This window comes from Monodon monoceros, unplaced genomic scaffold (assembly GCF_005190385.1).
Source record: "Monodon monoceros isolate NGI ecotype Baffin Bay Population unplaced genomic scaffold, NGI_Narwhal_1 Super_Scaffold_21, whole genome shotgun sequence".
Lineage (NCBI taxonomy): Eukaryota > Metazoa > Chordata > Mammalia > Artiodactyla > Monodontidae > Monodon > Monodon monoceros.
This window is the reverse complement of record NW_021703778.1, coordinates 172,071,095-172,140,179: the sequence shown is the minus strand read 5'-3', so window position 1 is coordinate 172,140,179 and position 69,085 is coordinate 172,071,095. Positions and strand designations below refer to the sequence as shown.

The 69,085-nt window shown below is 54.3% G+C and overlaps 3 protein-coding genes across 10 annotated transcripts in view; 1 reads left to right on the top strand and 2 right to left on the bottom strand.

Annotated features, from left to right (window-relative positions):
• Positions 1-207, top strand: part of LOC114903520 — a 6,970-nt gene extending 6,763 nt beyond the window's left edge. The window contains exon 2 of the mRNA XM_029236381.1: positions 1-207. This exon is cut by the window's left edge and continues 1,993 nt beyond it. The gene's annotated coding sequence lies outside the window, so the exon portion shown is untranslated.
• Positions 208-11,547: 11,340 nt separating this feature from the next.
• On the bottom strand, positions 11,548-43,035 carry TNFAIP2 (TNF alpha induced protein 2). Of its 4 annotated transcripts, XR_003796019.1 has the most exons (14): positions 43,021-43,035; positions 39,870-40,224; positions 38,929-39,562; positions 36,658-36,772; positions 36,380-36,502; positions 36,116-36,216; positions 35,401-35,499; positions 34,687-34,810; positions 33,727-33,849; positions 33,368-33,523; positions 33,058-33,179; positions 30,629-31,524; positions 28,777-28,783; positions 11,548-11,558 (listed from the first exon to the last, which is right to left on the bottom strand). XR_003796019.1 is itself a non-coding variant. In XM_029239048.1 (12 exons), the coding sequence occupies exons 2-12, from the start codon at positions 40,207-40,209 to the stop codon at positions 31,471-31,473; spliced, it is 1,986 nt and encodes a 661-aa protein (XP_029094881.1). In that variant the 5' UTR covers positions 40,210-40,224; positions 43,021-43,035; the 3' UTR covers positions 29,601-31,470. The 4 variants fall into 4 exon arrangements, 3 of the variants coding, with proteins under 3 accessions (XP_029094881.1, XP_029094882.1, XP_029094880.1); XM_029239048.1 differs by lacking the exons at positions 11,548-11,558; positions 28,777-28,783 and having other exon boundaries at positions 29,601-31,519; XM_029239049.1 differs by lacking the exons at positions 11,548-11,558; positions 28,777-28,783 and having other exon boundaries at positions 29,601-31,391.
• Positions 43,036-53,142: 10,107 nt separating this feature from the next.
• Positions 53,143-66,645, bottom strand: EXOC3L4 (exocyst complex component 3 like 4). 5 transcript variants are annotated; one of them, XM_029239216.1, is made up of 12 exons: positions 66,500-66,645; positions 61,516-61,937; positions 59,995-60,646; positions 58,922-59,033; positions 58,580-58,702; positions 58,112-58,212; positions 57,831-57,911; positions 56,587-56,701; positions 55,946-56,065; positions 55,707-55,859; positions 54,915-55,036; positions 53,143-53,636 (listed from the first exon to the last, which is right to left on the bottom strand). In XM_029239216.1, exons 2-12 carry the CDS (start codon positions 61,919-61,921, stop codon positions 53,444-53,446), a joined length of 2,178 nt encoding a protein of 725 aa, XP_029095049.1. In that variant the 5' UTR covers positions 61,922-61,937; positions 66,500-66,645; the 3' UTR covers positions 53,143-53,443. The 5 variants fall into 5 exon arrangements, 4 of the variants coding, with proteins under 4 accessions (XP_029095049.1, XP_029095047.1, XP_029095048.1 ...); XM_029239214.1 differs by lacking the exon at positions 66,500-66,645 and adding an exon at positions 62,441-62,788; XM_029239215.1 differs by lacking the exon at positions 66,500-66,645 and adding an exon at positions 62,441-62,788 and having other exon boundaries at positions 56,587-56,683.
• Positions 66,646-69,085: the final 2,440 nt, after the last annotated feature.

The following is a 69,085-nucleotide window of genomic DNA, read 5'->3' as shown; positions in this document are numbered from 1 at the left end:
CACTGTAGAAAATGTCCAAACTAAATAAAATATCAAATAAGAAATTTAAAATTATTCATAATTCCAACAGACTCAAGCACTACAGACATGGGTACGTGTTAAACAAACTCTTTCTACACCATGTTTGTACAAAATACCATTTTGTTTTTAAAAATCTGAACAGGGAGTTCCCTGGTGACGCAAGACTCTGCACTCCCAATGCAGGGGGCCTGGATTCGATCCCTAGTCAGGGAACTAGATCCCACATGCATGCCGCAACTAAGAGTTTGCCTGCCACAACTAAGGAGCCCGCCTGCCGCATCTAAGACCTGGCACAACCAAATAAATAAATACATAAATAATATTAAAAAATAATAATAATTATAAAAAATCTGGACAAAGAAAAGTCACCCACCATCCCATAGATTTTAAAGGACTATGTGAAGGACAGACTGGACGGGACCCCTCCGCCCTCAGCCCGTCTGTTGCTCTCTCCCCTCCCCAGGCGTGCAAACACATCTATATTCACGCAGCGATCCTGCCATAGATACTCTACTGCAAGTTTGCGTTTTTCACTTAATGTCATGTCACGGACATTTTCTCCAATGAGTGAAAATGGACCTGGCTCATTTTGCGGCATGCGGGATCTTAGTTCCCTGACCAGGGATCAAATCCAGACCCCCAGCAGTTGAAGCTCAGAGTCCTAACCACTGGACTGCTCATTTTCTGAAATGACCACATTGTCATGTAGTGTAATTATTTCCTCTTGCCCTCTTGCTGGATATTTTGGGATTTTCCAGTTTCTCCTACAGCAAGAATCCTTGTATACATAACAACACATGTCCATTTATTTCGGATACATACATTCCCTAGAAGTAAGATTGTTACCTCAAAGATTTTGTGTAAGGTGAGATAAGACTCTTTATCTCTTTTTTAAGATAAGAAATCTAGCAGAGGACTTCCCTGGTGACACAGTGGTTAAGAATCCACCTGCCAGTGCAGGGGACATGGGTTCGACCCTGGTCCGGGAAGATCCCACATGCCACGGAGCAACTAAGCCCGTGCGCCCCAACTACTGAGCCTGCGCTCTAGAGCCCACGAACCACAACTGCTGATCCCACGTGCCACAACTACTGAAGCCTGCACGCTCAGGGCCTGTGCTCTGCAACAAGAGAAGCCACCGCAATGAGAAACCCGTGCACCGCAACGAAGAGTAGCCCTCGCTCGCCACAATTAGAGAAAAGCCCGAGCACAGCAACGAAGACCCAACGCAGCCAAAAATAAAGAAATAAATAAATGTATAAAATAAAAAAGAGAAATCTAGCAGAGAGGCAAACTGTCTACTGTTCGTCCGAGAAATCTCTTAGGTACTTACACTGTTTAGGAATCCAGAAATGTGATTACACATGGTTACCAAGTAAGACCAGTAAGCAGAGTTCAGGTTTCTACCGGAAGTTGTTCTCATGAGTCATGGCAACAAATTCTAAAGTCTTAGAAAAGCGTTTTAAGACCCTTCTGTTTAAATAACAGATGCATTGTAACAGAAGTGAGAAGTTGGTAACAGTATAAATGTTCAGACAAGTCCCAGTTTTGTACCAGAAGACAAGATTTGTACAGAGTAAGTGGTCTGAGTTCAACATCTTATCAAATCAAATTCTTCCATCAAGTTTTATAATTCAGAATGATATCTTTCCCTCCATGATTTCAGGGGAAAGGAGACATCTTTAACTATCGACTCCATTTTGTTAACTAGGTAGTCTTTCGTTTTTAAGGCCAGGTTCTGGAAGTTCATTAGCTGGCCTTAGAAGCAAAGAACAGATGTGTGGAGCTCCATTTTACTGAGCAAAAAAGAGAAATAAATGAATAGGATCTTAATTAATAACAGCTGAATAAGGAGCACATATAATTTCTCTTCAGCAAAGAATAGAAACGCTTTTTAATGGATACTGCAATAATTAATTCCAAAAAGACTTAGGCCAATTCATTCTTCTACCAACAGGGAGCCAGTTTCCTCACAATTTTGCCAGAACTGGAGGCAATTATCTTGTTTATTTTCGGACAATCTGATAGGACACACACACACACACACACACACACACACACACACAATTAGCATGTTTTCATGCTTTAAAAAAAGGGCTGGGGACTTCCCTGGTGGTCCAGTGGTTAAGACTGTACTTCCAGTGCTACCACTGCAGGGGATGCGGTCAGGGGACTAAGGTCCCATGTGCCACGTGGCACGGCCAAAAATTTAAAAAAAATTTTTTTAAGGGCTTTATTGAAATGTAATTGACATGTAATAAACTGCACATATTTAAAGTATCCAGTTTAGTAAATTTTCGTATGTGTATATACTCATGGAACTATCACAGCGATCACGATTAAAACATCCATCATCACCAAAAGTTTCTCACGCCCTTTGTAAGCCCTCTCCTCGCCCTCGCTGCTCACCACCCCCCAGGCAGGGACAGACCCGCTTTCCTAGTTAGATCAGCTCGCATTTTCCAGTGGCGAGGCTAATGGCCACTAGCCCTCCTGCTCGCTGCTTTTGCAGTGTAATTGTCACACCCCCTGTGGAGGGCCATTTGACGATATCGGTCAAGGTGACAAATGCACAAACTGAACCAGCCATCCCGCTTCTAGGAATGAATCTTATCAACATCCATGCAAAGTGACGCAAGGACCAGCTAGACACTTCGATTGTAGTAGCAAAATGTTGGAAACTCCCTAAATGTCCATCCGCAGACACCGGGGAAATAATTGCAGTGCACCCAGACAATGGAGTACTATGCGGCCATAAAGAAGAATGAGGAAGTTCTCTTGCTTCTGATACAGTAATTACCCCCAGATATGATGTTAAGGGGAAGTGTGTGTGCAGAGCAGTGGGTGGTGTGCGTGCCTCTTCACTCTTTGGGGACCATCAGGAGAGCCATGACCCTGACCTTTGCCCCTCTTGCCCTTCCCCACCCCTCACTGCAGGAGAGGGAGGAAGTATTTCCCCGGCTGGCTGGCAGTTGGGTGGTGTTATTAAGGCTTTCTCTGTCTTTTATTTGTTACATTTGTCCCACTTGGTCTCCTTCTGTCTCCAAGGGGGAGATCTGCCCGGGGAAGCACAGCTGCTCACATCCAAGGGGGTCTGTGTGTCCAGCAGTGGTGCTCAGTGTTGGACAGCCCAGAGCCTGAAGTGAAAGCCACATTCTCCATGTAAGCTTTTTCAGTAATGCCCAGGATACTTTGATCTTCACCTGCCTGCCAAACTCAGATTGTGCACAGGTAGGTCATTTACTGGATCCCTAACAATGAGATTGTATGCCAACAGTTTATACACATGCCATACATGCATTCTACAAGGTATCTGTGTATTTTGTGTGTGTGGTAAAATACACATAACATAAAACTTACCATCCTAACTAGTTTAAAGTTACAGCGGTATTAAATACATATGTTCACATCATCGTGCAGACATCATCACCATCCATCCCCGTAATGCTTTTCATCCTGTAAAACTGAAACTTCATAACTATCAAATAATAACTCCCCATTCTCTCCCCCCGCCAGCCCCCTGCAACCACCATTACACTTTCTGTCTTTATGATTTTGAACACACTAAGTACTTCATCTACGTGGAATCATACAATATTTGTCTTTTTGTGACTGGCTTGTTTTATTTAGCACGATGTCCTCAAGTTTCATCCATGTTGTAGTACATGTCAGAATTTCCTTCCTTTTAAAGACTGAATAATTAATCCCATCTTAGTTCAATGGAACTCCATTTAATTCTATTTTAATTGCATTGTATGGATATACCACATTGTGCTTATCCATTCATCCATCCATGGACACTTGGGTTGCTTCCATGTTCTAGCTATTGTGCATAATGCTGCTATGAACATGGGTGTACAAATATCTCTTTGAGTTCCTCCTTTCACTTTTGAGTATATACCCAGAAGTAGAATAAAGAATCATAGGGTATTCTTTTTAAAATTTTTTGAGGACCGCCATGTGTTTTCTCCAGCAGCTGTGCTATTAGGTTGGTCAAAAAGTTCATTCTGGTTTTTCCATAAGATGGTACAGAAAACCCAAATGATCTTTTTGGCCAATCCAATGTTTTTCACATTCCCACCAACAGTGCACAAGGGTTCCAATTTCTCTACATCCTCACCATCACTTGCTGTTTTCTGGTTTTTTGATAGTAGCCACCCTAATGGGTATGAGGTTGGTACCTCATTGTAGTTCTGATTTGCCTTATCACTAATGATTAGTGATATTGAGCATCTTTTCATGTGCTTGTTTATATATCTTCTTTGGAGAAATGTCTGTTCAAGCCTTGCCCATTTTTGAACTAGATAGTGTGGGTTTTTTTTAAAATTACTGTTATTTTTGAGGTTTAGAAGTTCCTTACATATTCTGGATATTAATCTCTTATCAGATATATGGTTTGCAAATATTTTCTCCCATTCTGTGGGTGGCATTTTTACTCTGTGGATAGTGTCTTTTGATGAACAAACTTTGAAATTCTAATGAAGTCTAACTTGTCTATTTTTAATTTTATTACCTATGCCTTTGGTGATATGCCAAGAAATCATTGCCAAATCCAATACTGTGAAGGTTTTGACCTGTGTTTTCTTCGAAGAGTTTTATAGTCTTTGGTCTATCATTTGGGTTCTTGATCCGTTTTTAGTTAATTTTTGTAAATGGTGTTAGGAAAGGGTACAATTTCATTCTTTTGCATGTGGGTATCCAGTTTTCTGAGCACCATTTGTTGAAAAGACTGTCCTTTCCTTATTGAATGGCCTTGGCACCCTTGTCAAAAATCATTTGACCAGGGGCTTCCCAGGTGGCGCAGTGGTTGAGAGTCCGCCTGCCGATGCAGGGGACACGGGTTCGTGCCCCGGTCCGGGAAGATCCCACATGCCGCGGAGTGGCTGGGCACGTGAGCCATGGCCGCTGAGCCTGCGCGTCCGGAGCCTGTGCTCCGCAACGGGAGAGGCCACAGCAGTGAGAGGCCCGCGTACCGCAAAAAAAAAAAAAAAAAATCATTTGACCATGTATGGGAGGGCTTATGTCTGGGCTCTCCATTTTACTCCATTGACCTATGTCAGTCTTTAGGCCAAAGCCACAACTGTTTATATTACTATAGCTTTGTAGGAAGCTTTGAAATCAGGACATGTGAGTTCTCAGTTTTGTTCTTTTCCAAGATTATTTTGGCTATTTGGGGTCCCTTGAGATTCCATGTGAATTTTAGAATGGGTTTTTCCACTTCTGCAAATAATGTCATTAGTTTGCAGAATTCGGGATTTTCTAGGGATTGCATTGAATCTGTAGATTGCTTTGGGTAGTATTGATATCTGACAATATTAAGTCTTCCAATCCCTGAGCATGGAATGTGTTTCCATTTATTTGTTTCTTCTTTAATTTCTTTCAGCAGTGTTTTATAGTTTACATTGTACAAGTCTTTCCACCTCCTAGGTTAGGTTAATCCTTAAGTTTTTTTTTTTTTTTTTTTGCGGTACGCGGGCCTCTCACTGTTGTGGCCCCTCCCATTGCGGAGCACAGGCTCCGGACGTGCAGGCTCAGCGACCATGGCTCACGGGCCCAGCCGCTCCGCGGCACGCGGGATCTTCCCGGATCGAGGCACGAACCCGCGTCCACTGCATCGGCAGGCGGGCTTTCAACCACTGCGCCACCAGGGAAGCCCCAATCCTTAAGTATTTTATTCTGTTTGTTGCTATTGTGAATTTTTAAAAAATTCCTTTTCATATTGTTCATTGTTCACATATAGAAATGCAAATGATTTTTTCATTTTACTTTGTATCCTGCTACTTTACTGAATTCATTTATTAGTTCTAACAGCTTTATGTGTGTGTGTGTGTGTGTGTGTGTGTGTGGTGTCTTTAGGATTTTCTACATATAAGATCATTTCATCTGCAAACAGAGATAATTTTACTTCTTCCTTTCCAATTTGGAAGGCTTTTATTTATTTTTCTTGTCTAATTGTTCTGGCTAGAACTTTCAGTTCTGTGTTGAATAGAAGTGGTGAAAGTAGGCATCCTTGCCTTATTCCTGATCTCAGAGGAAAAGCTTTCAGTCTTTCACCATAGAGTATGATGTTTGCTGTAGGTTTTTCATATATGACTTTTATTATGTTGAGGCAGTTTCCTTCTATTCCTATTTGTTGAGTGTTTTATCATGAAAGGGCGATGGATTTTGTCAAAATTTTTTCTGTATAAAAGAAGTTGATAATTTTTTTTTTACCTTCATTTTGTTTTTGTGGTGTATTACAATGATTGTTTTAATACATTGAACCATCTTTGTATTCCAAGAATAAATCCCAATTGGTCATGATATATAATCCTTTTAATGCTGCAAAGTTTGGTTTGCTAGTATTTGTTGAGAATTTTTGCATCAATGTTCATAAGAGATACTGGCCTGCAGGTTTCTTTTCTTGTAGTGTCTTTTTTTTTAACATAACTTTTTTTTTTTAAGTAATTAATTTATTTTTGGCTGCTTTAGGTCTTCGTTGCTGCAGGTGAGCTTTCTCTACTTGCGGCGAGCGGGGGCTACTCTTCGTTGAGGTGTGCAGGCTTCTCATTGCGGTGGCTTCTCTTGTTGCAGAGCACAGGCTCCAGGCATGTGGGCTCAGTAGTGTGGCTCACGGGCTCTAGAGCACAGGCTCAGTAGTTGTGGTGCATGGGCTTAGTTGCTCCGCGGCATGTGGGATCTTCCTGGACCAGGGATTGAACCCGTGTCCCCTGCACTGGCAGGTGGATTCTTAACCACTGCACCACCAGGGAAGTCTCTCTTGTAGTGTCTTTATCTGGCTTTGGTATCAGGGTTATGCTGGCCTCATGAAGTGAGTTAGGTAGTGTCCCCTCCTCTTTAATTTTTTAGAAAAGTTTGAGAAGGATGTGTATTAATTCTTTAAATGTTTGGTAGAATTTACCAGTGAAGCCATCAGGTCCAGGGCTTTTCTTTGTTGGGAGATTTTTGATTACTGATTCAATCTCCTTACTAGTTATAGGTCTTATTCAGATTTTCTGTTTCTTCATCATTTAGTCTTGATAGGTTTTGCATTTCATGTGGGTTATCTAATTTTTTTTTTTTTTTGCTGTACGTGGACCTCTCACTGCTGTGGCCTCTCCCGTTGCAGAGCACAGGCTCCAGACGCGCAGGCTCAGCGGCCACGGCTCACGGGCCCAGCCGCTCCGCGGCATGCGGGATCCTCCCGGACCGGGACACGAACCTGCGTCCCCTGCATCGGCAGGCGGACTCCCAACCACTGCGCCACCAGGGAAGACGGGTTATCTAATTTTTTGATGTACAGTTGTTCATACTACTCTCTTTTAATCCTTTTTATTTCTGTAGAATTGGTAGTAATATCCCCACTTTCATTTCTGATTTTAGAAATTTGAGTCTTCTTTTTTTTCTTAGTTCAGCTAACTAAAGGGTTGTCAATTTTGTTGATCTTTTTGAAGAACAAACTTTTGGTTTCATTGATTTTCTCTATTGTTCTTCTATTCTCTATTTCATTTATCTCTGCTCCAGTGTTTAGTATTTCCTTCCATCTAGTAGCTTTGAGTTTAATTTGTTATTTTTCTAGTTCATTTAGTAAAGTTAGGTTGCTGATTTGAGATATTTCTTGGTTTTTAATGTAAGCATTTATAGCTATAAATTTCCCCTTAGCGCTCCTTTTCCTGTATCCCATAAGTTTGGGTATGTTGTATTTTCTTTTCTTTTTTTTTTTTTGCGGTACGCGGGACTCTCACTGTTGTGGCCTCTCCCGTTGTGGAGCACAGGCTCCGGACACACAGGCCCAGCGGCCATGGCTCACGGGCCCAGCCACTCCGCGGCATGTGGGATCTTCCCGGACCGGGGCACGAACCCATGTCCCCTGAATCGGCAGGCGGACTCTCAACCACTGCGCCACCAGGGAAGCCCAGTATGTTGTATTTTCAATTTCACTCATCTCTAAGTATTTTCTAATTTCTCATGTGATTTCTTCTTTGATTCATTTGTTGTTTAAAAGTGTATTGTTTAATTTACACAATTTTGTCAATTTTCTAGTTTTACACTTGTTATTGATTTCTATCACATTGTGCTCAGAGAAGAAACTTTGTATGGTATTTGTCTTTTAAACTCTATTTTAACAAATCTAAATTTTTAGGTTTGTTAAATCTAAATCTAACTGAGATTTAATTTGGGACCTAACTTATGGTCCATCCTGGAAAATATCTTATGTGCACTTAAAAAGAATTTGTACACACTTCCCTGGGGGTCCAGTGGATAAGACTCCGTGCTTCCAGTGCAGGGGGCTCAGGTTCAATCCCTGGTTGGGGAACTAAGATCCCACATGCCATGCAGAAAAAAAAAAAAAAAAAAGAAGAAGAATTTGTACGCTGTTGTTGGGTAGGGTGTTCTATATATGTCTGTTAGGTCTAGCTGGTTTTCTGTATTGTTTAAGGCCTCTGTTTCCTTACTTATCTTCTGTCTGGTAGTTTCATCCATTATTGTGAGTGAGGTATTGAAGTCTCCAACTATTATTGTAGAACTGTCTATGTCTCCCTTCAATGCTATCAATTGTTGCTTTGTATATTTTGATGGTCTGTCACTAGATGTGTAAATGTTTATAATTCTTATATCTTCTTGCTGTATCGAAACTTTATTAACATATACTGTCTTTCTTTGTCTCTAGTAAACTTTATTGATTTAAAATCTATTTTGTCTGACATTAGTATAGCCCCCCCCCCCCCAGTCTCTTTTGGTTACTATTTGCATGGAATATCTCTTTCTATCCTTTCACTTTCAATCTGTTTGTGTCTTTGGATCTCAGGTGAGTCTCTTGTAGGCAATATATAGTTGGATCATGTGTTCTTATCCATTCTGATAGTCTCTGTCTTTTGATTGGACAGTTTAATCCATTTACATTTGAAGTAGTTACTGATAAGGAGAGGCTTACTTCTGTCAGTGTGCTGTTTATTTTCTATATGTCTCATAGCTTTTTTGTCCATCATTTCCTGCACTACTGTCTTCTTTTGTGGTTAGTTGATTTTTTATAGTGAAATATTTACATTATTTTCTCATTTCCTTTTGTGTATATTTTAAAGGTAGTTTCCTTGTGGTTACCATGGAGATTACATTTAACATCCTAAAGTTATAACAGCCAAATTTAATTACTTAATTAATTAATTAAATTAATTTTGGTTTATTTTTGGCTGCATTGGGTCTCTGTTGCTGTGCGTGGGCTTTCTCTAGTTGCAGTGTGTGCGGGCTACTCTTCGTTGCGGTGCGCGGGCTTCTCATTGCGGTGGCTTCTCTTGTTGCAGAGCAGGGGCTCTAGAAGCGTGGGCTTCAGTAGTTGTGGCACACAGCCGCAGCAGTTGTGGCTCGTGGGATCTACAACACAGGCTCAGTAGTTTGTGACCCACAGGCTTAGTTGCTCCATGGCTTGTGGGATCTTCCCAGACAAGGGATCAAACCTGTGTCCCCTGAACTGGCAGGCAGATTCTTAACCACTGTGCCACCAGGGAAGTCCCTATAACACCCACATTTAAATTTCTTCCAGCTTAACTTCAATAACATATAAAACTCTGCTCCTTTACAGCTGTCCTCACCTCTTTCATTGTCAGTATCACAAAATTACATCTTTAAAGATTACTGTTGTGTCAGTCCCAGCCTACTGAGGGGAACGCTCTTGGCTGGGAATGTCTAAGGCACTGGCCTGGGCCTGTGTTACTCATAGTGAGCACCACAGGCATTTCTGCCATCAGAACCAATGTTGTGGCTGGGCTGGCCTTGCGTTTCTTAGTATGATTGCAGGATGCATGCACTTCAGCAAAAACCCATCAGGGAAGTTTGAGGAACAAGCTTTATTACTCACAGGTCCTGGAGGGTGCACAGCACATCTGAGGGCCACATAGTTAGATTGTGGGAGAGAAAGAGAGACAGAGAAAGAGGACCTGGGGCTTTGCCCTTATTGGGCTCCAAAGATGGTGTCTGGGGTTTTGTGGGTCACTCATCATTGAAATATAAGAGCAAGAGTTAGGGTGTAGTTTTCTACCAAGTTGTCAGTTTTCTACGTTTCCCACAGTGTTCTGAAAGGGGAACATCTTGAGTTCGGGTGGCCTAGTTCCTTAACTGTTTGTTTTGGTAGTAGCTTTTTCAAACAGATGGCAATATGTTTATTTGAAACGGATGTCTCAGCATTTACACTACAATCAAAGCTTAATTTAGGTACTTACACTACACTTGTGTTTCCCAAAACATAAATCAGTAATTCTTTTAAATTCATTATTCTCCTAAATTATGTACAAAACAAGGTTTGGAGTTACAAACCAAAGTTACAGTAATACAAGCTTTATACTAGTAATTTTTTTCTTTAAATGTGTTAATCTCTTAATCATGCAGAAAACAAGCAAAAGTACAGTTACAAACCATTGTTACAATAATACTAGCTTTTGTAATTGCCCATGTATTTACCTTTATGGAGATGTTTATTTCTCCATACGGCTTCAAGTTACTGTCCAATGCCTTTTCATTTCATCTTGGATAACTCTTTTGGGCATTTCTTGCAGGTCAGGTCTAGTGGTCATGGAGTCTCTCAAGTTTTGTTTATCTGGGAACATGTTCATTTCTCTCTCACTTTTGAAGGACAGTTTTGCTGGGTATAGGATTCTTGGTTTACAGGTTTTTAAATTTTAGTATTTGCATATATTGGCCCACTGTCTTCTGGCTTTCATAATTTCCGATGAGAAATCTGCTGATTATCTTACTGAAAATCCCTTGTATTCATTTCTCTCCTGCTACTTTCAAAATTCTTTCTTTGTCTTTGTCTTTTGAAAGTTTGATTATAATGTGCCATGGTGTGAGTCTCTGAGTTCATCTTACCGGGGGTTTGTTGAGCTTCTTGGATGTTTATAGTCATGACTTTCATCAAATTTGGGAAGTTCTCAGCTGTCATTTCTTCAAGTATACTCTCTCTCTTCTCTCTGGGACTCTTATGATGTGTATGTTGATCTATTTGATGGTGTCCCACAGGTCCCTTAGGCTCAGTTCACTTTGTTTTCAATCTGTTTTCTTTGTGTTCCTCAGACTTAATAATTTCCATTGTCCTACCTTCAAGTTCACTAGTTCTTTCCTCTGCCTGCTCAAATCTGACTTTGAATCCCTCTACTTTCTTTCTCATTTCATTTAGTGTACTTTTCAGCTCCAGAATTTTGGGGGGAGGTAATTCTTTTTAGGTTTTCTCTTTACTGATATTTTCAATTTGTTTACACATCATTTTCTTGACTTTCATTACATCTTCCTTTAGTTCTCTGCGCTTCTTTAAGACAATTATTTTAAAGTCTTTGTCAAGTTTATCTTCTATCAGATCTTTTTCAGGGACAGTTTCTGTTGGTTTAGTTTTTCCTTTGAATGAGCCATACCTTCCTGTTTCTTTGTATGTCTTGTGATTATTTGGTTGAACACTGGACATTTCAATGTAGTAACTCTGGAAATCAGATTGTCCTCCTTCCCCAGCGTTTGCTGTTTTTTGTTATTGTTTTTATTTTTTATCTTTATTGTTGCAGGCTGTCTCTGTGCTGAGGATTCGTCTGAGATGTAAACATAATGTCTTTCTGAGTCTTTCCTGGATATGCACTGTCACTTACTATTTTCCCCCGTACATGCAGTTGTTTTTGAATGCCCTACTCTGGCTCCCAAAAGGATAAAAAGCAAAAAGGAAGGGGTGGGGAAGGGCCATGGCCCTTTAAATCCCCTGCAAGTCACTTCAGCTAGTGGGAGAGGGTCTTCCAACAATGGGGAGGGGGCAGTGCAACAACAATAGCTGCCACCTCTTTGTCTGCACCTCTGTGATCAGACACAGCAGTCCTTGATGAGAGCACAAATTCCCAATATTTGGAGAGCAGAGTCCTTTTTTCCCACCCTAGTTCCCACATGCTATGTGTGGGCTGCTCCAAGAACATGTATATAGCTGCCTGCCAGGCTTCCCAGCCTGGGGGTCTGGCAATGGGAGGAGGATCCCCCAGAGAATCTGGCTTTGAAGACCAGAAGGGTTTGATCATAGGAATTACAGGACTGGGAGAAACAGAAACTCCACCCTTGGAGGGCACACACAAGGACCTGTGCACACCGGACCCAGGAGAAAAAAGCAGTGACCCCATAAGAAACTGGGCCAGACCACCTGCTGGTATTGGAGGGTCTCCTGTAGAGGTGGGGGGTGGCTATGGCTCACTGCGGGGGCAAAGACGCTGGCAGCAGCACTTCTGGGGAGTACCCACTGGCGTGAGCCCTCCTGGAGGCTGCCATTAGCCCCACCCAACAGCTTGTAGGCTCCAGGGCTGGGAAGCCTCAGGCCAGACAATGAACAGGGTGGGAACACAGCCCCACCCATCAGCAGACAAGCGGCTTAAAGTCTTGCCCACCAGAAGGACAAGACCAAACTCCACCCACCACCAGTACCTCCCATCAGGAAGCCTGCATAAGCCTCTTAGACAGCCTCATCCACCAGAGGGGAGACAGCAGGAACAGGAAGAACTACAATCGCAGCCTTTGGAACAGAAACTGCAATCACAGAAAGTTAGACAAAATGAAACAGCAGAGGAATACATCCCAGATGAAGTAACAAGATAAAACCCCAGAAGAACAACTAAGTGTAGATAGGCAACCTTCCAGAAAAAGAATTCAGAATAATGATAGTGAAGATGATACAGGATCTTGAAAAAATAATGGAGGCAAGGATTGAGAAGATGCAAGACATGTTTGACGAAGACCTGGAAGAACTAAAGAACAAACAAACAGAGATTAACAACACAATAACTGAAATGAAAAATACACAAGAAGGAATCAATAGCAGAATGAGTGGGGCAGAACGGAGAAGTGACCTGGAAGACAGAATGGTGGAAATCACTGCCGCAGAATGGAATAAAGAAAAAAGAATGAAAAGAAATGAAGACAGTCTAAGAGACTTCTGGGACAACATTAAATGCATCAATATTCACATTATAGGGGTCCCAGAAGGAGAAGAGAGAGAGAAAGGACCTGATGAAATATTTGAGGAGATAATAGCTGAAAAATTCCCTAATATGGGAAAGGAAACCATCACCCAAGTCCAGGAAGTGCAGGATAAACCCAAGGAGGAACATGCCAAGACACATGTAATCAAATTGACAAAAATTAAAAACAAAGAATATTAAAAGCAACACGGGAAAAACAGCAAATAACATACCAGGGAACTCCCATAAGTTTATCAGCTGATTTCTCAGCAGAAACTCTTCTGGCCAGGAGGGAGTGACATGATATATTTAAAGTGATGAAAGGGAAGAACCTACAACCAAGAATAGTCTACCCAGCAAGCTCTCATTCAGATCTGATGGAGAAATCAAAAGCTAAGAGAATTCAGCACCACCAGACCAGCTTTGCAACAAATGCTAAAGGAACTTCTCTAAGTGGAAAAGAAAAAGCCACAACTAGAATCAAGAAAATTACAAACGGAAAAGCTCAGTGGTAAAGGCAAACACACAGTAAAGGTAGTAAATCATCCACACACAAATATAATATCAAAACCAGAAATTGTGCCAAGAGGAGAACACAAATTCGGGATATTGGAAATGCATTTGAAATTAAAAGACCGCAACTTAAAACAATCTTGTTTTTGTAAAGTGCTATATCAAAACCTCATGGTGTGTTCTTGGAATGGAAGAATCAACATTGTGAAAATGACTATACTACCCAAAACAATCTACAGATTCAATGCAATCCCTATCAAACTACCAATGGCATTTTTCCCAGAACTAGAACAAAAAATTTCACAATTTGTATGGAAACACAAAGACCACAAATAGCCAAAGCAATCTTGAGAAAGAAAAACGGAGCTGGAGGAATCAGGCTCCCAGACTTCAGACTATACTACAAGGCTACAGTCATCAAGACAGTATGGTACTGGCACAAAAACAGAAATATAGATCAATGGAACAGGAGAGAAAGCCCAGAGATAAACCCATGCACATATAGTCACCTTATTTTTGATAAAGGAGGCAAGAATATACAATGGAGAAAAGACAGCCTCTTCAATAAGTCATGCTGGGAAAACTGGACAGCTACATGTAAAAGAATGAAATTAGAGAACTCCCTAACACCATACAAAAATATAAACTCAAAATGGATTAAAGGGGCTTCCCTGGTGGCGCAGTGGTTGAGAGTCCGCCTGCTGATGCAGGGGACACGGGTTCGTGCCCCGGTCCGGGAAGATCCCACATGCCGTGGAGTGGCTGGGCCCGTGAGCCATGGCCGCTGAGCCTGCATGTCTGGAGCCTGTGCTCCGCAACGGGAGAGGCCACAGCAGTGAAAGGCCCACGTACTGCAAAAAAAAAAAAGGGGGGGAAAAATGAATTAAAGACCTAAATGTAAGGCCAGAAACTATCAAACTGTTAGAGGAAAACACAGGCAGAACACTCTGTGACATAAATCACAGCAAGATCCCTTTTGACCCACCTCCTAGAGAAATGGAAAAAAAAAACAAATGGGACCTAATGAAACTTAAAAGCTTTTGCACAGCAAAGAAAACCATAAACAAGATGAAAAGACAACCCTCAGAATGGGAGAAAATATTTGCAAACGAAGCAACTGACAAAGGATTAATCTCCAAAATTTACAAGCAGGGAGGGTGGGAGGGAGATGTAAGAGGGAGGAGATATGGGGATATATGTATATGTATAGCTGACTCACTTTGTTATAAAGCAGAAACTAATACACCACTGTGAAGCAATTATACTCCAATAAAGATGTTAAAAAACAAAAACAAAAACCTCATGGTAACCACGAAACAAAAATCTACCATAGATACACACACAAAAGAGAAAGAGGAATCAAAATACAACACTAAAATTAGTCATCAGATCACAAGAGAAGAGAACAAAAGAGGAAGGGAAGAAAAAAGATCTACAAAAACAAATCCAAAACAATTAACAAAATGGCAATAAGAACATACATATCAATAATTACCTTAAATTTAAATGGATATGAACAGACTGATCACAAGTACTGAAATTGAAAGTGTGATTTTAAAACTCCCAACAAACAAAAGTTCAGGACCAGATGGCTTCACAGGAGAATTCTATCAAACATTTAGAGAAGAGTTAACACCTATCCTTCTGAAAATATTCCAAAAAATTTCAGAGGGAGAAATACTCCCAAACTTATTCTATGAGTCCCCCATCACCCTGATACGAAAACCAGACAAGGATACCACACACACAAAAAATTACAGACCAATATCACTGATGAACATAGACGCAAACATCCTCAACAAAATACTAGCAATCCGAAACCAACAATACATTAAAAGGATTATACACCATGATTAAGTGGGATTTATCTCAGGGATACAAGGATTTTTCAATATCTGAAAATCAATCAGCACGATACACCACATCAACAAATTGAAGGATAAAAACCATATGATCACTGACAAAGGATTAATCTCCAAAATATACAAGCAGCTCATGCAGCTCAATATCAAAAAAACAAACAACCCAATCCAAAAATGGGCACAAGACCTAAATAGACATTTCTCCCAAGAAGATATACAGATTGCCAACAAACACATGAAAGGATGCTCAACATCGCTAATCATTAGAGAAATGCAAATCAAAACTACAATGAGGTATCACCTTACACTGGTCAGAATGGCCATCATCAAAAAATCTAGAAACAGTAAATGCTGGAGAGGGTGTGGAGAAAAGGGAACCCTCTTACACTGTTGGTGGGAATGTAAATTGATACAGCCACTATGGAGAACAGTATGGAGGTTCCTTAAAAAAACTACAAATAGAACTACCATATGACCCAGCAATCCCACTACTGGGCATATACCCTGAGAAAACCATAATTCAAAAAGAGTCATGCCATTTGTTTTGTGTGTGGCAGTTTTAAGTTATTAGTTTTTAAAATCAGTACTTTTTAATGGAAACAACTTGACCAAAAATCTGTCACAGAATTTGAGACCCATTAAAAAATTTAATGAGAAAAAAAAAAAAAAGAGTCATGTACCACAATGTTCATTGCAGCTCTATTTAAAATAGCCAGGACATGGAAGAAACCTAAGTGTCCACTGACAGATGAATGAATAAAGAAGATGTGGCCCATATATACAATGGAATATTACTCAGCCATAAAAAGAAACGAAATTGAGTTATTTGTAGTGAGGTGGTTGGACCTAGAGTCTGTCATACAGAGTGAAGTAAGTCATAAAGAGAAAAACAAATATCGTATGCTAACACATATGTATGGAATCTAAAAAAAAAGGTTATGAAGAACCTAGGGTCAGGACAGGAATAAAGACACAGACATAGAGAATGGACTTGAGGACATGGGGAGGGGGAAGGGTAAGCTGGGATGAAGTGAGAGAGTGCCATGGACATATATACACTAACAAATGTAAAATAGATAGCTAGTGGGAAGCAGCCGCATAGCACAGGGAGATCAGCTCGTGGTTTGCGACCACCTAGAGGGGTGGGATAAGGAGGGTAGGAGGGAGACGCAAGAGGGAGGGGATATGGGGATATATGTATGCATATAGCTGACTCACTTTGTTATACAGCAGAAACTAACACACCATTGTAAAGCAATTATACTCCAATAAAGATGTTGAAAAAAAAATATGATCACCTCAATAGATGCAGAAAAAGCTTTTGACAAAAGTCAACACCCATTTATGATAAAAACTCTCCAGAAAGTGGGCATAGAAAGAACATACATCAACATAATAAAGGTCATATATGACAAACCTACAGCTAACATCATACGGAAGGTGAAAAGCTGAAAGCATTTCCTCTAAGATCAGGAACAAGACAAGGATGTCCACTCCTCCACTTTTTTTTTTAAGTGAGTTTTTTTTTAAATTAATTAGTTTATTTTTGGCTGTGTTGGGTCTTCGTTTCTGTGCGAGGGCTTTCTCTAGTTGCGGCGAGCGGGGACCACTCTTCATCGCGGTGCACGGGCCTCTCACTGTCACAGCCTCTCTTGTTGCGGAGCGCAGGCTTCAGACGTGCAGGCTCAGTAGTTGTGGCTCATGAGCCCAGTTGCTCCATGGCATGTGGGATCCTCCCAGACCAGGGCTCAAACCTGTGTCCCCTGCATTGGCAGGCAGACTCTCAACCACTGCGTTACCAGGGAAGCCCCCTGCCACTCTTATTCGACATAGTTTTGGAAGTCCTAGCCACAGCAATCAGAGAAGAAAAAGAAATAAAAGGAATCCAAACTGGAAAAGAAGAAGTAAAACTGTCACTCTTTGCAGACCACTTTAGAAAATCCTAAAGGTGCTACCAGAAAACTACCAGAGCTCATCAATGAATTCAGAAAAGTGGCAGGATACAAAATTAATGCACAGAAATCTGTTGCATTTCTATACACTAACAATGAAAGATCAGAAAGAGAAATTAAAGAAACAATCCCATTTACCATCGCATCAAAAAAATTACAATACCTAGGAATAAGCCTACCTAAGGAAACAAAAGACCTGTACTCCAAAAACTATGACACTGATGAAAGAAATTGAAGATTACACAAACAGATGGAAAGGTATACCATGTTCTTAGATTAGAAGAATCAATATTGTCAAAATGACTATACTACCCAAGGCAATCTAGATTCAATGTAATCCCTATCAAATTACCAATAGCATTTTTCACAGAACTAAAACAAAAAAAATCTTAAAATTTGTATGAAGATACAAAAGAGCCCGAATAGCCAAAGCAATCTTGAGAAAGAAAAACAGAGCTGGAGGAATCAAACTCCCTGACTTCAGACTATACTACAAAGCTACAGTCATCAAAACAGTATGGTACTGGCACAAAAACAGAAATATAGATCAATGGAACAGGATAGAAAGCCCAGAAATGAAACCATGCACCTATGTTCAATTAGTCTATGACAAAGGAGGCATGACTGTACAATGATGGAGACAGTCTCTTCAATAAATAGTGCTGGTGAGGCTTCCCTCGTGGCACAGTGGTTAAGAATCTGCCTGCCAATGCAGGGGACATGGGTTTGAGCCCCAGTCTGGGAAGATCCCGCATGCGGTGGAGCAACTAAGCCCGTGTGCCACAGCTACTGAGCCCACACGCCTAAAGCCCATGCTTGGCAACAAGAGAAGCCACAACAGTGAGAAGCCCATGCACCGCAATGAAGAGTAGCCCCTCTTGCTGCAATTAGAGAAAGTCTGCACGCAGCAGCAAAGACCCAACTCAGCCAATAAATAAATTTTAAAAATAAATAAATAAATGGTGCTGTGAAAACTGGATAGCTGTAAAAAAATGAAATTAGAACAGTCTTTAACACCACACACAAAAATAAACTCAAAATGGATTAAAGACTTAAATTTGAGACCGGATACTGTAAAACCCCTAGAGGAAAACATAGGCAGAGCACTTTCTGACATAAATCGCAGCAAGATCTTTTTCAATCCATCTCCCAGAGTAATGGAAATAAAAACAAAAATAAACAAATGGAGCCTAATGAAACTCAAAAGCTTTTGCACAGCAAAGGGAACCATAAACAAAACGAAAAGAGAACCCACAGAATGGGAGAAAATATTTCCAAATGACGCAACTGACAAAAGATTAGTCTCCAAAATTTACAAACAGCTCATGCAGCTCAATATCAAAAAAACAAACAACGCAATCAAAAAATGGGTAGAAGCAGCAGCATAGCACAGGGAGATCGGCTCAGTGCTTTGCAATGTCCTAGGTGGGTGGGACAGGGAGGATGGGAGGGAGGCTCAAGAGGGAGGGGGTATGGGGGCATGTGTATGCATATGGCTGATTCGCTTTGTTGTGCAACAGAAACTAACACAGCATTGTGAAACAATTATACTCCAGTAAAGATCTATTTTTTTAAAAAATGGACAGAAGACCTAAATAGACATTTCTCCAAAGAAGATAAACAGATGGCCAAGAGGTACATGAAAAAATGTTCAATATCGCTAATTATTAGAGAAATGCAAATCAAAGCTACAATGAGATATCACCTCACACCAGTCAGAATGACCATCATCAAAAAATCTAAAAACATTAAATGCTGAAGAGGGTGTGGAGAAAAGGGAACCCTCCTACACTGTTGGTGGGAAGGTAAATTGGTACAGCCACTACGGAGAACAGTATGGAGCTTCCTTAAAAAATTAAAAATAGAGCTACCGTATGATCCAGCAATCCGAATCCTGGGCATATATCTGGAGAAAAGCTTGGTTAGAGAGTATGCATGCTCCCCAATATTAATTGCAGCACTGTTTACAATAGCCACGACATGGAAGCAACCTAATGTTCGACGGATGAATGGATAAAGAAGATGCGGTACATATATATAATGGAATATTACTCAGCCATTAGAAGAATGAAATAATGCCATTTGCAGCAACAAGGATGGACCTGGAGATTGTCATACTAAGTGAAGTAAGCCAGACAGAGAAAGACAAATACCATATGATATCTCATATGCGGAATCTTAAAAAAAATGATACAAATGAACTTCTTTACAAAGCAAAGAGACTCACAGACTTAGAGAGTGAACTTATGGTTACCGGGGGGAAGTGGAGGGAGGGATAGATTGGGAGTTTGGGATTGACATGTGCACACTGCTATATTTAAAATAGATAACCAGCAAGGACCTACTGTATAACACAGGGCACTCTGCTCAGTATTCTGTAATAACCTAAATGGGAAAAGAATTTGAAAAAGAATAGATACATGTATATGTATAACTGAATCACTTTGCTGTACATGTGAAACTAACACAACATTATTAATCAACTATACTCCAATATATATATATATAAAAAAGCTGCCTACCACATGGCTGGGGATGGGGGATGGGTAGCTGCTACTGTGCTAGGAGCTGAAATTGACCAAAATTAATCAGCAATCAAAATTTATCATCCAAGTATTTCCCTAGGATTTGCAAGCCTTCAACAGACTCCAGAGGTGCAAAATAGTTACATCAGACAGACTCTGTCCATGTGATTGTTGTCTAGGTGGGGACATAGATCCCTGGTGCTTCCTCTTCTGCCATCTTCCCAGGATCCTCTCCAAGGTGTGTGCATTTTATAAAGATATAACACAATGCACATATACGTGTACAATGCCCCCAAATGATACTATTGTTCACCCTGAAAATCAAAGAAACGAAACTAAAAGCCTTTTAGAACAAATAGCACAATCTGGTAAGGTCACTGATTACAAGACAAATGTACACAACTCAGTAGGTTAACACTTTGTGCCCAGGACCTCATAAGATGATTTTTATGGCAAAGGGTCTGATTCACAATATTGGCTAAAACCATGAAAACCCTAGTAATAAGTTTTAAAAGAATTGTTCAAGACCTATACGATAACAGCTCAATAGAGAACATTTAAAGCTAAAAATCAAGAAAGAGGACCAGGGAATTCCCTGGCAGTCAAGTGGTTAAGACTGTGCACTTCCACTGCAGGGGGCACAGGTTCCGGTGCGATCCCTGGTCAGAGAACTAAGATCCCACGTGCCATGCAGCGTGGCCACCAAAAAAAAAGGAGAGGGGCAGAATCCATGGGTAGAGTACAAGGGGCTGCCTGGGGTGGTGCTGGTGGCAGGGGGCAGAGAACTGACTTTTTAATTATAAGCCTAGAACTGGTATTTGACTTCTTTGAACAATATTTACATTGTTAGTCTGTAAATAAAAATATAAAATGAGATTTGAAAAAATTCACAAGACAGAACAAATTTGTGAGAAGTTACAAGATAATTTTGAAACCTTGGAATTACATTTTTAAAAATAAATATTCAAATGCCCTCCAGAAATTTTGTGCTAAGTTACAGTCCCACCAATGGTGGGTGCATGTATTAATTTCCAACACTTTGCTTGTGTAACCCTGGGAGTGGGTGTTGCTTTAGGAGTGAGGCAACTAGGGCACAAATTTTAAGTGCAGGCTTGGTATTTGCATGATCCTTAGAAGAGCACTTCCTTAAATTTTGTGCCTTGGTGCCTCACTGCTTCATCCTAGTCCTGGCCCTGATTGTGTCCCTGGGTAATTGCAGGGATTAATGCCACCACTGAAGACTTGAAAGAAGCAGGAATGGGAATGCCTAATACAGTCCCATACATCTAACTCGCCAGCTTAGCCTGTGCAGATGTGGAATGGATCTTGGAGAATGACTGTGAACTGTAATAAATGTGATTAGGTGGTGACTCCACTTGTATCTGCTGTCCCAGATGTAGTAAGTTTGCTGGAGCAAATCAAAATGGCCCTGGCACTAGGTATGTAGCTACTGGTCTAGCTAATAACTTTTTCTCTGTACTAATTTTCAAGGACCACCAGAGACAGTTTGCTTTTACCTGGCAGGGTCAACAGTAAACCTTAACAATGTTGCCTCATAGCTATGTAAATTCTCCTGCTCTCTGCTACAATATATTCCACAGAGATACAATTGGTTTTCCACTATGTCTAGAGTGAGAGATGGCTAAAGGGACAGATCTACGCTCATTTAGACAGTTGCTAACAGTTTGGCTGGATGGACCCCAAACAGAATTGGGAGTTTGGTGACAAGAATATCTGGGGAAGAAGTGTATAGACAGACCACCTCTCAGAGGGGGTACAGACAGAGATTTGTGTGTGGTATGAATACCTATCAAAGGGCATTCACTTCGGAAGACGCTTATTAATCAGATGAAAGAATGAAGCACTGCAGTGGTGTCAGTCAGCCTCTGTAATAGTTTGTTAGGGTTTCCTTAACAAAGCACCGCAAACTGGGTGGCTTGAACACAGAAATGTATGCTTCACAGCTCTGGACGCTACAAGTCCAAGATCAAGTTGTTGGCTTCCTTCTGAGGGCTGTGAGAAGAAATCTGCTCCATGCTTCTCACCTAGCTTCTGGAGGTTCTCTGGGAATCTTTGGTGTTCCTTGGCTTGTAGAAGCATCACCCCAATCTCTGCTTTCATCTTCACATGGCATTTGTGTGTGTGTGTGTGTGTGTGTGTGTGTGTCCAAATCTCCCCTTTCCATAAGGCCAGCAGTGATATTGGACTAGGAGCCACCCTAATGATGTCATTTTAACTTGATTACTTCTGTAAAGATCCTGTCTTTAAATGAGGTCACTTTCTCAGGTATTGGGCATTAGGATTTCAATATGAAGGCAGGGGGGAAGAACACAGTTCTACCCATAAGATCCTCTTTCTCCAGCCACCCCAGTGCTTTCTCAATGGACCCATGAACAAAGCAGCTACAGTAACAGGGATGGTGGCTATGCATGGGGTCAACAACACAGACTTCCTCTTACCAGGCAGCTCTAGCTACTGCTGAGTGCCTTATCCGACAGCTGTAGGTCAGCACTTAGCTCTTGGTGGCACCATTCCCTGTGGACAGCGGCCAGCTGCCTGGTAGCAGGTTGATTACATTGGACCTCTTCCATCACGAAGGGGCCATGATTCATCCTCCCTGGAATAGATGCATTCTGGACATGGATTTGGCTTTCTTGCCCACAGCGCTTCTGTCAGCACCATGACTGACAGACTCATGAAATGCCTTATTTACCATCATGGTTTCCACGCTGCATTGCTTCTGAAACCAAGGAACTCATTTCACAGCCAAGGAAATGCATCATGGCTCCCGGCCATGGAATTCACTGATCTTACTGCATACCTGATCACCTGGAAGTGGCTGGCCTGATTGAAAGGGTGAGCGACTTAGTCAAGTTTCAGTTATGGTGCCAGTTGGGAGACAACATCCTGGACGGATGAGTCTCTGTTTCACAGGCTTCTTTATATGTTTGGATCAGAGACATGGGTCTGTTTCCGCCGTGGCCATAATGCACTGGTCCAGGGACCAAGGAGTGGAGTTGTGCCGAGCCCTCTCTCTTATACCCAACATTGAGCTCTGCTGATTTCAGGGTCTCAGTCCCCACGGTGGGGCATACTGTGGCCTGGGGACACACAGAGGCTTCATTAAATTGAAAGACAATACTACCACCTAGCCCTTTGGGGCTTGTTATGCATGGAAGCAAAAAGCCAGCGGGGGATTGCTCTGTGGCTGGAGTGACCAATTCTGATCACTGGGGGGAAACTGCATTGCTGCTTTGCAGTAAGGACTGGAGGGTGGGTCTGCAGAGCAGGGCATTCTCTGCAGCTCTTCTGACAATTTCCATGACCCACAGGAAGGGTTAACGGAGAATCACATCAACCATAGCAGGGCGGCATAGCTGGGGACTCAGACCCCTTGGGAATCTTCATTCAGGTCATTTCATCAAGTAAACATCCCCGGCCAGCTGAGGTTCTGACTGAGGGTGGGGAAAATCCGAGCTGGGTAAGGAAAGAAGGATGAGTAATGAGAGAAGGAAGCCACAGACACCATAGGGCCTCTCCATAAGCTCTCCACAGCTCTTACAGAATCAAGGGCCGTGGTACCTTTGCCTCATTCTCTTTGCTTGTTTAATGCGTTTGTTTGCACATGCAAACCATTTCCCTCTTTTCTCCCCTTGACATTGTGATTGTACGTGCAGTTTGTTGGAGGTTAACTTTACAATTCAGAGTTCAGGTAACAGACTATCCAGTGGGCCGTGACTAAATCTGAGGAATAATGAGCATAGCCAGCGAGGGATACGGTGACTCTTGTGACTGCATCTCCTCATTTTGGAGAAAGAGTGAGCACCTTCTCTTGTAGGATGTATAGGTGTCTTGTGTTGAGTGGAAATGTTTATGGAAGGTTAAGTATGCGCAGAAGGTGCGTCTGGAAGCTGATTGCCCGTGGGCAATCTACTGCCCGCCCAGCCCCCAGCTCCAAACTCCTCCTACATTGCCCTGCTTGGGGATTCTGGAATTTTCTCCCTTGCAGAGTGCTAAGCTTCGTCAGTAGAGGGCGCTGGAGGGACAGTGAAGTGCGAAGGGGTCTTCTGGTTCAAAGTGTTTGTTGGCTGCCACCTGGCACAACTCTGTGTGGACTGCCTCCTCCGCCACCTCCTGAGGTGGCCTTGCAGCCAGCTCTGAGCACGGCACCTGCCGGTGCACGGCTCACCTGCCATCCCAGGGAGTGACTTTCCAGCAAGTTCTACAGGCACAGCACCTCGCTGAACTTCACCGGGGCTGCATCCTCCCCACTGAGGCCTGAGTCCAGTCCCAGTGCCGGTGTGGAGGTGAGGGGACGCTTCCAGATTTGCTCCTTCCTTGGAACTGTGCCTCAGCCCTCAGCAGGGGCTGAGCGCCTGCACTGTGAGAGTTCTCCTCACGCTTAGTAGCCAGTCCCTGTCACTCCAATGCCCTGCTGCCGTCCTGCTTTAAATGCTTCCTGTTCCAATTACTGTGTGCTTTCCACCTCTTGACTGGACCCTGAATGACGCAAAGACCAGAAAGGTGCTCAGCTACAAGCGTGGGCCATTGTTATGGCCGAGGGATGCTTAGAGGGCAGAGCCACGAGTGGAGAAGAGATGGTGGAGTCCAGAGCTGGGGAGAAGGATGGATACTCAAGGGCACCCCAGGGAATAGCCACCCTCTCCCGGAATAGGGGGTCGGGCAGCACACAGAGGCTGGCCTTCAGAGTTGCCTCCGGCCCCTCCTTTTTCGCGTGGCATTGCTAACTGACGTCATCCTCTCCTCTGTGTTGCGTGTATAAAGTCTAACTAGTCTTTATAGTTCACAAGACTCTGGGTCAGGAGTTGCTCCACCCAAGGAGCTGTACTGGAGAAGCCCATCTACGTTCACAGGATCACAAACAGACAGCCTGATCCATGAGAGTATGAGACTCCGGGAGATCTTGGGACGGGGGTGAATATATTTTTCATGAGGGAGGAATATAATAATTGTAGTCAGAGGGTAGATTGTAGGGGAAAATGGCCACAGCATTCAGCTTCTCCCATCAAAAGGGAGCCGGTTTCTCCAGCCCTTGAATCTGGACCTGGTCATGTGACTGCCTTTGACCACTGGGACCTTAGCATATGTGACGCAAGCAGAAAAAGTGGGGCCTTCCCAGTGGTTAAGACTCCGCGCTTCCACTGCAGGGGGCGCAGGTTCAATCCCTGGTTGGGGAACTAAGATCCTGCAGGCTGAGTGGTGCAGCCAAAAAAATTTTGTAAAAAAAGACAAAATAGAATTCATGGTTGAGAATTTCTATCTTTTGTATAACACAGGGCACTATACTCAATAACCTGCGATAAACCATAATGGAAGAATATAAAAAAGAATGTAAATATATAGGTGTATAACTGAGTCATTTTGCTGTGCCGCAGACATTGGCCACACATTTTTTTTTTTTAATTAATTAATTTATGTTTGGCTGCATTGGGTCTTCGTTGCTGCATGCGGGCTTTCTCTAGTTGCGGCGAGCGGGGGCTACTCTTCGTTGTGGTGCGCGGGCTTCTCATTGTGGTGGCTTCTCTTGTTGCGGAGCACAGGCTCTAGGCGCGCGGGCTTCAGTAGTTGTGGCTCGCGGGCTCTAGAGCGCAGGCTCAGTAGTTGTGGCACACGGGCTTAGTGTCTCTGCGGCATGTGGGATCTTCCTGGACCAGGGCTTGAACCCGTGTGTCCTGAGCTGGCAGGCGGACTCTTAACCACTGCGCCACCAGGGAAGTCCAGCACAACATTATAAATCAACTATATTTCAATTTTTAAAATAGTAATAAAAAAAGAAGAAGTGCTTGTGCACCAGGCTGCCCTCTATTGCTGCAGGAGCCTTCCCACCATTGTGTGAACAAGCTCAGGCCAGCCTCATGGGAGATGAGAGGCCCCAGCTGCCCCAGCCATCCTCCCCAACCCAGAAACTTCCACAGTTGAGGGCCCAGGGCCATCCGGACAAGAGAGGCTGTGGGTCCAGCCTCGGGGTCAGCCCTAAACCATCGGACCATCCCCCCATCCACCAGAAGCAGAGTCACAGTAGTGGAGATCTTAGCTGACCATCCCTGCATTCCCTGACCCCACCCTGTCCCAGGCCCTCAGGGTGTCTCTGCAGGGAAATAACTGTCCGTACAGGAGCGCAGTCCGCCTGATTCACCGCAGTCCTTAATGCAGGTTCAGCATGTGTGGCGCCCACCTGGAAGGCTCCCTCCTTCCTGGGGTCACCCCCACGCAGCCCTCCCAGGTGAGGCTCCAGCACAAGCCTGATCCATCCACCAAATCCAAGGACTGTTTACCGCCCTGCAATGATGGGCAGAAGCCAGGGGCTGAGCCTGGTCCGTGCCCACTTACGCCGCAGGCAAGCCATCTCCACTTCCCTCGATGTTGCTGTGGTCTGCTCACCTCTGGGTCTCTCCCTGGCATTCTCAGGGAACGTCAGCCCCTGCCCGCTGCCCCCTCCACCACGTGGTCAGCATCCACATCTTCCTCCCGGTTCCTGGAGCCCTCGGCTCCCCGCAACGTCAGCCACGCTGTCTCGGAGCCTCACCCCTGCTGTGTCTTCACCGGTAACCGCAGCAGGAACACGACCTCAACGGTCCTCCTATCCCCACACCTACCAACTCACCCCTGCAACAGCACCCCAGCCCCCTGGGACCCCATCTTCTGACCCAGCACCATTTCACAGCCCCTCCTCATCTCACACGCCCACCAGCCTCCTGCCAGCTGAGACCCCAGGTCCCCTGCTCTAACCTCTCCTGGGGGAACCCCTCACACCTCAGCTCTGCTCACCCCTTGGTGTGATCGCCTGACCCAAACCATGTTCTCGGTTAAACCCAACTCTGCGACTCCAGGCTGGCACCTGAGCACTGAGCTTGGCTGGAGAAAATCTCAGGCTGATGACCCCACTTCAGGGACCCTCGGCTTCGCCGGATGATCCCACACCAGAGAGTCCCAAGTCTCCTCTCTCCTGGGACCTCCAGCATCTCAATGAAATATTAGATTATAACATGTATAACACGTTCACATGGCTCGATAATGAAAAAATTAAAACAGGACACAGTGGAATATCTCCTCCCCAACTGCTGTCTCCCTCCCCTTCCCCTCCCCCTCCCCCTCCCCTCCTCTCCTTCTCCCCCGCCAGCCCTGCACACGCACTTGTGCGCACGCACTCACCAACAACCATGCTTAGTTCCTGGTGTGTTCTTCCAGGCTGCCTTAATGCACACACAGGCAGACACGAATGTCTATCTTTTCCTACTTTTGTTTTTTTCGATGGCGGAACACCACCAGCTGTTCTGCGTTGTGCTTTTTTCCTCAACATTATATGTTGGGACAATTTTCAAATCAGAACCAAGAGAACTTCCCCATTTTCTTTTCTGGCCGAATGGTACTCCACTGTCTGGGCGCACTGCAAATATTTCCCCAGTGTCTACTGATGGACATGCAGGGAGTTTCCAATATTTTCCTGCTACAGTGGAAGCGACTGTCCTGATCCCTGTGTCGTTTTGCATGGATGTTGGAGTGTTGATAAGATTCATTTCTACAAGCGGGATGGCTGGTTCACAGGAGTATTTGTGGGCTTCACTGATCTTATTGAATGGCCCTCCACAGGGGCTGTGAAATCACACTCCCAGAGCAGTGAGGAGAACGCCTGGTGGCCGTCAGCCTTGCCAGACACTGTTGTCACCCATACGCTTGAGGTTTGGACAGTCTAATGAGCCGCCCTCGCTTTCTGCACATCTTTCAAACTTAACTCCCCAGATTTCTCCCCCAGGGATCTCCTGTCTCCTCCCAGGCCTCCCCTGGCTGTGAAGAGGCCCCCAGGTCCCCGGCTGGGATGGTGATGGCTCTTCTCCCTCATCCTGCCCCTAGCCAGGCTCATCTCCCTCCAATCACAGGGCTCACAGACCAAGCTGTCTCTCCCCAGGCACCCCAGCACCCCTTAAGGGCTCTCCTGGCCTCCCCGCTGCCCCCCACTCTCCCTGCAGCAGCCAGCAAGGCCTTTCCCAGTCACACATCACAGCAAATGGCCTCTTCCAAGCCCTCCAGTGCTTTTCCTCTACAGCTGGAGTGAATCCCAACTCCCAGCCCCAGCGAAGGCCCCCGGATCCCCGCCTGCTTCTCTGGGGGTGTCTCGCTCCACTGCCCACTCTCGGCCACCCCCGCCCTTGAGCTCTTTCTTTCCCTAAAACCTGAGCCCCTTCCAGTTCCCACCTCCTGGCGTGGCCAGGCTGTCCCCATCCCGCCCCTTTCCCGTCTGTGCAAATGGGTCACCACGCATGGTCCCCTCCTCAGTGATCACTCCCCATGGCCACAGTGAGAGCTGGCCCTCCGCCCGTAACTGCGGCATCACCCCCTCCCCGTCTCCCCCTGCACTTGGGCCTGGACTGTTTACTTACTTGCTCCCTGTTCTTTCCGGGTCTCCCGGGAATGTGAGCCCTTCAGGGAGGGCCCGGGCCAGCTCTGCCCCCGCCCCCAGCAGGGATGGGGCGAGGGCTGGAGGGTCCCACCCATGTTTGTCCCACCATCCACCGTGGCCTCCCTTCCAGTTCACAGGAGCCTGGATGGGGAGCCGGGTCTTGGGGCCCCTGCCCCGGCTCTGTCCTCTGTCCCCTCTGCCCAGTCACTCACTCCCCAACTCTGGGGCAAATCCTTCCCTGAAAGGAATTTTCCTGCGGCGACCGGGAAGTTACTGAAGTAGGTGGCCCGAGCTGGTGGCCCAGACGGGAACTCGTACATCTCTACACCTCCTACAGGAACAGCAACGTGTCCCTAACTGCGACGGCCATGTCCTCTTCTCATTGCCCTTCGCCTGCCCCGCCGGGGGTGGCCCTTCCTGCGCTGGGTCCAGCAGGAGTTGACCTGGCCCTGCCCCCCCAACCCCACCCCAGGGTGCCTGCCTCTGGCTGCCTCTATTCTCCTCGGACCCCGGCCCACCCTGCTGCTGTGAGACTGGGGGACTCAGCACCCCAGCACTTTTGAGTCCAAATCCATCCTCTTTGGTCCATTAATGTCTGCCCGGATTGATCTAAAACTTTCCATCTGGTCCTCAGCTCCTTTCACGTCCCCCTGTGCACCCCCTTCCCTCTTATCCCTCACCCCGGATTCTGCGGGAGGATCCAGGGGAAACCCGCGGCCACTCCCACCCCGCACTGCAGGCTCAACGCGCCCAGGACCCCGCACTCGGAGCCCAAACGCAGGGCGTCCCCAGTCACCACTGTCCCCTCCCCTCCCCTCCTTGCACAACACCAATTGGTGGATCCATCCCACCCCCATCTCATCTGAAAGGACCTTCCCTCCCCATCCAGGCCTTTCCTGCCAGACTCCAGACTCCACCCACCCTTGGCTCCCTTGGGCGCCCCTCTCAGCTCTGTGGAATGTGTTCACCCAGGTTCCCCTTTCCCTCCCAGGGACTCTGCCCTTCCCCCAATCCTGGGCCAGGATGGGGATGTAGAGGACAGCTGGGGTCAGCTCTGTTCACAGCTGTAGCCTTCAAGGTCAATTCCAGAAATATGAGAGTCAGTTCCCACTGGCCCTATGCGTGGAGCTGAAAAGATTGTCTGGAGGCCCCGCCTCCCCTTCCTCAGTAAAGGACAGTGGGGGGGCTGGATAGGGTCATGACCACCCTTTACAGGTGAGGAAACTGAAGGGCGAAGTGATGGGCCTTGCCCCACAGCAGACCCCCCCAAAACTCACGCTCACAGGTAAGAAGTGGGTAGGAGGCGCTGGGGGGCCAGACTCATTGGGGATTTGACACAGAAACTGGGGGCACAGGGTCTGCCAGACCCCAAGAGGCTGAGAAAGCCACTGATGGCCCATCCTTGCTCCCAAAATAAATCACTCCACAGCCACTTTTGAAATCAGCTTTATATCAAGCTATAAAACTAAGATCATGTTATAAAAAAACACATACAAAAGCAGTACTATCAAAAATAATAATAATAACATCAAACATGCTAACTCCTACAAATGTACAAAGGCCTTTGTGCACCACTTACACGGGCCAGTTTCCGGCCACAGTACCTGGAAAGAGGGAGCACAAACCCGAGAGCTGGCTGCAAACCCTGTCACGGCGTGCCCAGCGGCGCAGGCGAGGTGGAGTTGTGCCTAAGTCTGACTGCCGAGAGCCTCTGGGGTAAGCAGAGGCCGAGGAGGGTAACTGAACCCATGTTTTCCTGGGATAGGACAAGGCACCCCACAGGGCAGGGGATGGGTGGAGGCTGTGGTGGGCAAAATAATACCCCCCTCCAAAGATGCCCACGTCCACATCCCTGGACCTGTGACTACGTCACGGTCCAAGGCAAAGAGGACTTAAGGGGTCAGGTGGAATTCAGGCTGCTAATCAGCTGAACTTAACATCAGAAGCGGATCCTGGATTGTCTGGGTAGGTCAAAGGTCATTGTCTGGGTGGGTCAAAGGTCATCACTGGGGTCCTTAAGGAAGGAAGATGGAGGCAGGAGAGGGGTGCTGAGATGTGAAAAAGAGATCGACCGGCCCTTGCTGGCTTTGGAGATAGAAGCGGGCCACTAGCCAAGAAACAGGGGAGGCCGGCCTCTAAAAACTGGAAAAGGCAAGGAAATGGCCCTCCAGAGCATCCAGACGGAACCAGCCCGGCTGACACCTTGGCTTTAGTCCACTAGACCCATGTCAGACTTCTGACCTCCACAACCGAAAGACAGTTCTTGTTTTAAACTACTGAGCTTGTGGAAGTTTGCTGAAGTGGCAACAGGAAACTAATCCAGAGGCCGAGGAGTCAGAGGTCAAGCTTGCCCTGCCCAGACCTCAGCCTGACTTCCGGGGAGGACCTGCGGAGAAACCCCTGGGCCTGTCTCTGTGTGGGGGAAGGCGGAGGCCGAGAAAACCCAGGAGGTCCTTGCCCCTCCTGGACCCATCCTCAGGGGAAGCCCGTGGGGAAGCAGAGAAGGGTCAGGGGCTGAGCTGCAGGGGCCCTGATGCCAGCTCTGCCCCCAGCTTGCCATGTGACCCCACAGGCCCCTTTCCAGGTCCCAGATGAGAGCTCATCTTTCCCTTTTTTCCCTCCAGTTCTGCCCTCCATTCCACGCCCTGGCTGAGCCCAGCTCAGCACAGCCCTGGACCAGAGGAGGCAGAAGGGGTGACGCTCAGGCCGCCACCCAGGAGCTGGGGAGGCGCCAAGACCCAGGCTGAGGAGGGCAATTCGGAGGCAGCCTGTGGAAGGACCCCACAGACAGGCGGTGACCCTGGAGCTCCATCCCCTGGCCACTCCCCCTCCTGGCCCCTCCTTCAGAGCGTGCAAGATCCACCGTCATCTACAGGGAGCTTCTCATGTGTGGCCTCCTTGGGTCCCCATAGCTCCCCCCACCCCGCCACGGGAGGGGTGAACAAGCCAGGGCCTGTCCAGTTCCCGCGGCCCAGGGACCTGCACCTAGGCCAGGGCTGGTCAGAAGCAGCAGCAGAAGGCAGGACGTCCGTGAGAGGCCGTGTGGGGCTGTGAAGCCGGTGCTGGTCTGAACGGCCCCCGAACGGGGTGGCATCCGCCGCTCGCCATGAGCTCACAAGCAGGTCAGGCCGCGGAAGTAGCTAACCAACCTTTATAAGTGAAAACAGGGACTTAGAGGGCTCGCGCGCCCCCGTGTGGATGTCCAGGATGCTCCGGATGCCCCTGAATTCACTGTTGGACAGGTTCCCCTTGATGGCCAGGATGGCACTCAGGTGGCCTTTGCTGGCAAAGAGAGTATCCTGTCAGTCCAGCCCGCTCGCCAACACCCCTGCTCACACCCCCTCCCAGCTCCCCAGACTCCGGGCGGAGCCACAGGGCACTGCAGCCAAGCCCCTGCCCACGAGCAGCAACCCCCCCACACACGCTCCTTCGCCCACTGAGCTCCTGCGGCGCTGGCCACCGTGCGTCTCCAGAGCGCGCGAAGCTCCTGCCCACCTGGGGCCTTTGCACTGGCTGTCCGTCCTGGAGTGCTCTTCCCCATGCTCTTGAGATAACCCGCTTCATCTCACCCTTTAGCTCTCAGCTAAAATGTCAGCTCCCCTGAGAGGCTTTCCCATCTCTAAAGTCAGCACCTCCTGTGGTTCACAACCTTGGTTAAACAATCTTTAAAACTCGCAATTGAACTCCTTTGCCTGATCACCTCATCGTTGCTAACCTTAAACAGACTGTAAGTAACATGAGGGAGAACGAAGACCTTGTCCGTCTTGTACTTCATTGCATCCTGGTGCCTGAAACAGAGCCTAAGGAGACCAGTACCTAGTAGGAGACCAGTAACTGTTGGTGGAATGGGTGGATGGGTGGATGGATGGATGGATAGATCAGTGGACGAATGGATAGGTGGACAGGTGGATAGATGGATAGGTGGATGGGTGGAAGGGTGGATGGGTGGAAGGGTGGATGGGTGGAAGGGTGGATGAATAGGTGGGTGGATGGGTGGATGGGTCAACGGATGGACAGATGAGTCGATGGGCGGGTCACCAGATGGATGGATAGAAGATGGGGGAGCAGGTGGGTAACTAGGTGCTTGTATGAGTGCGGAGACGGATGGGTGAGTGTGTAAGTGAGGGGATGGGTAGATGAGTAGGTGGACTGGGTCAGCCCGTGGCTGGACTAGGCTACGCTGGGACAGTCCAACTCATATCCCATAACTGGAACAGTCTGACAGCATTAGAGGACCCAGACCATAGAATCAATTTCCCTGACTCACCAGATCCTCAGGCAGCCAGGGGCTAAGCCTCCACTCCGGAACAGGGGTACTAGGACCCAGGGCACAGGTCACGCCCCTGAGGGCCCCTAGGCTGAGTGGTGGACCCCAGCTTCACTACTGACTTGCCATGGCCTCCAGCAGGTCCCTGGTCTCTCTGATCTCTGTTTCCCCTCTGAGGGGCAGTTATCATAAAGGCTAAGAATGTGGGCTGTGGAGCCAGACCCCCTGGCTTTGTCGTCTTAGCTCTACCACTGACTAGCTGTGTTACCCTGGACACGTTCCTTAAGCTCCCCAGGTCTCATCTGTAAATGGGGATGAAGAGTGTCAGCCTCACAGGGTGGCAGTAAGGACTGAGTGAACAGCCACTGTAAAGATCTGGGCATGGTGGCCGGTACACAGCACTCAGCAAAGGGACTGCATCACGGTGGACGGTATCTGAGCTCTACCCACCCTGGAGGGACTCATTCTGGCTCCACCAGGCCCTGACCACAGTCGGGTACATCAGGGTCATGCTACCTGCCCAGGTCCTCTGGTGCCCCTGTTCTCACCTGAAGTCAGGGTACCAGGTGGCATACGTGGCCACCTCGATCTTGATGGCACTGGGGTCTTGCAGGCGAATAATCTCTGCGAGCGTGGGGAGGGCACGATGCAGCCAGGTTGCCGGGGAGCCCTGCAGGCACAGGCCTGGTTGGAGGGAGGCTGTCCCTGCCCCGGAGGCCACCCAGGGGCCCAGAGAGGCTCAGGTCCGACCTGATTGGGTTTGGAGAGGCCCAGAGGGGCTGTCCTGGCCCGTGAAGAGCTTGGAGCAGGAGGGCAGCCTATGGGAGTGGGAGCTGGGAGGGGCGGGTGGGGGCTTACGTTCTGAGTGCAGAAGCGCTGGATGAGCTCGGCGTCGGCCAGGATGTGCCCCGCCAGCTGCTGCTGCTGCTCTGCCGTCTTGAGGACCAGGCGCCGCTTGCTGAGGTGGACGATGTACTCCTTCACCAGGTGCAGGTGTACAACCTCCATGAGCTCCTGGGTGGGCGAGTGGGCAGGGTCATGTAAGCCAACACACAGGGAACTCACCACCTCCCTCGAGGCTTCGAAGCCAGGGTCCAGGGAGGGGCGGATGCCAGAGCAAAGGAGCGCGTCCGTATGTGTGCGCGTGTGTGTGCGCGCATGTCCAGACCACCCCCTCCCCCCCACCGGCTCCTGCCACCAGCTCAGCACCCCCTTACCTCCCGGAAACAGTCCTGCAGTTCAGAGAACTCAGGCAGCCTCTCACCCACCACGGAGATAATTTCCTCCAGGGTCTGCGCGGGGGCCGCCCAGCGGGTCCGTGTGAACCTCTTGAACAGCGGCTGTGAAAGGAAAGAAGCAGTATGTCTGGCCACGCCCTGCAGAGGAAGGGCCAGCCGCAGAAACATGCACACACAGACACACACGGACACACGGGGTCCAGGACAGGGGCCGGGGACGTTAAGGACTCCCAGGGAAGCCAGAGAGCGCTCGGGCCCTGCTCACAGGCAGGGACTGGAGGCGTGGTCTGCACACCCTTCTCACAGGCCGACCAGCTGCCATCTGCCTGCCCTGAGGCCTTTTCCACTGGCCGCCCTCCTTAAATAAATAAATTCCTGCATAAACAAAGCCTTGTGCTTGGCTGGGCCTGTGAGGAGCCAGCCAAGTCATCCAGGGTCACCGCCTGGTCACCCACAGCTGCTGGGCACTGAGGCCAGGGCGGGTTCCCATGGAGGGCAGGCAGGGAGTCCCTCCTCCTCGTTTCCTGGGACCCCTGCCTCATTCTCTGCTAAAGGCGCCAAAGGGTTTCTGTGGATTTCTTGGCCCACAGCAGACGTGATGACGGCTGCCAAAGGCTCTGAGCATCACAGCTGGGAGTTAGGCACGGGGACAGGGCCTGGGCAGGAGGGTCTGGGGCGTCTAAGCGGGGGACGGGCACTGAAGCTTCCTGTCTGCACCCGAGGGCCCTGGGCGGCCCTCTGAGGCCAAGCCCCGGGGCTGAAGCGTTGGGAGTGAGGTCAAGGGCCCGCCATGGCCCCCTCACCTGGCCTCACACCACGCCTTCCACGTGCCAGCTCTTCGCTTCTGCCACCCTCCCTGCCCAGTCCCCTCCCAGGCCCTCCCCGCCCTCCCCCAGCACTGGGCTCAGCATGTGACACACGGCGGGAGGCTCCGGCTACCTTCAGGACCCCAAACAGGCTCTGGAGCAGGGTATCAACGCCATGACTCTTGAGCTCATCCAGGGGGCTCAGCAGGTGGCTCGGGAGGTCCTGTGGTGTCTGGCACTTCTGGTCCACGAACATCCTGGAAGGACGTGGGAGGCAGGGAGATCACACCAGTCCTGCCCAGAGAGCCAGTTAGCCTGAGGCTAATCTTCCTAAACCATTCCTCTAGAACCCTCTCTGGCTCCCCATTCCCCATGGGAGCAAGTCCACATCATCCCACCCATGCTGCCGAGGCAAGGCCCAGCCTTCCCACTCCCAGCACACACGTAACACCACATCCTCTTCTAACTGAGGGCCTCTCCACAGCACCTCACTTTGCTCATCTGCTTAATGGACGTGATCACTGTACCTACCTAATAGGGTTGTCATAAGGATAAAATAAAATAAAGTAAATCAGTTGCGCGAGTGCTTGACCCACCAGCACTAGATAAACGTTCACTGCTGCTGCTGCCGCTGCCGCGCCACAGGCCCTGGCATTTCCTTACAGACCTGCTCGGACCTGCTCGTTTTAATTCAACATCTCTGCTGAAGCTGCCCCCCCCCCCCCCCCCCCTCCCGGGCACCTCCCCCCCGCCTCCCCCTCTCCCTCTCTCTCTCTCTCTCTCTCTCTCTCACAGGCAGGCAGCCCCAGTGATGCCGGCTCCCACAAACCCCACCCAGTGCCCTCACCGGAAGGAGAGGCAGTTGTTGATGTTGGCGATGACATTGGCCCTGTAATTTCTCAGCTGTTTGCGCCTCTCCAGAAATTCATCAAAGGCACGCTGGTAGCTGGTGAAACCGAAAGGGAACATGCGGGACCAGCACAAACACCGGGACAGGAGCAGCCTCCCTGGGTTTACATATGGGCTCCCCACAGCATAGGGAGGGGCCCCTAGCCCCGAAGCATCCTGTAACTGGCTTCACGTGCTCAGGCCAGTGAGGCCAGGGCCCCTGCAGAGCTCCTGAAGAGGATGTCCACCCCGCTCTGCTGCCTCCCTCCTTCCCCCAGGCCCCCTCTAGAGCTGGAAGACTGGAGGCCTGGGCCATGCAGGGGTCCTCAGAGGAGGGGGAGGGAGCTAGCCAAGAGAACCGTGAGGGTGCAGACTGGAGCATCCCCGGATGCGGAGGCCAGTGTCTCAGTCCCTCACGGGGCATCTTCTTTGCAGCTGGGGGCTGCTCTGCTGGGAGCTTTGCCGAAAGCAGGTGGTCAGATTACCTGAGGCTCTCAGCACCCAGGTGGGTGGTACAGGGGGATGAGGACGCCTGCTCAGAATGACAGACCCCCGAGGAGCAGGGAGGGGCACTGATCTAGCTTGGATCCCCACCTGGGGCACGAGGACGGGGCGGGGCGCTGAGAGGGGTGGCCGCAGGGACCCTTCCTGCGTGCGCACAGGCCGTCACCCACCTCTTGAGGAACGCAGCCAGCTCCACCAGCAGCATGTGTTTCATCCGCGCGCCCAGGTCAAGGGTGATGCTCTCGGCCTTGGCCTGGCCCTGGGAGATGATCTGCAGGGGTGAGGTGAACTGAGCAGGGGCCCACCCGGTCTAGGGCTGGGGCTGGGGCGGGTGTGGGGGTCGGTAAGACATGGAAAAGAGGGACTGTGCTCAGGGGCGAGCGTGTGTTTGCACGCAAGGATGTGCGCTCGTGCACGAGGGGCAGCCGTGCTACCTGGATGACGTCAATGGCCAGCTCACTGTGGCAGCGGCCGTCCAGCCTCTGCGGAGCCACATCCTGGGTCCAGCGCTGTGACTCCAGCTCCAGGGCACGGGCCATCAGCTCCTTCACGCTGGCCTTGGGGGAAGAGGGGCTGGTCAGGGGAGCGCGAAGCCCACGTGGATGTGCCTGTCAGGCTCCCTGCCACGTCCTGTCTGCCCCGGCCGCCCCTCCGCTTCCTTCCCGCCCCTCCTTTGCCCCCGCCCTGGCGCTGGCGCTGGCGCTGGACTCACCACCTGATTGGAGAGGAACGTGGCCTCCAGCAGCCGGATCTGCTTGGGGGACAGGAGGCTCCCAAGCCTGACTCCTTGCAGCTCGCCTGCCAGCTTGGGGCTGTTGATGACGTCACTGTGGGCAGAGGGGGCTGGCATGAGGAAAGCTCACGCCACCCCTCCAGCAAGAGCCCTCCTCCTCGGCCTCAGCCTCTGGCAGGCCCAGAGCTCAACTGCCTGCCTCCACCGAACCCCATCCCTGCTTCCCCACCTCATGTGGTGGGTCCTGCACCTGCTCAGCCTGATCCAGGCCCCAAACCCTGGAACCGTCGTGCCTCCTTTACTCTCACCCCCATCTGCTTCTGCTCCAAAATACTGCCCCGAGACTGATGAGCCGCGAGCTACGGCTAGAGGCACCCCCCTGACCAGCCACCGCCCTCTCTCGCCTGGCTCACTGCAGGACCCCCCTCCCTGCCTCCCCGCTTCTGCCCTCACCTCCAACAATCCCTTCTCCACCCAACAGGCAGTACCACCTCTCAGGTCTGATCTCCCGGCTCTAAGGGCTCCCCGCTCTCACAGACAGGATACAGCTCCTTACCCTCTGCCTCCTTCTCACCCATCCCCCACCACACTCCAGCCCTGCTGGCCTTGGGCACCCACTAGCCCTGTGCCCTCTTCCCCCCGCCCCCCCAGCCGGGTCTGCTGCCCCCAGAGGTGGGCCAGTCCAAGCAGGAAGGGCTGTTCCCGCACCACACTGAACTGCTCTGAGGAGGCAGATCCACCCATCCCTGTGGCACCTCTGTTGGGTCCCAGAGCCCCCCTGGGGACTGCCCAGCCCTGGCACTTCCTCAGGGACCTTGGTCTGCCTGGAGGCTCAAGAATGGCCCTCTCTGCCCCTCCCCCAGCCTGGATGCGCTGTGTCCCTTTGCTCCCCGCACTTCTGGCCACACAGGCCTCCACGGAGCCACCCTGGACTCCCCCCCTCGGGGCTCCATGCCCGGCTGGCCTCAGTTTCCTGCTGCAGTGACCCCAGTGGGTCCCAGGCTAAAAGCCCCTGGGGTCACTGGGACAGGAAGGCTGAGGGTGAGAAGTGTGAGTGCCTGGCATTTCTTGGTGAGTCAGGACAAGCAAGAAGGAACAGGTTCAGAGCCGCCCTGACTCTCCCGCAACCCCTGCCCTGTGCCAACTTCCCTATGCCCTGCCGACTCCTCACCCACCACTCCCCAACCGGCCCTTCCTCCGGCCCCCGTGAGGCTGACCCACCAGTACCAACCGAGACCACTGGCCACCCAGATGTGTCCCCGAGATGCTCGGACATTGCTCACACGGGCTACACCTCCAGACTTCCTGTGGGCTTTACACTAGGTGCCGGGGCCAGGCCCTATAGGAGCCCCTGGCCTCTCGTGCCCTGGTCATTTCCACGCTGCAGTGTAAGTCTCTCCCCACCCAGCTTGTGTGAACGACCAGAGGTCTGGGGAAATGAGGGGATGCCTGAGGCGGTACCCGGCTGGTAACCAGGTATCCTTCACCGGCAGAGCAAGTCTTCCAAACTGAGGGGCTCCAGGCCTCGGGGGCCAGAGCCCAGCTCTGTGCGGCCTCACTGAATGACCCTGCACAATGGGGATCTTTCCAACAGGCCCAGCGGCCCCACCCTGCCCCTGCTCCCTGTCCTGCCTGGGAGTGCCCCCAGGGGCCTGCTGGATAATCCAAACACTGACGAGCTCCACACAGCTCCCAGAATGCTTCACAGCTCAGCCTCAGGCCCTGGAAGATGACTCCCTTTGCCGGGAACACCACCCTCCCTCTTACTGACCTGTCCTCCTCTTTCCTCCCCTGCCTGACTGCCTGACTTCTATTAGACTGTGAGCTGCCCCAGAGCAGCAGACTCCTGTGGCAGGTAGAAGTCTGCGCCATCTCTTCTGAGCTGGCTTCCTGGGCTGACCCAGGCGAGGTCAGGGCCCCCTCCTCTGGGCTCCCCTGCCACACCCCTTCCTGCTCTGGATGGGCGCTACTTCATGTCCTCCCCAGACTGGGAACTCATGAATGAATGATGAAGTCCCTGCCATTCTCTGTGCCTCAGTTTCCCCAACTGTGGAATGGGGCCGAGGCCCAAGAGACTAAGGACTCCAAGTGCAAAGCAGACCCAGCCCAGGCCCTGCCCCCTTGAGTCCAAGCCCATCTGTGCTTCTCCCACCTGGAACTCCCTGCATGCGGTGACAGCCCCTGCAGAGCGGCCTCCCTGCCCCTGGGGCCCCGCCCAGCACCGGGGCGCCCGGCTGCCCAGCCGCTCACTTGGGGTAGAGGTTCTGCACCCAGACCAGCAGCACATAGGTGTCGCGTTCGCTCAGCTCGAACTGCGCCAAGTCCGCCAGCTGCGCCGCGAAGTGCTCGTGGTAGCTCTCGGCGTAGGCCGCCACCACGGCGAACTCGGCGGGGAACAGCGGCTTCAGCCGCTCCACCACGGCCTCCAGGTCCTCCTTCATGGTGCGGCCCATGTGCAGGAAGGCGCGCTCGGCCTCCGTGCGGCCCTCGGCAGCCGCGGCCGGCCGCTGGCCCAGGCGCTCCTCGGCCGCCTGCGCCACGCCGCGCCGCCACAGCTGCAGCCAGCGCCGGGGCCGCGTGGCCGCCAGTGCCGAGGGCCTGGGCCCCGCCGCCGCCGCCGCGCGGTCCTCGCGCTCCTGCTCGGCCAGCACGGCCAGCGCCTGGCGCAGCCGCTCCGGCGCCACCTCCAGCGGCCGGCGCAGCAGGCCGAGCACCTGGTCGCGCAGCAGCACGTACAGCGCCTCCACCTTGCTCTGGCGCCGCAGCAGCTCCTCCTCGTTCATGCCGCCCGCCGCCATCGCCGCCTGCAGCTCCCGCTCCAGCGCCAGCAGCGGCCCCGCCGCCTCCAGCCGCCCGTGCTCCAGGTCGGCCTTGAGCTCCTCCACTGCGGCCAGGACCCGACATTAGCGCGGCCCGGGGCCCCGAAACCCACCAGTCACCTCCCGTGGGCCGAGACCTCAAAAGGTGAGGTGAGGCGCCGGAAGGGGCGAGTCGACGTCCCAGACAGGACCGAGGACCCCTCCGCTCGCTCCCTGCCCCTGAGATCAGGGCGCGCAGGGGAAGCTGGCAACGGAGACACCTCCGCGCCCACCTTCCCTGCCCTCTCTGTCCTGGGTGAGTGGGGCGTCCACTCCAGTGAGCCCCGATCCTGCCCAGACCCTGCCCGGCTGGGACCTGGGGCCCCTGCCTACCTGTGGGCAGCCGGCCAGCCGGCACGGACTGGGACTCAGAGTCGCCCTCTGTCTCTGCTGAGCTGGGCTGACTCTTCTTCTTCCTCCCTTTGGTGAAGACGCTAAACATGTTGGCCAGGCCTTTCGACTTCTTCTTCTTCGCAGCCTTTTCTTCATCCCTATCTGGGGCTTCGTCGGCCTCCAGGGGTGGCACCAGGTCCTCGGAGGAGGCCTCCGACATGGAGGCTTCTGACTCTGCCTCCGAGGTGAAGGGCAACTTCTGGGGGCTTCGGGGCAAGTCAAGGGCCCCTGGCGCAGGCTGCTGGCCCGTAAAGCCTTGTAAGGTCATCGTCTTCAGCATCACGCCGGCTCAGGCCTGCAGGTTGGCAAGGCGAGGGAATGAAAGGCTCAGCGGTCACCAGGGGATGGGCCTGGCTCCCGGCTCCCCGGTCCAGGTACACAGCCAGGTTGATGTGTTTTCACCTGTATGACCACCAGGCTCTGGCCTTCTCCTGGCCCAGATGGGCACCAACAACTCAACTCTCTCCCCAGACACCAGTTCCTCAGGACCCACCGCCCCTCTGAGAACTGCCGAGGCAGGGAGGAAGCTGGGGTTGGGAGGCATATTCCAGACAGAAGGGGCCTTCACTTCGTTTTGGCAAATCCTTCCTTGACAGCCCACCCTCTGGGCAGGGAGAAGGGACTGCAGTGCATGAGAACCACCTCTGGGCAGGGAGAAGGGACTGCAGTGCATGAGAACCACCCGGATTCCACGAGACCCCAGGGGAGCAGGCAGACCACGGGCCGCCGTCCCACGGCGCCGAGCGAGAACCGAGGTCCAGAAAAGTCACAGAGCACCAGAGGCTGGGGCCGAGGCGGGAATCCAGCCCCAGCCCCGTCCTCCATTTTGCCTGTTCTTGTCTTGACTCGTGCAGCTTTGGGGTCACAGAGGAACGCTCTGAGCAGAAACACGGCTGCTCCGGCTGGGACCACAAGGTAGGCAGGGCCTGACCCCTATATGACCTTGGGGCTCAAGTCTACAGAAACCATAGTGACCCCTCAAACTTCAGGGGGTCTTTCCCATGTCCATAGGGACAAGGGGCCCAATGAGGCACAGGGCTGTCTGAGGTCACACGGCAACTGGCAACTGGGACTGGAAACCCAAGCTTCCCAGCTCCACAAATGGGGTGACATCATCGTCACAAAAGCTTCCACTTTCTGGGCGCTTCCTGAGTGCCCATCCCATCACTTCCGCACTCCCTTCCAGAAGGCGTGTTATTTTCCTCATCTCACACAGCTAGCTCAGAAGGGCTTAAAATGTCCCAATGGTCAACAGCCTGGGCTTGGAACTCAGATCACCTGGCTCCGGGCACCCCTGCCTCGTGGCCCCCAACACCTCGCGAGCCGCATTCAGAGGGGCAGCACCCTCCCCAGCGCCTTGACCATTGTGAAAGCCAGGCCAGGACTGGTGGAGGGGAACATGGCTGACCCCAAAGGAGGGAGCGGGGCAGGGCTGGGCCTCCCTGGTAACTGGGGTGATCCATAACCACAGTGCCTGCCCCACCACCGGAGAGTAAACACACCGAGTCATGACTCATACAAACAGTGACTTCAGTTCGCCCCTGCAACGGCCCTGCAAGGCAGATGGGGTGATCCAATCATCCAGAGAGAGAAATTGAGGCGGCAGGAGGCGGGGTGGGATTAGGCCTGTCAGACTTTCTACAACCCCTACTGCCTCCCCATCGGCCCAGCCTCCTCTCGCATCCGCCCGGGGACTCGTCCCAAACCCCCGGGCTTGACCAGAGCCACTCAGTGGCCAGGAAGCCGGGGTTTCTCACACTCCCACTGGCTTCAGCAGGTGCCTGGGCAGAGTCCTACCCTGCTGGATCTCCGTTGCATCCCCTGTGCCATTTGGCCTGAGAGTTCCACTCCAGAACCAAGCAGGGAGTACTCTGGGGAGCCCCAAAGCCAGGGTCCCCAGGTGCAAGGCCTTGCCTCAGCTTCCCTCCTAATCCATCCCATTTTCATGCCAGGCACCCACAGGAGCTGGTCTGGCTGGCTGGCTGGGGCTGCTCAGCGCCACCCTGGGCCCCCAGGCCCCACCTCTGCCCCCCGCTGGGGTGAGGGTGAGGGCCATCTGACCCGCTGTGCTCCCACCGGCCTCACCTCTGTCCTCACTGCCCCCCACCTCCTCCATCCCCACACGTGCTAGGCTCTACCCAGCCTCCAGACCTGGCTCCTGCAGGTCCCCGCATGGCATCGCTGCCTCCTCGCCTCTGTGGCACAAACTCTCCTCACCCTTCAGGGTCCTGCAGCAGCCCCCTTGGCCCACGTCCCAGGCCTTGACTCTGAGGCAGCTGGTGCAATAGAAAGAGAACAACTGTGGGCTTAGCTGTACCACCTACTAGGGTGTGGACCAGACTTCACCCTTCCTTCATAGGCCTTAGTCTCCCCATCTGGGAAATGGGGATGAGGACCCCACCTCACAGTACTGCTGAAAGGATGTGAGGAAGCCACTCAGACACATGCTGGCACCTAGCCAGGCCTCAGTAAGGGTCTGCGTCATGTGTCCCAGTGTCTGTCAGGCTAACCCTGGCGCCCGGATACAGCAGAAGAGGGCAGGAGAGGGATCCTTTAAGGCCAGGCTCGCGGCTGGGCACACTGAGACAGGAAGGGGAGTGCTCTGAGTCATACCCTGTGGCCACAGCCTGTGGCCCAACAGTGGCACCCCTCAGGTCCTCCCAGCTCCCCCAGCTTCTCCTCAGGCACACACACCCTCACTCTCCTTTCCGGGTCAGGGCTGAGGTCCACCCAAGCCTCCCTGGTCCCTGTGCCTAGCTCCTCCGTGCCTATAGGTCCCGCTTCCTACCGCCAAAGGGACACCCGGCGCCTTTCCCCACAGCCTCTCCCTGATGCTTTTTGCGGGACACAGTCCTCCGCTGGGAGCATCTAAGCCGGACCCTCTGCACCCTGACGCAGCAGCTCAGCCCGGGGGCCTCAGTTTCCCTAGAAGAGGGGCTGCCAGAGACCTGGGCTCCGTCCCGCCCCCTTGGTCCCCTCCGTCGCGCCGGCCGCTCCCTCGTGGGATGGGGCCGGAGACTCGGGGTCGGGGCGGCCGGGCAGCCGCGCGGAGAGGTTGGGGACGGACGCACCGCGGGCGGAGGTCACTTACTGTGTCCGGGCCGGGCCGCCGCTGTCTGGGCTGAGCCGGGCGCCGCCTGAAATAGACGCAGACTCCGCCCGCGCTGGGCCCGCTCGCCCCGCCCGCCCCGCCCGCCGCCTCCGCGGAAAACCCGCGGGCGAAGGCCAAAGCACAGCGTGGCGGGGGCTGCCTGTGTCCCCGTGTCCGGTGTCGCGCGTCGCCCCCAGGCGGTGCTGGGCCTGCTTAGCAGGGGAGCGGGGGAAAGGGTCACGACCTCCCACCAGCCCGGACGGGGTGACTGGGCTGGCCAAGCGTCGCCAGGCTGTGTCGGGCGCGGGACCGGCACCCAAGGCGGACGGAGTGGGTCTGGCGCTGACCCGTTGTCCGACGACGGCTTCCGATTGGCTGGCTGGGAGGGGCCCCCGCGCTCAGGACCACTTTCGCGCGTCACAGATCCAGCACCCACCCCAGCTCAGCCCAACTGTGGGGAGTCCCCTTCCCCCCGCGGGGTGCTGGGGACAGTCCCACCTGACTCCCTCGGAGGTTAGCCGCGCGGAGAATCACTCCCTCTGGAGAGAGTGTTCCCCCTCTGAGTATCACTGTGGCCGCAGAGAGCCATGGGAGGGGGCCTTCATGGAGGAGCCTCCCTAAGGGATCGGGGGGTGGTCAGCCATGGACAAAGCACCTACGCTGGTGCCTTGCATACGCTGTCACCATCGAGTCCTGCTTAAAACGGAGAAATGGCTCACAAAAGTGAGTGACTTGGCTTCCCTGGTGGCGCAGTGGTTGAGAGTCCGCCTGCCGATGCAGGGGACACGGGTTCGTGCCCCGGTCCGGGAAGATCCCACATGCCGCGGAGCGGCTGCACCCGTGAGCCATGGCCGCTGAGCCTGCGCGTCCGGAGCCTGTGCTCCGCAACGGGAGAGGCCACAACAGTGAGAGGCCCGCGTGCCGAGTGGGGGCCGGGGGGGGGGGGGAAGTGAGTGACTTGCTCGAGGGCACACAGGCAGTAAATGGTGGTCGGTGGTCGGAACCCACACGCAGGCCTGTAGGACTCCCACTGAAACACTTTCCCTTCCTGGGACCGGCGCTGGGCCAGGACAGGCTCCTAAAGGCACCAGATGGGGACCCCGACAGCTCAGGCTTGAGTCTCACTCAGCCCAGCTTTGTCCGCACTCAGCGTGGCCTTGAGCAGGTCACATCCCTTTCTGGGCCTCCGTTTCCCTATCTAAGCCCTGTTTTTCTGTCAAAGGGCCGGAGGGCTGCTGGTGAAGAGTACCTCTTCCCCGTTTCACATCTTAGGAATTCCTGCCCTCTGGAAAGGACCCTGTGGCTCAGGAATTTCCCGCCTGGGCACCAGCTTCCTTTTTGCTTCTTAATAGAGCCTCTGCTCCTCCCTCCCTTTTGTTTGCCACCCCTCCCCCTCCCCACTGGTTCCCTGCTCCCCCTGGGAACTGGGCACATATCTCTGCAGGCTGGGAGGCCTGGCCAAGTGGGCAAGGCAGGGGGGAGATGGGGGTGCCCTTTGGAACTGAGAACTTCCTCTTCCTCCTTAGGAATGGTGGCGAAGGGTCAGTTTTGGGCTTGGACATCGATCCTGTCCCTCGGGGGGTGGGGGGTGGGAAGGGGGGGCTGCAGTAAGAAGGGCTCCACCCCTTCTCTCCCTGTAGCCGCAGGGGTGACATTTTTCAGATCTGAACCAACTGGTCACAGTGCCCCTTGACAGGGAGGGTCATTCCAGCTGCTCCCAGTGCATAGATGGGGAGACTAAAGGCCAGAACCCCTCTCCCCGCAAGTTCATCCAGCCAGACAGGGTGACAAGGGCAAGAAGCAAGGGGTCCTGGCCCAGTGCCTCCGTGGCTGCCTGCTGTGGCCTCATTGCACAATCCCCATGCCTTCCCACCAGGCTTCTTCTTCTAACCCCAAACAGATTGGGAAATCGCTGGAGAATCCAAAGTGCTCTGGGTAATGGGGGGAGGGGACAGTGTCAGGCTCAAAGACCCCACCATCCCCTCAGCGCTCCAGACCCTGGTCTTCAGGGACAGGAAGGATGCTTCACCAGGCAGATGCTGGGCAGCCACCCTCGTCCCCAGCTGCCATGACACCTGCGCTCCCTCTCCATGGCCTCACTGAGCTCCAGGCTGCGGCTAGGGGGTAGGAAAAGCTGCCCACCCCTCCTGTGGCTGCACCAGGCACTTCTTTCCCTGAGTTCAGGCATGAGGGCCAAGCATCACATACGTGAAACCCCCAACTCAAGGGAAATCCTCTGAAAATAGGGCTGCATAAAGGGCCAAGGGGTGTGACTGCCAGTGGGGCCCATAGGACAGGAGCTATTCTAACCCCCTCTTGACAGATGAGGAGACTGTCCCCAGGAGACCACACTTCCAGAAGGAGCCAAAGGCCAGCCAAGAATTGCACCCTCAGCAGGAAATGAGCATTAGATGCTTGTTGAGAGTGTCCCCGGCCAGCTGCTCTCCCATCCCCCACCTCCCCAGGCGATGGGTGGGGGGGCTGCAGGCCAGTTCCACCTGGCAGGGAGGGCAGCACGCAGGAGCGGACTGGCAGTAGATCCTTCAGGCCAGCCCAGAAGTCAAGCGTGCCAGCACCTGTCCAGGAGCTGTAGTCAGCTCCTTGCATGCAACTCAGGGCTTGGGAGGCCCAGGACACGTGCCTTCCCTCCTCTTGGAAATGACAGATGACTTTTTTTTTTAATTGTGGTAAAATACACATAACCAAATGTACCATTTTGACCATTTAAAATATATAGTTCAGTGGCATGATGTCATACATTGTTATGCAACCGTCACCACCATCCACCTCCAGAATTTTTTCACTTTGCAAAACTGAAGCTCCGTACTCATTAAACACTAACTCCCCCTCGTCACCTTCCCACTAGCCTGGCACCCACCATTCTACTTTCCATCTCTATAAACTTGACTATTCTAAGTAGATCATATAAGTGGAATCAAAAGGATGGTAACTGTCCTTTGGTAACCGGCTTATGTAACTTCACATAATGTCATCAAGGTTCATCCATGTTGTGGTGTGTGTCAGAATGTCCTTCCTTCTTAAGCTTGAATAATGTTTCATTGTTTATCTTTTCATCTGTCCATGGACGCTTGGGTTGCTGCTGCCTATTGGCTGTCGTGAGTAATGCTGCTCTGAGCACGGGTCGACAGCTGACATTTGTCAACAGGTGCCAAGCTCTGTTCTAAGTGCTTTGCATGCACTAACTGATTTCATCAATCTTATGAAATGGGTACTCCTTAATTATCCCCTTTTCACAGATGAGGAAATCGAGGCACAGATAGTTCCAGTCGCGTGGTGGTCAGCGGTGGAGCTGGAAGCCACACAGTAAGCGTTGTGCTGTATTACTTATCCCCTAATGTTGATCAACTGAAATACAGCTTGATGCATTTAAGTCAGACACAAGGAAGGACTGACTGCTGGGCTAGGAAGCTTCGATGCACAAATGGGAGCTTTTACTGCCCTCTACTCCTTTTTCATCTTTGGAAAAAAAAAAAAAAGATTTCCCAATCTCTTTCACGACCTTGTCCAGTCAATTAACTGAGTCTTCACCCTCACCCTGTGGGGCAGCAGGAGGGGCTGACCCAGTCCCGGCAGCCCAACCAGAGAATAATGCAGGCGGTGTGTGTTTAATGTCCTCCCTCCTTTCCCCCTCCCGAAGCTCCCTGGAAGAAGGGTGGGAGGCAGAGGGAGCCCGTTCTGGCACAGGGCTCAGCAGGTGCAAAAGCCGGCGGGGGGATGGGACTGGAGCCAGGGGGCACCAGGAGGACCTGGCTGGCAGGGCGGTGCTGACCGCCGGTGGACTCCTCCTCACGGCCCTGCCAACTTCCCTCTGTGAGATGACTTGCACTTCCCACTGCCCCAGCCCTGGCTCTCACGGCGCTGCTTCTCCCTTCACTTCTCAGGCGGTCACCTGACCTGGGACCCTTCCTGGAGCCTCTTGTTTCCTGGGGATGTCCCACTCACTAAGAGCGCTGGGCAGAGCCATTGGATCCTCTGTTGACAGGTGAGGAAACTGAGTCCTGGAGGGGTAAGTGAATGCAAAAGCTGAGGCCTTCAGGCTGGCATCTCTGCTGCCACCCAGCCTTCCCCAAAGGGGAAGTCACTTGCTCAGGGTCATTGGCAGCTGCACCTGACCTCGGCCAGAGTCTCCTGACCCCGCTGAGGACCATGGAATGGCCAGGACAGCTGACCAGGCACCACCCTCCCAGGCCAGCCCCTCCCAGGGGGGCACCCATCAGAACAGGCGTACCCCGACAGGCAGTGCCCCCCAACCCCCAGGCAGCCGTCTACTTGATAACAGCCCCTCCCTTCCTCCCAGGAGGAAGTTAGACCTCACACTCCTTTCTGTGTTTGGCAGATGGGGAAAATGAGGCCTGAGGAGGAAAGGCTTCCTCTGGTGCTCGATGAGCCTGGCCCACTTCCCGTGCTGGAGGTGGGACCACTCGGGAGAAAGCAGGGCCCATTGGGCAGCAGGACCCTAACCCCAGTGGCCTTCTAAGGAGTGTAATGCAGGAGGGCCCCCTGGAGGGATGCCCTTCCAGGGCATCAGGGAATTTCCGTGCCAGCCCCAGTGACCTGGCCTGTTTCCTAAGTGGGCCTGGCTTTTCACAATGGCTTTCAGTGGTGATGCAAGATGGCCAACTTCACCTCCTAGCCCTTCAGACCCGGGGCTGCCCGGGTCCAGCAGCCTGCGGGCCCTTCTCCTAGACGGCATCATTTCCAGGAAAACAGCCTTACTCCTCATAAAGTCCCACCCAGTGACAGAGGCAGGTCACGTGGCAGGAGCTCTGGTGGGAATCCCAGTGCTGTGTAGAGCCCGCCAAGGCTGAAGGGGAGCAGGGGAGCCTGCCCCAAACCGCCACAGGGCCCACCAGTTCCTCAAATCCGGGTGTTGGAATGCCTCCTCATCCGATACCAGGGAGCTCTGCCCTCCTGGACTTTGGAGAAGGAAGGCATGATGGTGGGGCTCGGGCATGGGACCACTTGGACCCTGGGGCACTCCACCACTTACATCTGTGTTTTTTTGTTTTTGTTTTTTGGCCACGCCTCGGCTTGTGGGATCTTAGTTCCCCAACCAAGGATGGAACCCCGGCCCTTGGCAGTGAAACCACTGGACCACCAGGGAATTCCCACATCTGTGTTTTTAGGCACATTGCTTCACCCTTTGGGACCTCCCAATCCCTTCTGGAAATGGAGCAGACACTTGCTCAGGGGGTTGCCAGGGAAGGCTCCAAGGAGAGAGTGCATATAAATAACAGGAACTGCTACTCGGAGGGAGTGCAAACCCCAGGCCAGGCCCTTATCCAGCACATCAGCATTTTCTCCTGTAATGCTCCCAATTTTACACCAGGAGATAGAGCCCAGAGAGGTGGAGTAACTGCCCAAAGTCACACAGCTAGGAAGGTGCAGAGCTGGGACCCCAGCCCAGAGAGGTCTGAATCCAGAGGCTAATTCTTTTTCTTTTAATTGAAGTATAGTTGATTTACAATATTATATTAGTTTTAGGTTACAACGTGGTGATTCGATATTTTTCCAGATTATACTCCATTTAAAGTTATTATAAAATAAGAGGTTAATTCTTAACCCCCGCGCCGAATCCTTAGGAAGGAGGAAGGTCATGAATCACTGTGCAGAGCCAGCACACAGCGCACCCCAGAAACAGCGGGACTTTGCACAGCATTCCTCCTTCCCGCATGCTAAGAGTCCAATATTTGGGGAGCCTATCAACCTAAGAGCGTTAGGTTCTCTACCGTCTGCTTTCACAGGGCTCAGGAAAGACTGCCGTCCCCCCAACACAACTCCCTCCAGCAAAAGCAGGTGCTTCACCAATGCCTGAAATGTCACTATCCCATGGATGTTCCGTGTATACAGCCCACTATCCGTGTATATATCCATGTGTATAGCCATGTATATTGCTTCTTACAAACTCAAGGGTCCTATAAGGAGCCCTCATTGTTTCTGGGGAAGGACACAGGGAGATGGGAATAAGGAGACGTTCACTGTATATCCTTTTTGTACCTTTTTAATTTTGAGCTATGTGAATGTATCACTAAAACATTAAGGTTAAAAATGAAAACATTTGGGCTTCCCTGGTGGCGCAGTGGTTGAGGGTCCGCCTGCCGATGCAGGGGACACGGGTTCGTGCGCCGGTCCGGGGAGATTCCACATGCCGCGGAGCGGCTGGGCCCGTGAGCCATGGCCGCTGAGCCTGCGCGTCCGGAGCCTGTGCTCTGCAACGGGAGAGGCCACAACAGTGAGAGGCCCGCGTACCGCAAAAAAAAAAAAAAAAGAAAACATTTAACAAATGCATTTTATTATTTTTATTTTTTTAAACATTCATTTATTTATTAAACATTCGGCTGCACCGGGTCGGGCCTTAGCTGTGGCACATGGGATCTTTAGTTGCGGCATGTGGACTCTTAGTTGCAGCATGCCTGTGGGGTCTAGTTCCCTGACCAGGGATCGAACCCGGGCACCCTGCATTGGGAGTGCGGAGTCAGCCACTGGACCACCAGGGAAGTCCCAACAAATGCATTTTAAAAGCCGCTAATGAGCGGGTGGGTGTATGTGCACCCAGAGGATGGGAATCCCTGGAAGGATGAAGGGTTTTGTAATGACCCCATGGGTCCCAGGAGAGGAGTGGACCCAGAGGTGGGTGTGACCTGTCGAAGTATCAGTCCGCTGCAAGCATTTCACTAGAGCAGGGGCCCAGGGAGGCTGCCCTGAGTCCCTAGAGGCACTCAGCCACGGGGGTGTGACGGCTCCCAGCAACTCCGCCAAAAAGGGCCCTGCGCTGTCACCCAGAGGGCCTGATTCCCCCAGACCTGGAGCTCTGTGGCTCAGCCCTCGTCAGCAGCCCCCTCCGATCATCTGATCGCAGTGCCTGGCACAGGCCCACTGCCCAGTGTTCTGCACCGACTGGCTGGGGAAGGACCGTCCCATCTCCTCCCCCTGGGCCGAGGATGGACAGTGGGCAGACACTGACCTTGGTGGGCGGGGCCTCTGACCTGCTGGAGTTGCCTAAGGGACTCAGGGGTAGCAAAGGAAGGGAGGGGACGGAGAGTGGCCCCGGGGACCCCGCAGCTCCTCTCCCCGCCAGGGCAGTGCTGAGGGGCCCCGCCAGGACCACATCCTAGCCGCTGAGGGTGCTGCCCCTGTGTCTAGGGGCCCCATGTGGTCCAGGGCCTGGAAGGAAGGGGCCGGGGTCACCAGGCAAGGAAGGAAGAGGGAGAGGCCGTGTAGGCACGGAGGTGACACGATGACTGCCCCTCGCAGCAAGCCCTTGGTGCCGGGTCTCTTTGGCCGGTGTCATCTACCCCTGAGTTCCCTCACCTACTGGGCGCTCCCTTCCACATCGCAGATAAGGAGACCAAGCCTCAGAGGGGAAAGGGCACAGGTCACCAGCTGTGGGAGGGCAGTGCTGAGACCTGAACACACTCAAGCATGGGCGAAGGGCCACAGAGGGCACAAGTCCAGGTGGAGCTAGGGGGGGACACCCAGGTCCCTCCTGTCACCCCAGGCTGTCCTTGGGTAATTAGGCTGGGTTCATCCTGTCCTCGGACCCGAGCACCCTGCCTTGGGCAGGCGGCCCCCACACCCTTTCACTGCCCTCCAGCCTCATCAAGGACCCACAGGCTCAGGGCCAGAGACCAGACGTGACCCTCAGTCCATGAAGGAGCCCCAGGAAACATGGGCACTGGGGGAAGCCAAGCTGAGCCGAAGCGGGAGGAGTAGGGGGCCGTGCGGGGGGAGGGAGTGGCCAGGCAGAGGTGCGACCAGGGGTCAGAGGTAGGGCCCAGGACCCAAGATCTAGGGGCAAACAGGATGTCCTGCTGCACAGGGGGACACAGACACCAGGCAAGGCCCGGGCACTGACAGGGGCTGGCACATTCCAGGAACGCACACACATGTGAATACACACACATGCACACAAGCACACACGTTTCCTTATCAGCCAGTCAACATGGTTCACAAGTCCGGAAGAAGCTCTGAGAGCCAGCCCCCTCCCCCCATGCTTGGCCTGGACAACAGGATGGCCACGGAAGCACTCTGGCCCTTCGCAAGGCCTCATGGGACCTGGTGGGCAGGGGGGTCCTGAGCACAGCCCCCAAGCCCGGGGCAGAACAGCCAATGGCCAGAGCCCTGGACCTGAGCCAGCCCTGGGTCCCCTGGCCTCAGCCCTCCCTCCAGTCTGCAGCCTCCCTGGCTGCACCCCCATAGAAGCTGCCGTCTGGCTTCCTGCTCACCCCAGCTTGGCCTTGGGAAGCTGACCCCAGCCCCCAGACTCTTCTGGGCTCACAGGCACATCCACAGGGCACACATACCCACCGGGCATGGAGGCTCCTGCCGGGAAAGCCTTGACTTCCTGTCTCTGGGCCTGGGTCTCAGCCTAAATCCTTCCCACTGCAACATGAGGAGTCTGCTCAGACCCACACCCCTCCCCAGCCTCCTGTTGGGGGCCTTGCCCACTCACTGACACCATCCACCTCAGGATTCACTGACAGAGTCCCCCACCCCTGCACCCAGCCTCTTCTCGGCTTTTTCTTGCAGATGGTGGCCTGGCCAGACACCTGCGAACATGGGGTCACGGTGGGGCCAGCGCCTGGCTTTACAGCAGGCTCTTAACTTCACTCTCCCTGGCCTGGGAGGCACAGACAGAACCCCTATTTCACAGCTGGAAAAACTGAGGCACAGAGAGGTGAAGAAACTTGCCTACAGTCTCCTGGCTGGAAAGTGGTAGAGCTGAATCCCCTCCCACCTCTGCAGCCTGGCTTAGAAGCCCAGCCCCAGGACCCTCAGCCTGCAGCCAAGGGGCTCAGGCAAGGTCAGGCCTGTCAGGGTCAGGGCGAGGAACAGGGCCTGCAGGAGGGGGCCTCCCTGAGGGGCCTGGGGACTGGGACTCAAATGTGGGAGGGGGTGGCTGGGGCTCCCAGGGGAGAACCTGGCCAGGACCAAACCAGATCAAGGCTTCCTATACCCTCACCACCACCCCGGCCTGAGACTCTCACCCAGACCACTGCCGGCCCCTGGGCTTACATGTGGGGTCAGGCTGACCTGTCAATCACCTGCCCCTCCCTAGGAAAAGAGGTGCCCCTCCGATACCTCCCCTCTCCCTGGCTGTGAGGATCCCAGGCCACCAGTGCTGGGGCCCGTTGTGAAGCAGTGCCAACCTCCACCCTCCACTGGCCTCAGTTTCCCCACTGACACAAGGACCGCTTGTCAGCGTCAGCACTCACACACCCCGCCCCCGCACCTGTTCCCGGAGCCTGGGAGCCCCATCCTCTCTGCTTCCTCCTTCCTGCCTTGCTCACCCCACCCCCGCTGGATTCCCCACTTGGGAAGATCTGGACACTCCCTCGGCCCCTGGCCTGCCCCACCCCTGGCCAGGTGCCCCCATGGAACAGGCTGCCGCTGGCACCTGTTCCTGCTCCCCCCGGGACCCCGAAAAGGGACTGGGGGGAAAGGCACCTATCGCTGCCTCCGGCCGCATCCTGTCAGTCTCCCCATCTCAGAGCTCAGCCTTCCTGGCAAGCCCGAGGTTACAGATGCAAATGGGTTCCAGAGCAGCCTCAGCTGCAGGCTGGAGCCCAATTTCAGTGCCAACTTTTTGTGAGAGGAGAATGAGGAAGGGCGTGCGCGGGGGCGCAGCGGGGTGATCTCCTTGCAGCGCCACGTCCAGAGCCAAGACCTGCAGGGGCAACCCCTCATACACACACTCCAGGTTGACACCTGCCCTGCCACAGCATACAACTCTCACTGCTGGGAAGTTCCTCTCACAACTAACCCAAATACCTCAAGCTGCAGAACAAGGCTTGGCCTTTTCTTGTCTCCCAGGGCCCAGGCCTGCTTAGAACGGGGCAGAGCAGCGCTCACCCCGCTGGGCAAAGCTCACTAGGCGCGCGGCACTGGGGGCCCGGGGTCAAAGCCTGGCTTGCTCTGCAGCCACAGGGGTGGGCCTTCCCAGTTCTAGACCTGCCTCAGTCTCCCCATTGGTACAGTGAGCAGGAAACAGCCATCACCAAATGGAGTCACCACGGAACTTCTGGCTGGACCCTGGGCGCATGGGAACCCAGACCTCCTGCCTGAAGTCAACTTGGCCTGCCCCTCCTTAGGGAGACACCATTTTCATTCATGTTTATTTTAAAAATAAATACTCTGTTCTTCACTTTCAGACTGGGGTGGCGCTGGACAGTTAGGCAGGGAGGCCTTCCTGGGTGGGCAGTGCCGATGGGAACTTCTGACACGCCCGAACCCTCCCCCGCAAATGCCTGAGATGCCTCTCATGGCTGTTCATTCTGGTCACCAGCCATGTGTGGCTGAGGATGGGAATTCCACGACCATGGGCTCCTGACTTGGGGTTCAGTGCCTGGGGGAAGGTGGCCAACCCTCCACCTGGGGTCGGCCCCTCTCAGGCCCAGGAGCACTAGATGCAGGTGATTAGCACATCCATGGAGGTGGGCACCTCGATCTCCTCGAAGAGCACGTGGCCCCCAGCAGCGCCGGGGCCCCCTGCCTTGGCCACGGCCCTCAGCAGGTCCTGGGCATGCGTCAGGAGGTGCTGGTTCCGACGGTGGCCCAGTCGGCGCAGCGCTAGAATGGCCAGCACGTGGTCCCGCCTGCAGAGACACGCGGACCCTCACTGCAGACCCAGCAGCTTCAATGACACCCCAGACCCCGAGGTGAGGAGAACCCTGGGGGCTTGGGCTGGAAGTATGAGTGCACCCAGCATTCCTGGAGCCTGGTCTCAGAGAGACTGAGAATGAACCTGGAGGAGCCGTGCTCCTGGAAGAGGTGGCTGGGCCTTGAGGGGTGCGAAGCCACGTAGAGCCAGGAGGGCAGGCCTCTGTGGCCTACGCAGAGGTTCAAGAAACCTAGTGGATTGAAGGATGCAGCAATGCGGCCACACGGGGGTGGGGCCGGGGGAGCCGCTGGCCTCAGAAAGGAGTCAGGGCCTCCTGCTTCCAGCCCTGTGCAGGGAGCCACAGCCAGGCAGCAAGCAGAGAGGCAGCATGGGGGTGGGAGGCCTGCGCCCAGTGGTGTCAGGAGCTCCCCCTCCCCTCCCGAGCACCCCAAGAAGCTCGAAGCACCACCCCACAAGCTAGGGAGGGCAGGCCAGCCCAGGGCAGGAAAACAGGGACGGGCCAGAAGGGGAACCTCGGGCGCTTGGAGGGGAGGGGTGGTCACTGAGGACTGGGGGCCTGGAATTCTCCCCGGGGGGTCGGGGTGCAGGGCAAGGCGGTGGGTCCAGGAAGGAGCTAGGCCGGGGGTTTTCTGCAGTCTCCCCACCCTGGAATCTCCAAGGCCATGGAGAAATTCGGGCTGGGATTTCCATGGGTACCATGACTCACCACCACCACCACCACCACCCCCCCACCCCCACCACCGCCCCCCCCGCCCCGTCCCATCACACACCCGGGATCAAAGCCTCCTTCCTCCTGGCCAGGTCTGGGGCTTCCGGAAAGAGCCTTCTCCCAAGGGTGGGGGCCGCGGCCTCCCCTCAGCCTCCCGGGGGAGGGACGTGTCCCCACCATCAGACACGGGAGGAGGGTCTCCCACTCCCTTCAGACTCCAGGGGTGGGGACGTGTCTCCCCATCTCACCACAGGACTGAATGAGGATGGTGAGAATAGAGCACGAAGGAAGGGCAGGCCCGATCCCACGAGGCCCCGCCACAGCCTGAAGGCCGGGGGCCCTTAGCTGCTGCACCTGCACCTGCGCACTCAGGCCGGCGCTAGTCCGAGCCCCTCCCCCTCCCCTCCCCCCTCCCCCGAACCAGCTCGCGCCGCCCTCAGGCTCGTCGCCCGCCCACCTGCAGCCGCAGGGACACTTCTGCAGGCACGAGTCCCCTGACCCCAGGGCCCCGCGGGGCCCGCCAGAATCTAGTGGGGAACGGACCTGATGTCGGGGTAGCTCCGGATGAGTGTCTCTAGGTGCCGCCGGATGTCGTCTTTGTAAGTCTCGCCCAGTATGTCCGCCACGCACGGGATAGCTCGGCCCAACCAAGCAGCCTCAGAGCCCTACGGACACAGGGAGACGCGTGCGGGGTGGGCCACCGGCCCCCCCCCCCGGAACCCCCTTGCCGCGCCTGCCTGCAGCCCATCCATTAGAGCCCCGTAGAGCCCTCCTGAAGCCACCACCGCGGTCCCACTGGGTTGCCTCCTGCATCGCGGAAGGGGACGCGGGCCTCGGCACCGTGGACCCAGTCGCAGCTCAGTAGTCATCTTCCCTCTCCCACGATAGAGCGCGGAGGCGTCTTCCAGAATCTGCTCAGATGGGTAAACCGAGGCCCCGCGGGCAAGTCCTGCCTGGAGTCGTACAGCGGGTGGGGGACCAGCAGCCCAGATAAGAGGTGTATGTGTAGGGAGCAGACTCTCGAACTGCTCAGGGTCAGGGGCTCAGGAGAGGTCTTCCATAGTTCCCGCCCATCAGACGGGGCTGCGACCCTCATCCCTTCCCCACACACCCCACAAACTACATGCAAATGAATGCAAACGTATGCAAAGTGTCGTCCCCACCAGCCCCGCTCGGCTGGGGGAGAGTGCGCAGAATCACTTCCGACAAAGCCTGCCCCGCAGGGGCTCTTACAGGGGCGAGCGGAAATGAGAATGGGGGGTGCTAGTGGAGGGTCCCCACGCTGGAGGCCCCCCGAGGAGGCCGGCACTCCGGGCAGCCAGACAGTGCTCCTACCAGGCCCTGGAAGGTGTTGCCAATGGCCTGGGCGTCCAGGCCCATCTTCTGGGAGCCACTCACGCGCTCCACACCCCGGAACCGCTCGCGGGGCCTCAGCGCCTGCGCCAGGTACTCGCGGACGACGTAACGGTGTACCTCCTGCAGAGTCTCCTGGGCGGCCAAAGCGGGAGTCTGGGTCAGGGTCAACAGTAGGGGCCCTGGGCATGCCCCCACCACAGCTCGCCCCCCCCCCATACCTGCGCCCGGGGCGGGACCACATGCTCGAGGTGGCCGGCGAATGCCACCACCTTGTCCAGGAGGGGCTGCAGCACGTCCTGTGTCAGCCAGGCCTTGGTGCACAGGACCTTGAAGAGCGGCTGGGGGCAGAGGGGGTCAGGAGTCTTCTAGCCAGGTGTCCTCCCCACGCACTAGACCCTCCCCTGGGAGCCCCGTGCATGGCTCCTGACAGGGGTGTTTCAGGCCAAGGGACAATCTGTCAACAGGAAGAAATTCTGGGGAGCTATCTGACCCCCTCTCTATGGTACCTTGGTGACATTCCCTCTCCTGCCACAAATTATGTCACTAGGCCTTTCCCAGGGACTGCCTCCTCCAGGCCTGGAGCCCCAGTAGGCAGAGTTTGAGTTTGAGTTTGAGCCTCTAGCCAGGCCTTGCTTGGGGAGTCCTGGGGGGGCTTGAGGGGCCGGATGAGGAGGAGTTCCTTGGACACACCCACTCTGAGACTGGGAACTTGTCTGGGTCCCCCGCCAGTCCCCCGACACACCACCCCAGCACTGCCCCCACGGTAAATGAATGCCGTGACTTGGGCTTCCAGGCTCCAGGACACAGGGGGCACCTGCTGGGCATGGAAAGTGGGGAGAGAAGGGCCCATTCCCCTTACCTGCACATCACCCTGCAAGCCCTGGAGCAGCCGCTTCTGAAAGGCGCAGGTGGCAGCCACCAGGGGCTTCTCCAGCTCTTTAAGACTTCCTGGGAACCTGGCCAGAAGATGAGTTCTGGGGAGGGGCCAGGATAGGGGACAAAGTGAGCAAGGGGGAACAGGCTGGGGTCAAGGCCTGGCATACTGCCATGAAGACTGGTGCCACACCAACGCCATTCACTTAGACTATAATGTGAAGGGCAGACCCCTGGGGCTGCACAGTGTAGTAGCCCTGGGAGCAGAGTCAAGTGAGGGGACGGCACTATGCCCCAGGTCATAGAGGGGCAGGGCAGTGGAGTGGTGGTGGTCCCACTGCATGGCAGAGCTCCCCTTGGCAGCACTGAGCCGAACCTGCACCCCTCTTGGTGACAGAACAGTGCAACGCAGCCATTCCTGACACAGGGGCCCCTCCTTTGAGCCTCATAACTGCCTCTCCAAATATTATAATGTCCCCATTTCACTGTTGAGTAAACCGAGGGCCAGGCTCTGCCCGGTCCCCAGCCCAGGGACACAGAAAGGCAGGCTAAATTTCCATCAGGGGCTTGGCCAGAGGCTGCCTACCAAGGAACAGAGAATGTTCCCTGGGGCTGAACCCCAGGGTTCCCCGTGCCCAGGGCCAGTCTGGCACAGATTAGGGACAAGAGAGTGTTATAGAAGCAGTGCCTCAGCGTGGTCAGGCTTTGGGTTCACACAGACCTTGTTCACGTCCCAGATCCAGCATGTACTGTCTGTGTGACCGTGGACGAGTGGCACTTCCTTTCTGAGCCTCCACATTCCCATCTGTACATGGGGACCCCACCCTCGCGCTGCAGCAGCTGACGCCTCTTAAGTGGGGGAGACACTAACGCTTGGCACAGAAGGGGGACAGCCAGTGCCAGCCCACGGGGGGGCCTCTGCCTTCTGGGGGTAGATAAACCCAGGCCCCAGCACGAGCAAAGCCTGGGGGGGGGAGTGTCAGGGAGGGCTTCTTGGCCTCTGCTCGGCCTTGAAACTCCCCGCATCCCTTCCAGGGCCTCAGCTCTGCGGGGCCGAGACAGGACCCCACAGCGGAGACGGAGGCGGAGAGGCGAGCTATCCCTGGAGGCCTCCTGGGAAGGCCGCCTGAGGCCGCCGCGGTAGCCTTCCCGGTCCCGGTTCCCTCAGTTTGCGCGCCCCCTGCCGGCCGTGCTCGGCACCGCCCCTGCGGAGGAGCGAGATAAACCCACCTGAACTCCTCGCAGGCATTGATGTTGGCGCACAGGTTAGGCTCGCTCACCGCCCCCGACTCCAGGAAAGCCTTTTCAAACCTGGCGGAGAGGTACGCAGAGGTCTTGGAAACTCTTTCTGGCTTCTATGACCTCGCGTCCGCCCTCCCTCCGGCCTTACGATGAGGCTTGTCCGGGGATCTCGGACACTGAGCCAACAGGATGGGCCCTCCCCAGGGACGACCACCGTCCACACCCTGGCCACTCCACCCACCACACCCCGGCCCAAGGTGCGCCCCTACCTGGGCAGGAAGAGGCCAAGGGCCCGCGTGCAGATCTGCAAGGTGGTGGCCTCCAGCTCCGCGGAGATGGCGCCGGCTGCCTTCACGTGCTCTGCCACAAGCTGAGAGCGATGCCACGCGCTGAAGGCGCATCTGAGCCCTCAGTCCCGATGCCCCCAGCCCCCCACCTCGCGGCCCCGTGATGTCTCCAGCCTTCCCTGCCCTTCCTCGACGTCTCGCCTGCAACTTCCAGCGGCCCCAGCCTCGAGGTCAGCCCTCCCAACTCCCCCCACCCACAGGGCCGCCTGCTAAGCTGGGAGCTGTGGCCTGGCGCTCCCAGCTTGGCCAGGCAACCCGAGGGCCTCTGATCCAGCCCCATATGGGGCCTCAAGCTCCCGTCTAACGGGGAGGCAGTTATGACTGTATTTTACAGCTCTGGGTGTCTCTACCGCCTGAGGCCCAAACACGTGTCCCTCCTTCTGGGCACACCATGTGTACGTCGATGGACAGTGGCGTATGGTAGTGGCCCTGCAGCACGTCGGGGGCCTCGGCAGCCACCCAGCGACTCTGTTCTACCTGCAGGATGCCATCGAAGCAGCTCGCGATCTTGGTCTGTGCGGGGTAAGGAAGGGGCCGCGGTGAGACCCTCCCAGGAAGGAGGTCCCCTACCTCCTGAGCCCAGAGCCCCGTCACGCACCCTTGGAGACAGGGGCCACCCTGCTGGTGCACAGGCCCACGCCTGAGGGCACGGAGCCTCCCTGCAGTGGGGCGGTGGCGGCCACACTCAACCTGGACTCCGCCCCCTCCGGCCTGGCCCCTCGTGGCCCTTACCTCCAGGAAGCTGGTGTAGTCGCTCTCGAGTTGGGCCCACACATCGGGTGCCAGGAGTGGGGGCAGCGGCTCCGAGGGCAGAGCCATGTCCTGGGAGCCCAGGAAATCAGGACTGGAAGGCAGGGTGGAGCCTGAAGCTCTGAGCAGCACTCTGATGGGGCAGCGGCTGCCCCTACTCCCCTCTGGATAGGCTCAAAGCCTAACGCCACCACCGTGAGGGCCCCGAATCTGGGCTGTTCACACCCTCAACCCCCCACCACGCCCTCCAGGTTTCCATCGAGACGCCCCTCCCCGCGGCTTCTGACTGCAGGGCTTCCTGTTACCCTCAGCGACCAGCTGTGCATGCAGACTGCGTAAAGAGGGCCGTCCAGGTGGACCTTGACCAGGTTGCCTCGGGCGACCACGACCCTCACGGTCAGGGTACACCCAAGACTGAACCCTAAACGCCCCCAGGACCATGCAGCTCAGGGACCAGCCACTACACTGTCCACACTAGGGAGGCCCAGACAGGGGCGGGTACTTGTCTGAGGCCACAGGGCCTATTAAGGAGCCCAGAACTTTGGCGCCCTCCTCCGGCTTGCCTGTCTGCCCGTGGGGCTGGGGAGCGCTCAGCGGGGGAGGTGACCCACCCCACGACGTCCTGCAGAGCCCTGAACCCAGTTGTCCATCCAAAGCGAGAGTGGGGCTGAAAGCCAACTCGCGCCAAGTGCTGTGAGCCCACGGTTGTGTCCTGCCTGGAGGGGTGCCCGTTGCTAATTCACTCAGAGGCACCCTGTGGACTAGCTTGTGCCTAACTGGGCTCACTGCCTCATAAGCAACCCCCGCCCCCCACCCGGATGCTTTCCAGCTTCAGGAACCGGTGGCTGGATGCCCCCCTCCCCTCTCGGGAGAGCACCATGGTCTAGAACGGAGAGGAGAGAATGTCGAAGCCTCCTGGATATCGCCAGCACTCTCCGGGGAGGAAAAGGGGAAGAAAGGTGCCCTGTGCTCTTTAGAGCAGGTTCCTGAAGGCCTCTCGCGTGGGCAGTTCCAGCCCCTCCTTGCCCCTCATGGCGTCCTGGCTGGGGCCTCACCTGCTGTAGACATTGGAGGCCCAGTCCAGCAGGACGTAGAGCTGCTCGCAGCCATGGGCGTCGTGCGCCAGCTCCTGGAGGCGCTGGGCCACTGCGCCGTGGAAGGCGCGCAGGTAGGCCTCCCACGCGGGATAGCCGGCGGCCGCGTAAGCCGGGTGCACCTCCAGCTGCACCTTCTGCAGGTCGCGGCGAACCAAGCGGCCGAGCTCGGCCAGAAGCTGGGCCAAGCCGGAGGCACCCTCGGCTGCCCCCGGGGCCTCCCCCGCGCTCACCTGCTGCACGCGCTCACGCGCGCTCCGGCGCACCGCGTCCTCCCAGTGCTGGCGCCAGTGGCGCGGCGTGCACAGAAAGTCGCCGTCTGCAGGGGGCTCTGGGTGGGCCTCCTCTTCCGCGCGCACCACGCGGGCCAGCTCCGCGAGCACGGCCGCGTCCACGCCGTCCGGGCCCAGGGTCTCGAGCACGATGGCGCCGATCTCCGCAGCCAGCCCGTCGTAGTGCAGGCACAGGTCCATGGCGCGCCGCGCAAAGCCCGTGGGGTCCTGCTCGAAGGTGCGCGAGGCTTTCTCGGCCACTAGCTGAGTCTCGAGGTGCCGCAGCTGCTCGAAGGCCGCCAGCAGTTTCCGCTCCGTGATGAGGTCAGCCACAGATTTGTCTTTTGCGAGGTCAGGTGAGAAGAGGGGCAATGAGGGGGACGCCTCAGCTAGGCCTGTCGGCCCCGATCCCACACATCCGGAGCCGGGCTGCCGGGCCCCAGAGCTGCATCTGAAGGCCTGCTCCAGGAGCGACAGCCCCAGGTGCCCTGTGTCCTCTGGAATCACCTTTGAAGAGGCAGAACCCCAGGTCCCAAGCCTGGCTCAGAACAGCAATTGGGATCAGCCCCTGCCTTCCCCCTCCCCCACTCCCATTCCCACTCCCAGCTCTACAGAGCTGGACCTGGTGGCTTCAAGTACGGTCCTGACTGCAGGTCCAATGGGGTCAGAGCTCAGGGTGGGCATGCCCAGGCTCCTGCCGCAGTGTCCAGCTTCAGCACTTCTTGCTGTTCCCTGCTCTGGGCCAACTTCCAGCCCCTAGGAGCGCTCTACCTTCACCTACATTCCCCCTTCAGGGCCCTACTCCAATGTGTCCTCTCCTGGGCAGCCCTCTGACCTCTCCTCTGCCCCATGGCTCACAGGCACCCTCTGTGACGCTGTGATCTGAGAGGGCCAGTGCCTTCTCCACCACTCTGGTTTGGCCAGGAGCCAGGCTGTGGAAGCCTGTGGAGTCCTGGGGTCCTGCAGATCTGGGTTCACATCCCATTTTTCCACTTCCCAGCTGTGAGACTTGAGGCAAGTCACTTAACCTCTCTGAGCCTCACTTTTCTCAGCTGCCCTTGTTGGAATGTTGGAAGAATTTAACGTGAGATTGTACAGGGGCAGGGGTTTGGGGTAGCTGGGGAGGAGAGCCTGTCAGGAAGCCTAGGTCCCACTGCCCCCCTCTCTGGCCTCGGTTTCCTCCCCTGCTTAGCGGTGAGGAATCCCTCACCTTCTAGTTCCGCAGGCCCCGCCCCAGTGGATGACTGCGGGCTGACACCGTCCATGGCCCTTGAGGACGCCTCCCGGCCATGGGCCACCCCTGGCCCAGTGGTAGCCTGGGTCTGGTCAGCAGCCGGGCCCTCGTCCCGAGCACGCCGTAAAGACCGGAACAAGAGGCGGGAGCTGCGCCTGAGCAGGCCTGGGTCCTCCTGGGGGGCGCAGCCCGAAGCCCGCTGGCTTGCCTTTGAGAAGGCCCGCCGAAGGGTGCCCAGGCCAGGCCTCAAGCCCTCACGATGGGCGCTGGACGCATCCTCACTGCTTGCCTTCCGAGTGCCCTGAGCTGGGATCTGGGGTACCGCAGGCTCCCTGGGGCTGTGCAGCTCCGGCCCAGAGGCCACTGTCTGAGGCGACGGCATCTTGGCAGCAGCAGAGCTGGGGGCGAAAAGGAGGCTCAGGAAGCCCTGGGGGGTGCCTAGCCCCCAGGAGCAGACACAGAAACCCATGAGAGCCCTGTGGGATGTGCTGGGGCCCAGTAGCTTAGTCAGGGAAGCTTTCCCCAGGAGGTGACCCCAGGGCTGTCAAAAAGGAAATGTCACCAGGCCGCTCCCATGGCCAGAGCCGTCTTTGTGCCAGGCTGCAGCTACTTCTGCAGACACAGACAGCTGCTTCCATCAGGAAACCTTCCCTGACACCATCTTCCAAGAAGGTCTCCTCCAGGCCCACCTCACCGGCTTTGCCAGGCCAGACCCTCCCATCGGAGCTGGAGAGGGAACTGAACGTGTGGGTTCTGGGGCACAGCCCGACCCGCAGCCCACAGTCCCCGGGGCTGGGCCCAGAAACCACGTCCAGGACTTCCTGGACCTTAGGTCCTGAGGCTAAAATGCCCACCCCCTCCACAAGCCACTCACTGCCCCCCACCCCATCCTTCAGCTCACCCCCATTCAGCCATCAGGCCTAACTGCTTCTGCTCAAAGCGGAGCTCAGGGACCCCCGTGGGAGGCCATGCCTTTTCCCTGGGTGTCTCAGAACTGGAGGGAGGTGGGGTCAGGCCGGAGGGGGCTGGCCTAGGCCACCGGGGGCTTATCGGGCCTTGCAGCCTGCAGGGAAGGCTGTGGGAGGGGCCATGCTTCTATATTTAACCAGGGGCGGGAGGTTCCCAAGCTGTTTCTCACCCATTGCATCTCCTCCCCACCACCCAGAGAGGTATGCTCTGGCCCCTCCCCGACAGAGGGTGGGGAGGGGGTCCCCAGGGCATGGGGGTGCAGAACAAGGGCTGCCCCTGACCCACCCCGAGCGGGGCCCTCACCACCCAGGCTCCCCCAGGCTCCGCCCACACCCCACCCCCTTTCCGCCCAGCCTGGCTGTGTTTGACTTTCTGCCTTTAGGTTAAGCTAGGGGTGGGAGAAAGGAGAGAAACTTCTTGGCTTGCTGGAACCTCCCACCCACCCCATTGTGTTAAGAGGGGTTGGAGATGGTGGGGGGCCAGCAAGGTCTCACTTTGACCTTGAAGAAACTGGGGCCCAAAGAAGGGCAGGACCTGCTGAAGTCACTGGCCAACCAGAGGCTGAGACCCCCCCCATCCCCAGGTCACCCCCCACCATGGGGACAAAGGCCAGGCTGGAGCCAGCACCTGACTCTTGGGTGATAGTGGGCAGGAACGGCCTCTCCCCAGGCCTCAGTTTGACACCAGGATGGGCAGGACCCAGACCCCTATCCACCCCCTCATGCCCTCCAGCGAGATGTCTGTGCGGGGGTCAGACATGCAGGGGGTCCGCTGAGGCCTACCTTCCTCTCCCAGAGGCCACTGAGCTGCTGGAAGGAGGCCCCACTGAGGGAGGGGCAGGCTCAGGTGATTGATGGGGGCCTTATCAGCCCCACCCTGGCCACAGGTCGTTGTCCTCCCCTGGTGCCAGGACGGGGACCCTGCCCGCAGACCAGCCCAACGGCAGGGAGCATTGTCACAGGAGCCGGCCATCCCCTCCACCCACTGCCCCCCCACCCCACCCCTGGTGTCCCCCAGTGCCCAGCAGGGGCAGGTGTGGTGATGAAGAAAGCCATTCCAGCTGTGCCCAGCCTGCCGTGCTCCGGGCTCTGTCTCCAGGGAGCGTGGGGGAAGGACAAGCTGGCCTACCTTGGCTGGGAAGAGCTCACACTTAGTAAGCACCCATTGCGTGCTCAGCCCAATGCCCGACACACGTCAGATCCCCATGACAATAAAGTGGCAGGGTGTCGTTCACTGCATTTCATACATGAGGAAACAGGCTCAGAGAGGGACAGGGTCTTGCCTTAAGCCACACAGCTCCCAGGTGGGGAGCCTGGGCCAGCCCAGGTCTGTCTAGGAACCTGGGAGCAGAGGCTGGACTCCTGTGTCTCCCCGGCATCAACAAGCCCTGCTGCCCGAGGAACCCTTTCTCCTGGCAGAGGTTCGGAAGGTGGGGTCAGCTCCAGATGCCCGGAGCGGGGTCGGACTTGAAGCTCTCCCAGGAAGCCTAGAGGCAAATTCTGGGGGAGGAGGGGCAGCTGGTGGCTGGGTCTCATGGGAGGTCACAGAGGCAGAGACTTGGAGCCCACCTACCCTGCTCAACCACCCTCGTCCCAAATCAGAGCTGCACTGAAGGCCCATCGAGGCCCCTAGCTGGTCCCTCTGCCCCCTGTTCCCTGAATCCCGCTTCTGCAGCTTCCCAAGTCATTCTTGACCTTCACAAGGCACAAGTCAACCCGGTCACTCTCCTACTTTAAACCCTTCCGTGGCTCTCCGCAGCCCTCAGGCCAAGCCTGAGCCCCACAGCCTGGCATTCGAAGCCCCCTGTCCTGGACCGAGCTTTCTGCAGCCTCATTTCTGGGCCTCCTTGACCTGCACCCATCCAGCCCCACCAGCCGCCTCGTGCCTGTCCAGCCTCCCACCTTCTACTTAGGCTGCTCCTTCTCCCAGCCTCCCCCTCTACTCCCCGAATCTGACCTGGTCTTCAGAACCTCGGGTGCAGGTGCCTCTACCTCCAAGGAGTCCTTGGGCTGTGCTGTACCACCTGTCTGCTCGTCAGGCCCTCGGACTGTCCCTGTGGTGATGGGGCCTCCTCACTGGCCTGGGGACCTCTATTCTTCTACCCCCTCCCCATCACCCCAGAGCCAGCCTGGCGGAGGAGTGAACCATCAATGTAAGGGTCACCCCCTGCCTGGCTGGCCTGGCCAGGCGTCACGCTGGTGTCTTCTGGGCTGCAGACTCCTTGCCGACTCTACCTTGGCCCCTGCCCCGTGCCTGCCTCCCCACCCATGGGGCCTCTCTCTGGCTTTCTTTCTTTCTGTCCCATTGCCCTGAGTGTTCAGAGGCCCTGGCCCTTGTGCCTGGGACGTGGTGCTGGATGAGCTTCAAGGCCCAGGAGGCCCAGGGCTAGCCTGAGCCCTGGGCCCCATGTTCTCCAGGTCAGGCCAAGGCACCCACACTGCAGGGCCAGTGGCAGGGGCAGGAATGCCACCCAGAAGACATGGTCACTGGAAGCTCCCATCTGGGGCCACCCTATCTGTGACCAAGAAGTCAAGTTTGGGCTTCCCCCACCACTTGCTATCCCCAGCTCCAGCTTCCACCCCCTTTTCCTAGGCCTTCCCTCCTATAGCATCTCCTCCCAGGTATCCCGTGGTGCCCTTCCCACTCCCAGCCTCTCCACCTACCCTGGGCCTGGACTGTCAACCCATCCTTCAAAGCTCCAAAGTAGCCACCTCGGGCAGAGGACTGTGTCTCCCTCATACCTCCCACCTGCCACCCCCCATCACCTGATCACAGGTCCTAACTGTACCCCTTCCTAGACCCCTTGAAACCCATCTTGTCAGAGCAATGGGGGGGGGTCTTGCCAAAACATAAACCTCCCTTAAAACCCTTCCTTGCAAGGTAAGGTTCTTCTCCTGAAATACGGAAGAAGACAAGCGTGTGTTCTCACACTATTCAACATTTGCCTAGAAGAACTAGCAAAGGCAATAAGGCAAGAAAAATGAATAAGAAGTATAAATATCGGGAAGGACCTGATAAAAAATGTCATTATTTGTAGGTGACATGATCGTCTGCTTAGAAATAGCTTTTCTATACTCCAGAAAAGCCTATTTTTAAAAGGCACTTAAAAGGCTTCCCTTTTTAATAGCAACAAAACATAACCCCTCTCCCCACCCTGGGCTGCCATCACCCTCGGGAGAAGCACAGACTCCTTAGCTGGGCATTCAAGACCCTTCCTAACTGGCCCCTCCAGTTTCATCTACTCAATCACTCACCCACTCTGATCACTTGGATGCACTCACCTCTCCTCCACACCTTTGTACAGACTGTTCCCTCTGCCAACAGTGACCTCGCCCCCACCTTCTGCAGCTGCTGACTCCTTCAAGGCTCAGCACATGTGGCTCCTCCCCCAAGAAGCCTTCTCCAACCAGCTGAGCCCCAGATCATGGTCGGCGCCTCCTGCTCTGGGCCTGGTTCCTGCCCTGGGCACAACTTCTCCCATGATCGGGGGACAATTACAGGGTTTGGGGCATCTGCCTCTTGACCAGGAACCCCCCCAGGGCAGAGAGTAGGCCTGACCCAGCCTCCAGCCAGGGCTGGTACATGGCAGGTGCCCAAGGAAAAGAGATAAGCAATTTCATGTAGGCGCATCAGCCCATAGGTGTGCCACTACTTTGTGCATATGGGTTTTGCACAACTATGTGTTAACCTGAGTGTGTCTCCCGGTACGTGTGTGCCTCAGAGTGTCTGTGAGTGGTTCTGTTCGTGAGTCCATGTAGGTCTGCATGTCTGCATGTTCATGTCTGTATGCTTTCTATCTCTGTGTGTTGTGTGTGCATGTGTGCACACGTGTATCACTGTGATTTGAGCTGGCATTCTGGCCTGGGCTCCGAGCCGGGGTGCTCAGCCTGGAAGGCCACTAGCAGAACCAGAATTGTCCTCAGCCCCTTGAGTCCCCGCCTACTCCCCACAGCACCCCGCTGGCCCTCCTGCCCCACCTGCACAGACATACCTGCCGGGTGAGTAGACACTGGGCCCCAAACAGAGCAGGGCTGCCAGGAGAAGCCGGCCGAGCTGGGGCCTCAGAGTGGGGCCTAGGCGCTGGGGCCTCTGGAGCAGCCAGAGCGAGTGAACAACAGCTGGGACTCCCCAGCTACCGCCAAGCTGGCCACGGCCCCCAGCCCCCCCCCCCAACCCCACCCTCCACCACAGCCCCATGCTTTCACTTGTAGAAATGCTCCCGCCCCGTTCCCACTCCAGAGGCAATCACTCCAACCTTTGACTCCTGGCAACGCAGGCCAGCGGCCGTGGAGGGGAGGGACGAGGAAGCAGCGCTCCGGAGGCCGTGGAGGGGGTGGACATGGCTGGGGAGGGCTGGTCACACTGAGGCCAGAGGCAGCAGGCACCAGCTGGCTGGAAGGGGGCACCCAGCCCACAGCGGCCAAGCCCAGAAGGACCCCTCCCTCCAGGGCAGAGTCGCCAGCGCCAGCCCTGTGCCCTGCCTGGCGCTGAGAGCCCCAAGGGCAGAAATGGGGGGGAGACAGCAACAGCAAAGGGAACATTGTAGGCCACCTGCCAGGAGCTAGAAGGAGAGGGGCCCTCGAGGACAGATAGGATTACGCTCAGGGACAGGAGGGATAGCAGGGGTCCGCCCGTGAGGGAAGGTGAGGAGGTGGGCCTGAGCCTGAGTGGCCAGGAGCACAGGTCCCACTCCTCCAAGGTGGCTCCAGCTAAAGACATTTTGTGGGGAGGGTCACTGAGGAGACGCTGGCCTGACACCCTCCTGGGGGGATTCCGCTGCTGGCGTCCTAGGGAAAAAACTTAGGGAAAATCCAGGGAGGACAGATCCAGGCCTGTTCACTCGGGCTGGAGCCACAGGGGCGTGGGGCAGAGCAGGGGAGGTGCTCTGGGCAGCGTTCTGAAGAGAGCAGACACAAGCCCCTGAGCTGTCCCAGGGCGCTGGGGGGCTTAAACAGCAGACATTTATTTTCTCACAGTTCTGGAGGCTGCAAGGTCCCAGATCAAGGTGTTGACAGGGCTGATTTCTCCTGAGGCATCTCTCCGTGGCTTGTGGACGGCCGTCTTCTCCCTGTGTCATCCCTCTGTGGGTCTGTGTCCTCATCTCCCCCTCTTATAAGGCCATGTTGGATTAGGACCCACCAAAATGGGCTCATTTTAACTTAGTCACTCTTTACAAAGACCCACCTCCAAATACAGTCACATTCTGAGGTACTGGGAGGTAAGACTTCAACATAAGAATTTTTTGAGGACAGAATCCAGCCCATAACAGATTGGAAGGCACCTGAGATGCTGCAGTACCTTGCTGACATCTGCACATGGACCAAGTTGTACCTGGAGATACCAGCACCTCCTCCAGGAAGCCCTCTAGTTTTCTCTTGAGTCATTAGCTCCCAGAGCCCTGGGTTCCCCTCTGTGAAGTGGGGCCATAAGAGTCCCAGCTCAAGCCTATGAGGCACCCCGCTGGTTGGGTGGGCCTTCCCCCCCACCCCAGCTCAGGCCAGCCTGCCCAATGGCCTCCTGTCCCATGTGTCTCCAACAGTCAGAGACTAAGAGATGAGAGGGGCAAGCACAACTCAAGAGACCGAAGTGGTGGTGGGGGGCCCTCGAGGTGATCACCCAGGGCTCTTCGGTGGAAGTCCTGGGACCCCGTGGGGTAGCTGCTCACCACCCATATTGCACTAGGACACCAACTCAGAAAGGCATAGGAACCTGCTCACGGCCACACATTTGGCAAGAAAGAAGCTAGGCTTCCAGCCTAGATCTCTGCCTCTGAGGACTGGGTCTTCCCATGGGGCAGGGCCCTGGTGGACACTGGGGGCTCCTTGGTCTGCCCCTCCTGTTCTCCAGGTCACGGGGCACATCTGAGTGCTGGGACCTCCCAACGTAGGTCACCTCCACTCAAAAGATAGGTCCCTAAAAAGTTGGTGGTGCCCAGGCCTAGGGGGTTGCCCCCTGACCTCTTCTCAGCCCCCAGCTGCACCCCACCCCTGCCCAAACCTGTGCCCGCTTTTCAGCATGAGGCTGTGCTCTTTCTTTTACTCTATTTCCATGTTGTTTTCCCCCAACTTTCTCAGTAAAATCCCTTTGGAAAAGTCCCAGCCTTGTCTCACAGAAGCCTTGGGCACAGGGCCGGTCTGGCCCGGGTCAGGAGAAGGCCGAGCAGAGGGGGCAGTTGGGAAGGGGCAGAACAGCTGGGGACCCCAAGAAGAGAGCAATTCCTCTGCCCCATGTTGGGCCGCACAGCCCTGGGAGAGGCATTTCTCATTCAGCCTCAGGTTATTCCTCCATAAAATGGGGTTGTTGTTGGGATCCAGTGGGCTCACCTCAGCAGAGGACCTGGCACCCAGGGCAGGAAGGGAGGGAGAAGGACCACACCACCAGATGCTTGCCTGTCCTAGGGGTTCCTGGGGAGCCAGGCTACTACACGCTGAATGTAGAGGCCCAAAGTGGCAAATTCCACTTACACTGCCGCCGGGTCCAGGGCAGAGACCGGCCTGGGAACACGACACCAAGGCTCCAGCCTCTGCCCCTAACCGGCTGTGGGCCTGGGCAGGGGTCAGTGTCTGTCTCTGAGCCT

Coding starts and splice junctions, on each gene's coding strand:
- EXOC3L4 (XM_029239214.1), bottom strand. Junction 56,702..57,830: donor AATGCCTGCGAGGAGTTCAG/GTGGGTTTATCT, acceptor GCCCCTCCCCAG/AACTCATCTTCTGGCCAGGT. Junction 53,637..54,914: donor CGGAGCTACCCCGACATCAG/GTCCGTTCCCCA, acceptor GTGTCTCTGCAG/GCGGGACCACGTGCTGGCCA.
- TNFAIP2 (XM_029239047.1), bottom strand. CDS start 40,209: ATGCTGAAGACGATGACCTTACAAGGCTTTACGGGCCAGCAGCCTGCG. Junction 35,500..36,115: donor CTGGCTGCGTTCCTCAAGAG/GTGGGTGACGGC, acceptor CGGTTTCACCAG/CTACCAGCGTGCCTTTGATG. Junction 33,524..33,726: donor TGCAGGACTGTTTCCGGGAG/GTAAGGGGGTGC, acceptor TCGCCCACCCAG/GAGCTCATGGAGGTTGTACA.